Here is a 70,919-nt window from a genome sequence, read left to right as displayed (position 1 = left end):
ATGCCATACCTCATTCCTCGTGAAGTTGTTGAGTTCCTCTTGCATTGCCAACACCCAATCCGAATCTCTTAATGCATCTTCTACCCTATATGGCTCAATAGAAGACACAAAAGAGTAATGTTCACAAAAATGAGCAACACGAGATCGAGTAGTTACCCCCTTATGAATATCGCCGAGAATGGAGTTCACAGGGTGATCTCGTTGTATCGCTTGGTGGACTCTTGGGTGTGGCAGTCTTGGACCCTCATCATCTTCCTTGTCTTGATCATTGGCATCTCCCCCTTGATCATTGTCCTCCTCTTGAGGTGGCTCATCTTCTTGATCTTCATTTTCATCCTCTTGAGCTTGATCCTCACCTTGGGTTGGTGGAGATGCTTGAATTGAAGATGATGGTTGATCTTGTGCATCTGGAGGCTCCTCAGATTCTTTAGGACACACACCCCCAATGGACATGTTCCTTAGCGCGACGCACGGGGCCTCTTCATCATCTAGCTCATCAAGATCAACTTGCTCTACTTGAGAGTCATTAGTCTCATCAAACACAATGTCACAAGAAACTTCAACCAGTCCAGTGGACTTGTTAAAGACTCTATATGCCCTTGTGTTTGAGTCATAACCAAGTAAAAAACCTTCTACAGCCTTAGGAGCAAATTTGGATTTTCTACCTCTTTTAACAAGAATAAATCATTTGATACCAAAGACTCTAAAATATGAAACATTGGGCTTTTTACCGGTTATGTGTTCATATGATGTCTTCTTGAGGACTCGGTGAAGGTAGAGACGGTTGATGGCGTAGCAAGCTGTGTTGATTGCTTCGCCCAAAACCGGTCCGAAGTCTTGTACACATCAAGCATGGTCCTCGCCATGTCAAGTAGAGTTCTATTCTTCCTCTCCACTACACCATTTTGTTATGGTGTGTAGGGAGAAGAGAACTCATACTTGATGCCCTCGTCCTCAAGAAAGCCTTCTATTTGTGAGTTCTTGAACTCTGTCCCGTTGTCGCTTCTAATCTTTTTTATCCTTAAGTCGAACTTATTTTGAGCTCGTCTCAAGAATCCCTTTAAGGTCTCTTGGGTTTGAGATTTATCCTGCAAAAAGAACACCTAAGTGAAGCGAGAATAGTCATCCACAATAACAAGACAATACTACTCCCGCCGATGCTTATGTAAGCTATCGGGCCGAATAGGTCCATGTGGAGTAGCTCAAGCGGCCTGTCGGTCGTCATGATGTTCTTGTGTGGATGATGAGCACCAACTTGCTTCCCTGCTTGACATGTGCTACAAACCTTGTCTTTCTCAAAATGAACATTGGTTAGTCCCAAAATGTGTTCTCCTTTTAGAAGCTTGTGAAGACTCTTCATTCCAACGTGGGCTAGTCGGCGATGTCAGAGCCAACCCATGTTAGTCTTAGCAATTAAGCAAGTGTCGAGTTCAGCTCTATCAAAATCAACTAAGTATAGCTGACCCTCTAACACTCCCTTAAATGCTACTGAATCATCACTTCTTCTAAAGACAGTAACACCTATATCCATAAAAAGACAATTGTAGCCCATTTTGCATAATTGTGAAACTGAAAGCAAGTTGTAATCTAAAGAATCTACAAGAAAAACATTGGAAATAGAATGGTCAGGTGATATAGCAATTTTACCAAGCCCTTTGACCAAACCTTGATTTCCATCCCCTAATGTGATAGCTCTTTGGGTATCATGGTTTTTCTCATAGGACGAGAACATCCTTTTCTCCCCAGTCATGTGGTTTGTGCACCCGCTATCAATTATCCAACTTGAGCCCCCGGATGCATAAACCTACAAAACAAATTTAGGCCTTGTTCTTAGGTACCCAAACGGTCTTGGCTCCTTTGACATTAGAAACAAGCACCTTGGGTACCCAAACACAAGTCTTTGACCCGTTGTGTTTGGCCCCAACATATTTGGCAACTACTTTGCCTGATTTGTTAGTTAAAACATAAGAAGCATCAAAAGTCTTAAATGAAATAATAGGTTCATTTGATGCAATGGGAGATTTCTTCTTAGGCAATTTAACATGAGTGGATTGCCTAGAGCAAGATGCCTCACTCTTATACATAAAAGCATGACGAGAGCCAGAGTGAGACTTCCTAGAATGAATTCTCCTAATTTTGTGTTCGGGATAACTAGCAGGATATAAAATGTAACCCTCGTTATCCTGAACCAGGGGAGCCTTGCCCTTAACAAAATTAGACAATCTTTTAGGGCATTGAGCTTGACATTGCCTCCCTGTTGGAAGCCAATGTCATCCTTAATGCCAGGGCGTCTCCCACTATAAAGCATACTACGAGCAAATTTAAATTTTTCATTCTTTAATTCATGCTCGACAATTTTAGCATCTAATTTTGCTATATGATCATTTTGTTGTTTAATCATAGCAATATGATCATGGATAGCATCAACATTAACATCTCTACATCTAGTGCAAATATGACTAACATTAGATATAGAGGGTTTGCAAGCATTTAATTCATCAATCTTAGCATGTAAAATAGCATTCTCTTTCTAAGATTGGAAATAAAAATATTGCAAACATTTAAATCTTTAGCCTTAGCAATTAGTTTTTCATTCTCAATTATAAGGCTAGAGAGTGATGCATTCAATTTGTCAATCTTAGTAATCAAACTAGCATTATCATTCCTAAGACTAACAATTGAATCATCACAGACATCTAACTTCTCAACCTTAGCAATTAATTTAGCGTTCTCATTTCTAAGGTTGGAAATAGTATCATGGTAAGTGCTTAGCTCACTAGTTAGTTTTTCACATTTTTCTACTTCCTGAGCATAAGCATTTTTTAACCTTAACATGCTTCTTGTTTTCCTTAATAAGGAAGTCCTCTTGGCTATCCTAGAGTTCATCCTTCTCATGAATAGCACCTATCAATTCATTTAGTTTTTCCTCTTGTTGCATGTTTAGGTTGGCAAAAAGGGCAAGCAAATTATCTTCATCATCACTAGAGTTTCCTCATCACTAGATATTGCATATTTAGTGGAGGCTCTAGATTTTACCTTCTTTTTGCCGTCCTTTGCCATGAGGCACTTGTGGCCGACGTTGGGGAAGAGAAGACCCTTGTTGACGGCGATGTTAGCGGCATCCTCGTCGGAGGAGGAGTCGGTGGAGCTCTCATCGGAGTCCCATTCCCGACAAACATGGGCATCGCCGCCCTTCTTCTTGTAGTACTCTCTCTTCTCCTTCTTCTTTCCTCTCTTGTCATCGCCCCTGTCACTATCACTTGAAATAGGACATTTTGCAATAAAATGACCGGGCTTACCACACTTGTAGCAAACTTTCTTGGAGCGGGGCTTGTAGTCCTTCCCCCTCCTTTGCTTGAGGATTTGGCGAAAGCGTTTGATTATTAGCGCCATCTCCTCATTGTTGAGCTTGGAGGCGTCGATGGGGAGCCTACTTGATGTAGACTCTTCTTTCTTCTCCTCCGTTTCTTTGAAGGCAATGGGTTGCACCTCGAGTGTGGAGGTGGTGCCTCGCTCGATGATTTGTTTGAAGCCTTTGATCATTAACTCAAAGCTCACAAACTTTCCTATCACTTCCTCGGGAGACATTAGTTTATATCTAGGATCACCACGAATTAATTGAACTTGTGTAGGATTAAGAAATACAAGTGATCTTAGAACAACCTTGACCATTTCATGGTCATCCCATTTGGTGCTCCCGAGGTTGCGCACTGGTTCACCAAGGTCTTTAACCGGTTGTACATGGCTTGTGGCTCCTCTCCTTGGTTGAGCATAAATCGACCGAGCTCCCCCTCAATCGTTTCCCGCTTGGTGATCTTGGTCACATCATCTCCTTCGCACGCGATTTTTAGCACGTCCCAAATATCTTCGGCACTCTTCAACCCTTGCACCATATTATACTCCTCTCGACTTAGAGAGGCGAGGAGTATAGTAGTGGCTTGGGAGTTGAAGTGCCGGATTTGGGCTACCTCGTCCGAGTCATAGCCTTCATCCCCCACGGATGGTTCCTGCGCTCCAAATTCAACAATGTCCCAAATGCTAGCGTGGAGTGAGGTTAGATGGTGCCTCATTTTATCACTCCACATACAATAATCTTCACCATAAAAAATCGGTGGTTTGCTTAGTGGGACGGAAAGTAAAGGAGTGCGTTTAGAAATGCGAGGATAGCGTAAGGGGATCTTACTAAACTTCTTGCGCTCATCGCGCTAAGAAGTGCCGGACGGCGTGTTGGAGCCGGAGGTGGAAGGCGACGAAGAATCGGTCTCATAGTAGATCACTTTCTTCATTTTCTTCTTATCGCCACTCTGTTGCGACTTAACGCGGGGAGGTGATTCCTCCCTCTTCTTGTTGCCTGACTCTCCCGATGGAGCTTTCCCGTGGCTTGTGGCGGGCTTCTCACCGGTCACCATCTCCTTCTTGGCGTAAGCTCCCGATATCACTTCGAGCGGTTAGGCTCTAATGAAGTATCGGGCTCTGATACCAATTGAAAGTCGCCTAGAGGGGGTGAATAGGCAAATCTGAAATTTATAAACTTTAAGCACAACTACAAGCCGGGGTTAGCGTTAGAAATAAAGTCGAGTCCGAAAGAGAGGGTGAAAACAAATCACAAGCAAATAAAGAGTGTGACACAGTGATTTGTTTTACCGAGGTTCGGTTCTTGCAAACCTACTCCCCGTTGAGGTGGTCACAAAGACCGGGTCTCTTTCAACCCTTTCCCTCTCTCAAACGGTCACTTAGACCGAGTGAGCTTCTCTTCTTAATCATTTGGGACACTTAGTCCCCACAAGGACCACCACACAATTGGTGTCTCTTGCTTTGATTACAAATAACTTGGAAACAAGAAATGGGGAAGAAGAAAAGTGATCCAAGCGCAAGAGCTCAAAAGAACACGGCAAAACTCTCTCTTCTAGTCACTAATTTCTTTGAGTGGAATTGGGACTTGGAGAGATTTTGATTCAATCTATTTGTGTCTTGTATTGAATGTACTAGCTCTTGTATTGAATGTGTTGGCTGAAAACTTGGATACCTTGAAGTGTGGTGGTTGGGGGTATTTATAGCCCCAACCACCAAAGTGGCTGTTGGGGAAGGCTGCTGCCGAAGGGCGCACCAGACACTGTCCGGTGCGCCAGCCACATCACCCAACCGTTAGGGTTTGACCGTTGGAGCTCTGACAAGTGGGGCCACCGGACAGTCATTGTTCACTGTCCGGTGCGCCTTCTCGCGCCTGCTCTGACACTGCGCGCGCTGTCCGCGCACTATTCACGCATTGTTCACTTTTGCAGACGACCGTTGGCGGTGATAGACATTGCTCCGCATGGCACACCGGACAGTCCGGTGAATTATAACAGAGTGGCTCCCCAAATTCCCGAAGCTGGGCAGTTAAGAGTGGATTTCCCTGGTGCACCAGACACTGTCCGGTGGCACACCGAACAGTCCGGTGCGCCAGACCAGGGTAGCTTTCGGTTGATTTTGCTCCTTTTCATTTGAACCCTTTCTTGGACTTTTTATTGGTTTGTGTTGAACCTTTGGCACCTGTAGAACTTATAATCTAGAGCAAACTAGTTAGTTCAATTATTTGTGTTGGGCAATTCAACCACCAAAATCTTTTAGGAAAAGGTTTGACCCTATTTCCCTTTCATCTCCCCTAGCTCGCAATGGAGCCGACAGGCAGCCGATTGGGGGTCGCCGCTAACCCACGCCTAGAACTCATCGTAATCTTGGAACTCCTGGAAGTTTCCTTCCACAGCTTCATCTTCTTCTGATCAGTGGTTGCAGTGTTGACAACCTGGGGATGGGGGGGTTTGGTGTGTAGAGCAAGGGTGAGTACACATCAACATACTCAGCAAGTGTCCTGTTTGGCTGTAGTGGACTAGCTTTATGTGGGGATAAGTCAAGCAGTTGCTTTTAGTTGGTCAGATTATTATTACTAGTAGAGAAAGCCAAGTTTTAGAGTTAACCCACGTTATTAACATAAACGTACCCTTTCCAAACGTAAAGAGTGTCACTTACCATTACCATAGTCAATACCAAAACCATCATTCTCATTGCCACCTGTAATTCGAACATCTCTGATCAAGTGCCACTAATCAATGGAGCTCCCTTGGTCGCTCATAACCGCGAGCACGACTGATATATCAGTTTTCAAACACTCTGCAGAGATTGTGCACTTTACCCACAAGTCGTGATTCCCTTTCTGCCCGGAGATCATGACTCTCCATTGATCACTACCAAAGTGACCCAGTAGGGTATCACTATGTAGCCTTTACAAAGATTCCCCGGGGCTATAGTCGCCCATTAGGTTTCCTAAATGCACTGCACTCCTCCCCAAGGGGCGAACCAAACTTGGCGGAGCGAGCCGCATACACCGAGCCCCATTAACGGCACGACGGCTAAGCGAACTACACCCCAGTTCCTCTAATTATTCAGCTAAGGGCGTCCCACTCCACCCTCATGGTTGCACTGTTTTCCAAGGCGGTCATCCAACGAACAGGTCCTTACAGAGAGGCACTCGAGAAACCGCTCGAGCCCCCTTAAATGCCACATGTATAACATAAATAAGAAGGGAAACAGTGTATCATTGATAAATCTCATCATGTTCATTAATTAGAGTTGAGCAGTAGCATAAAGCTAAACAATAATAATCCAACCCAAATAGGTAAACAAGGACATGGATAACAAAAGCTAGTCAATCCTTAGGTATAACTGTGTAAATGCGGGAAGTGAATTATAGAATGTATATGACAAAGATAGGTCAAGGGACACTTGCCTCCACCAACCAGCTGCTGCTCAGGGGCTTCTCCTGCGAGCTCTTCGAGCTCTTCAACCAGATCGTTCTCTATACGAGTTCAAACATACATTCCACATATTTAATACAAAAGAACAGTACACCATACAATGGAATGCAATAATCAAACAGACGTTCAACGCGGGGCTCACAATTACATTTAAGTGAGAAAGAGGAAATGACGGTCGAGTCTATAGTCGAGAAGCGATCACGTTACATAAGTATAAATTAAACCACTCGTTTAACAAAAGGGTATTAATTTGGCCACTGCGTTTAGCATAAAGTAAGGTCATGTTCCACATTTAATCGTTATAAATAGATAAAGATGAATGGAAGGGAGTGGTCATACGACAAAATGCGCGACACAACATTTAAATTGAATTAAGAAATAAACGACTCGCCGCGCGACAGAGCGCGCAACGAGATTCTTACATTAATTATAGATAAACGTTAAGCGTTGCACGACAAAACACATGACGGCTTACGTCAACAGAACTGCATTTAAAACGAATCGTCGCGCGACGAAGCGCGCGACGTAGCACCTTGATAAATATAAATTTAACAAGAATCGTCGCGCGACGAAGCACGCGACACATCACATAAATAAAGACGAATTTAGAATGAACCATCGCGCGGCGAAGCGCGCGACGCAACACATTGAATAAACTAAAATTAAAATGGAATAAGACGAGGGTTGAGCGCAGCGCGACTACGTCGCACGCGCGAGAGCATGCTGCGTGTGCCCAGGGCACGCAAACCGTACCGACGCGCGGGGCGCAAGGCCGCCGGGGCACGGGCTCGGCCGGGGGCACGCGAGGGCGCGACCGGGGAGGGGCTCGCCAGGGGAGGGGCGTCGGGGAGGGGCGCGACGGGGCGGGCCGCGGCGGGGGAGGCCGCCGGGGAGGGGCTCGCGGAGGGGCAAGGCCGCGGCGGGGGCGGGGCTCGCGCGGGGGGTGCGACGGGGCTCGCCGGGGAGAGGGGCGTGCGCGGGGGAGGGTCGCCGGGGAGGGGCCGCTGCGGGGGCGGGGCTCGCCAGGGCGGGGCCGCGGTGGGGAAGGGGCGCGACGCGCGGGAGGGCGCGCGGCCAGGGCGGGCGCGCGAGCAGGGGAGGGCATGCGGCAGGGGAAGGGTGCGCGACCAGGGGAAGAAGAAAGGGAGGGGGAGGGAGAGAGAGAGGGAGAGGGAAGGGGAGGGGAAGCTCACCTCGGGGATCCAAACTCCGGCGATCACCGTCTCCAAACCCTAGGGCACCACGGGGAGAGAGAGAGAGGTGGGAGAGGGAGAGGGAGGTTACTGATAGTCGCCTAGAGGGGGGTGAATAGGGCGAAACTGAAATTTACAAATATAAACACAACTACAAGTCGGGTTAGCGTTAGAAATATAAACGAGTCCGCGAGAGAGGGTGGAAAACAAATCCCAAGCAAATGAAGAGTGTGACACGCGGATTTGTTTTACCGAGGTTCGGTTCTTGCAAACCTACTCCCCGTTGAGGAGGCCACAAAGGCCGGGTCTTTTTCAACCCTTTCCCTCTCTCAAACGGTCCCTCGGACCGAGTGAGCTTCTCTTCTCAAATCAAATCCGGGAACAAAAACTTCCCCGCAAGGGCCACCACACAATTGGTGCCTCTTGCCTTGATTACAATGGAGTTTTGATCACAAGAACAAGTGAGAAAGAAAAGAAGCAATCCAAGCGCAAGAGCTCAAAAGAACACGACAAATCTCTCTCGCTAATCACTAAAGCCTTGTGTGGAGTTGGAGAGGATTTGATCTCTTTGGTGTGTCTAGAATTGAATGCCTAGCTCTTGTAAGTGGTTGAGAAGTGGAAAACTTGGATGCAATGAATGGTGGGGTGGTTGGGGTATTTATAGCTCCAACCACCAAACTTGACCGTTGGTGAAGGCTGTCTGTCGTATGGTGCACCGGACAGTCCAGTGCACATCGGACATGTCCGGTGCGCCAGCCACGTCACCAATGCCGTTGGATTCTGACCGTTGGAGCTTTTGACTTCTGGGCCCGCCTGGATGTCCGGTGCACACCGGACATGTAATGTTCATTGTCCGGTGCGCCAGTATGGGCGTGCCTGACTTCTGCGCGCGCAGCGCGCGCATTTAATGCGTCGCAGGTAGACGTTGGCGCCGAAATAGTCGTTGCTCCGCGGTTGCACCGGACAGTCCGGTGTACACCGGACAGTCCGGTGAATTATAGCGGAGCAGCTGAAGTGAATTCCTGAGGCTGGCGAGTTCCGGAGGCCATCCTTCCTTGGAGCACCGGACATGTCCAGTGTACACCAGACAGTCCGATGAATTATAGTGGAGTCGCCTCTGGAATTTCCCGAAGGTGGCAAGTTTGAGTTGGAGTCCTCTGGTGTACCGGACATGTCCGGTGGTGCACCGGACACTGTCCGGTGTACACCGGACAGTCCGGTGCTCCAGACCAGAGGTGCCTTCGGTTGTCCCTTTGCTCCTTTGTTGAATCCAATATTTGATCTTTTTATTGGCTAAGTGTGAACCTGTTACACCTGTATAACTTATACACTAGAGCAAACTAGTTAGTCCAATTATTTGTGTTGGGCAATTCAACCACCAAAATTATTTAGGAACTAGGTGTAAGCCTAATTCTCTTTCAGTTATTGCGCGGGAGAAATCAAATGAGATAAAGAGATCAGGGGAGGGGGGTCGGACCGGGCCGGGCTAGGCCACACCGCGGATCAAAACCCACGACACGCACGACCACCAATCGGAATCCGATCGCGAACCGAAATCCGAAACGGAATGGGACGAACACACGACTAACCATGACATCAGACAAAGAAATATGCTTCAGCATGATGCAACACCCATGACACTTAGGTTTTGTTTACACATCACACGGACACCCGTCACTATATGGCTTTGAAATTGGGAAGAAGGAGCGAAACAAGAAGAGAAAAAGAGAGTAACGACTGAATTTGGTGAGTAAAAAGAAGAAAAAATTCTACCCCCAAATTCAGGGCATTACAAACCTATCCCCCTTAAAATAATCTCGCCCTCGAGATTCAAGGTTGGCCAGCAAAGAGTTCATGGTACTTAGCCATCAGATCATCTTCATGCTCCCAGGTTGCTTCTTCCTCAGAGTGGTGACTCCATATGACTTTGCACATTCTGATAGTCTTCCTCCGGGTGACTCTGTCTGCAGTCTCAAGAATCTGCATTGTCTTCTCTATGTAGGTCAAGTCCTCCTGGACCTCCAGACCTTCCACTGGCAACTGCTCTTCTGGCACACGCAGACACTTCTTCAACTGAGACACATGAAAGACGTCATGCACCGCGGACAAGCCTTCTGGCAAACTGAGCTGATAGGCCACTTCTCCACGCCTTGCGAGAATCTGATACGGACCAACATAGCGGGGCGCTAGCTTGCCTTTGACTCCGAATCTTCTGACTCCTCTGATCGGCGACACTTTCAGATAGACAAAATCTCCAACTTCGAAACTCAGCTCTCTTCTTCTTGTGTCTACATAACTTCATTGCCTTGATTGCGCTATCTTCAGATTCTCCTAGACCATCTTGATGTTCTCTTCAGCTTCAAGCAGAATGTCTGGCCCGAACACTTGCTTTTCTCCAGGCTGAGACACATTCTGCTTTGTTGGGGCGCTGGGGCCTGACTGCTGCTGGGCTGCCTTCTTCGGACATTGCATCACCCAATGGCCTTGCTCTCCACAGTGGAAACATGCCCTGCTTCCACCCTGAACTGGTGTTGCTTGACTGTTCTGCTGGTTCACTGGGGCAGGAAGACGAGGTGCCTGCTGATTCTGCCTCTGGAACTGACCTCCTCCTGACTGATTGTTTTGACGATTTTGATGCTGGTGCTGAGGATACTGCCTTTGGAACTGCTGTTGCTGAATGGCGGCCAGAGTATGACTGATGGCTTGAACTGCATGAGTCTGCATCATGAACATCTGCTCGATGGACATCGGGGGCGGGGGTGGCAGCTGCTGTTGCTGGGGTGCCTCATCCTGTGGGGCTGCCTGCTCCTGTTGAGCACGTCTTCCTCCTCTGCGCCTATTTTCTAACATCTGCAGAATGCAACCGCATCAGAACTGATCTTGTAAATCTTGCAGCATAAGAAAAGAGTATAGAATTCTCCACAACACTGAACAGATGAACATCTTCACTGATCTCCAACACAGACCAACACAACTTCTCAGATAAAGAGGAAAGTGGAATGAAAGGCTTCCCAACTAGACAACTAACTTCATTAATATATAACAGGTAAACCAAAATGCAGGGGATACCCACACTCTGGTGACAGTCATTACAAAGATCCAAATCCAACATAGTTCATCATGACAAACATAAATGCACAGGATAAGCAAACTACCCTGTCTAACTAAGACTAACTAAAAGCAAGACTAACGCTAAGACTATAGCTTCTATGTATATATTTTTCGTATTAATTACAAGATCTGACTATGACGATCTATGGTTCTAAATTTATCTTGGTCCTGCAGTCGGGGTTGCCATAGGACTGGTGTCCACGCCGAGGTGAGCGGTACGGGTGCTGAGTCCCGACAGGAGCGAGGGAGCCATCATCTAGGTGACGATGCTCCGCGCGCTCAGCCCGCAGCTGGGCGATCTCAGCAGGAGCCCTACTCAGCTCGTCTAGCGCATGGTCCAGCTCCGTGTTTAGCACGACGGCTAGGTTGACTGTGCTGCTCAACCTAGGATTGTCCTCACCAACAGGTGAGACAATCACGCCTCTTGTGCTGCCAGATGGACGACGTGTGTAATACTTCAGGTTGAGACCATCAGCTACCCCACAGAGCACTGAACAGTAGTGCGAAAGCGCACGCCGTGCGGCATCTTGCATGGCCGCCTCAGCTGTGTCTCGCTCAGAGATGGAATAGCGCTCTGAGCAGATCTCCGCACCCCGGAGACTGTTCTCCGGACGGCGCACCAAGCAGGTTGCCTCCCAGCGGTCCGGGTAGACCCCGCGACTGTGCTGGAAGACCACACAACGATACTCGATGGACCAAGTACGCCGGTCAAGTGCCCGACGTAGCAGGATGTCGAGCACATCGTGGAAGTGACACCCGCGAGCAGCGTCGCGAGTGATGGGTCGATCAACCCATCCTCCCAACTCCTGGTCGGCGGAAAGGTCGGTGCTGAAGCTCGAGCTGCTGTCGCTGCCTCCATCGTCTAGGTCTCCTCCAGCAGCTACTCCAGGGGCTGGGGCGCTCAGTGGTGGTGCAGGTGGCGCCTCCAGGGGGAGCACAGGGGAGCAGCTCCTCACAGATTCTACCACCTGCTGGAGCGAGAAAGAAGAGCCCTGCTGCTCCTGCTCCTTATGCAGGCGGTGGTGCAGCCTCTCCAAGTGGCTGGACTGACCGGTCACTGGACGACGAAGCGGACGCTCCGCGAGACGGGAGGGTAAGAAGGGGATGACAGACTTCCGTGCAGTGTGTCTAAGACGAGCCATCTACAAAAGACACCGTAAGCATAAGGGTGAGAACAGAACTAATATGACCAGCAAGTAAACCATGAATAAATAAGGAATGGGGATAAACAAAAAAATTAGCAAGGTATAGTATATAGTAGAACATAGGTTTGGTCGATATGACTAACTTTTAAAGGGATACAAAAGTCAAGGTGAGAATAGGGGTCTATAATCCTTAGAACGACCATTCTACTCTAGGTTAGTGGTCCTACCGTCAGCACGACTTTGATACTACCTATGTCACACCCGATTTTAGAAGGCAAACCGAATGCGAACCATGTACGTGCCAGGATCAGCAATTCACGTACACAGCAGTTACATAACTGGACATCATCACACAATGCTCAATTAATAACATAAAAGGGTAATAATAGTCGATTACATCATATGTCTGAGACATCCACATAGTCTTTACAATAATCAAAGTGCGGAAAAGAAACGTAGATACTCGTGGCCTTCACATGCAGCCGACTGGGGGTTGCCGCTAACCCACGCCTAGAACTCGTCGTAATATTGGAACTCATGGAAGTCTCCTTCCACGGCTTCATCTTCCCCTGAGCAGTGGTTGCAATGCTGACAACGTGGGGATGGGGGGGTTTGGTGTGTAGAGCAAGGGTGAGTACACATCAACATACTCAGCAAGTGTCCTGTTTGGCTGTAGTGGACTAGCTTTATGTGGGGATAAGTCAAGCAGTTGCTTTTAGTTGGTCAGATTATTATTACTAGTAGAGAAAGCCAAGTTTTAGAGTTAACCCACGTTAATATGACCAGCAAGTAAACCATGAATAAATAAGGAATGGGGATAAACAAAAAAATTAGCAAGGTATAGTATATAGTAGAACATAGGTTTGGTCGATATGACTAACTTTTAAAGGGATACAAAAGTCAAGGTGAGAATAGGGGTCTATAATCCTTAGAACGACCATTCTACTCTAGGTTAACGGTCCTACCGTCAGCACGACTTTGATACTACCTATGTCACACCCGATTTTAGAAGGCAAACCGAATGCGAACCATGTACGTGCCAGGATCAGCAATTCACGTACACAGCAGTTACATAACTGGACATCATCACACAATGCTCAATTAATAACATAAAAGGGTAATAATAGTCGATTACATCATATGTCTGAGACATCCACATAGTCTTTACAATAATCAAAGTGCGGAAAAGAAACGTAGATACTCGTGGCCTTCACATGCAGCCGACTGGGGGTTGCCGCTAACCCACACCTAGAACTCGTCGTAATATTGGAACTCCTGGAAGTCTCCTTCCACGGCTTCATCTTTCCCTGAGCAGTGGTTGCAATGCTGACAACCTGGGGATGGGGGGGTTTGGTGTGTAGAGCAAGGGTGAGTACACATCAACATACTCAGCAAGTGTCCTGTTTGGCTGTAGTGGACTAGCTTTATGTGGGGATAAGTCAAGCAGTTGCTTTTAGTTGGTCAGATTATTATTACTAGTAGAGAAAGCCAAGTTTTAGAGTTAACCCACGTTATTAACACAAACGTACCCTTTCCAAACGGAAAGAGTGCCACTTACCATTACCATAGTCAATACCAAAACCATCATTCTCATTGCCACCTGTAATCCGAACATCTCTGATCAAGTGCCACTAATCAATAGAGCTCCCTTGGCCGCTCATAACCGCGAGCACGACTGATATATCAGTTTTCAAACACTCTGCAGAGGTTGCGCACTTTACCCACAAGCCGTGATTCCCTTTCTGCCCGAAGATCATGACTTTCCATTGATCACTACCAAGGTGACCCAAGAGGGTATCACTACGTAGCCTTTACAAAGATTCTCCGGGGCTGTAGCCGCCCGTTAGGTTTCCTAAATGCACCACACTCCTCCCCAAAGGGCGAACCAAACTTGGCGGAGCGAGCCGCATACACCGAGCCCCATTAACGGCACGACGGCTAAGCGAACTACACCCCGGTTCCTCTAATTATTCAGCTAAGGGCGTCACACTCCACCCTCATGGTTGCACTGTTTTCTCGGGCGGTCATCCAACGAACAGGTCCTTACGGAGAGGCACTCGAGAAACCGCTCGAGCCCCCTTAAATGCCACAGGTATATCATAAATAAGAAGGGAAACAACGTATTATTGGTAAATCTCATCATGTTCATTAATTAGAGTTGAGCAATAGCATAAAGCTAAACAATAATAATCCAACCCAAATAGGTAAACAAGGACATGGATAACAAAAGCTAGTCAATCCTTAGGTATAACTGTGTAAATGCGGGAAGTGAATTATAGAATGTATAGGACAAAGATAGGTCAAGGGACACTTGCCTCCACCAACCAGCTGCTGCTCAGGGGCTTCTCCTGCGAGCTCTTCGGGCTCTTCATCCAGACCGTTCTTTATACGAGTTCAAACATGCATTCCACACATTTAATACAAAAGAACAGTACACCATACAATGGAATGCAATAATCAAAAAGACGTTCAACGCGATGCTCACAATTACGGTTAAGCGAGAAAGAGGAAATGACAATCGAGTCTACAGTCGAGAAGCAGTCACGTTACATAAGTATAAATTAAACCACTCGTTTTACAGAAGGGTATTAATGTGGCCACTGCGTTTAGCATAAAGTAAGTGAAAGGGAAATGTGCCCTTGGGCCATTTATAAGTATTTTGGTGATTTAGTGTCAACACAAGTGCTTAAATGTGAATTCATGCCCATGGATGAACAAAGTGCAAATCACGAGTAAAGGTATGTTTCTAAGCCTTAGTACATTGGTTTTGTGTACTAATATACTTATCTAAGTGTTAGAAACAGAAAGAAGGAAGAAGAGAAGAAGAGTTGGCTGTGTACAGCCAAAAGGCTGTTTCGGTCTGGGGCACCGGACAGTGTCCGGTGCGCCAGGCTGCCTCAGGCGAAGAGGCCGCTCTCGGGAATTCGCCGACGGCGTTCGGCTAAAATTCACCGGACTGTCCGGTGTGCACCGGACTGTCCGGTGAGCCAACGGTCGGCCGCGCGATCTGCGCGAGACACGTGGCCGAGCCAACGGTCGGAAGGGGGCACCGGACTGTCCGGTGTGCACCGGACATGTCCGGTGCGCCAACAGCTCCCAGATCTGCAACGGTTGGCTGCGCTGTTTAAGGAAGGAAATCGGGCACCGGACAGTGTCCGGTGTGCACCGGACTGTCCGGTGCACCCGACGACAGAAGGCAAGATTGGCCTTCCAGATTTGCTCTCAACGGCTCCTAGCTGCCTTGGGGCTATAAAAGGGACCCCTAGGCGCATGGAGGAGAATACCAAGCAACCTTAGAACATTCTTGATCATCCACACTCAGTCTTTGCGCATTCGTTTGTCATTCTCATTGATTCGAGCTCCGTTCTAGTGAGAACTTTGAGATAGGCTTTTGAGCTCTATTCTTGGCCGTGTGTGTGCGCATTTTGCTGTGGATTTGTGTGTGTTGCTTCCCTCCCTTACTCCGTGCTTCTTTGTGAAACTCAATTGTAAGGGCGAGAGACTCCAAGTTGTGGAGATTCCTCGCAAACGGGAAAAGATCAAAGAAAAGAAGAACACCGTGGTATTCAAGTTGATCATTGGATCACTTGAAAGGAGTTGAGTGCAACTCTCGTCCGTTGGGACGCCACAACGTGGAGTAGGCAAGTTGTGTACTTGGCCGAACCACGGGATAACCACCGTGTCATCTCTGTGATTGATCTCTTGTGGTTATTGTGTTTTGACTCCTCTCTAGCCACTTGGCAATAATTGTGCTAACACTTAACAAGTTTTTGTGGCTATAAGTTTAAGTTTTACAGGATCACCTATTCACCCCCCCTCTAGGTGCTCTCAATTGGTATCAGAGCCGTTCTCTTCAAGAAAAGGGACTAACCGCCCGAAGAGATGGATCCTAAGGGGAAGGGAATCGTGATCAACGATAAGGAGAAGGAGTCCTTCGTCAACGAGCCCAAAGATGACAAGCCTAACGACTCTGGCTCGGGTCATAGACGGAAGGAAGGGAAGAAGAAGAAGACAAGGCGCATCAAGGAGATCGTCTACTACGACGACAGCGACGAATCTTCCTCTTCCCAAAAGGACAACGACGACAACGACTATGACAAACAAAAGACGGTTAACTCAAACTTTTCTTTTGATTATTCGCGCATTCCGCATAGCTCAAATGCTCATTTGCTCCCCATTCCACTTGGCAAGCCTCCTCACTTTGATGGAGAGGACTACGGATTTTGGAGTCACAAAATGCGTACTCACCTATTTTCTCTCCATCCAAGCATTTGGGAGATTGTGGAAAGTGGAATGAAATTTGATAGCTCGGATAGCCCCTCGTTTATTAATGAACAGATCCATAAAAATGCACAAGCTACTACTGTGTTGCTAGCCTCTTTGTGCAGGGACGAGTATCACAAGGTGAGCGGCTTGGACAATGCCAAGCAGATTTGGGACACCCTCAAGATCTCTCATGAGGGGAATGATGTCACCTTACTCACCAAGATGGAGTTGGTGGAAGGCGAGCTCGGACGATTCGCGATGATAAGGGGAGAGGAGCCGACACAAACATACAACCGGCTCAAGATCCTTATCAACAAAATAAGGAGCTACGGAAGCACGCGATGGACGGATCACGACGTCGTCCGACTAATGCTAAGGTCATTTACAGTTCTTGATCCTCACTTGGTGAACAATATTCGTGAAAATCCTAGGTACATCAAGATGTCGCCCGAAGAAATTCTTGGAAAATTTGTAAGCGGGCGAATGATGATCAAGGAGGCGAGGTACGTGGACGACGCGTTGAATGGCCCAATCCATGAGCCTCAACCCATTGCTCTCAAGGCAACAAGGAGCAAGGAGGCGCTACCCAGCAAGGTGGCGCAAATTGAGGCGGCCGGTCTTAATGATGAAGAGATGGCCCTCATCATCAAAAGATTCAAGACGGCACTAAAGGGTCGCAAGGGACAGCCAAGCAAGACTAAGACCAAGGGAAAGCGATCATGCTTCAAATGCGGTAAGCTTGGTCATTTTATTGCTAACTGTCCCGACAATGATAGTGACCAGGAACACGGGAGCAAGAGGGAAAAGAAGAAGCATTACAAGAAGGCCAAGGGCGAGGCACATATTGGAAAGGAGTGGGATTCGGATTGCTCCTCCTCCGACTCTGACAATGAAGGACTCGCCGCCACTGCCTTCAACAAGTCATCCCTCTTCCCCAACGAGCGTCACACATGCCTTATGGCAAGGGAGAAGAAGGTATGTAATCAAAACAATATCACTTATGATTCTTCCAGTGATGATGAGTCTAGTGATGATGAAATAGATTACTCTAGTTTGTTCAAGGGATTGGATAGAACTAAAGTAGATAAAATTAATGAATTGATTGATGCCTTGAATGAAAAAGATAGACTCTTAGAAAAACAAGAGGACCTTCTGTATGAAGAGCATGACAATTTTGTAGAGGCACAAAAATCTTATGCTTTAGAAGTTAAAAGAAATGAAGTGCTTTCTAGTGAACTATCTTCTTGTCATGAAACCATTGCTACTTTAAAGAGTGTTAATGTTGACCTAAATGCTAAACTAGAAGTAGCAAGTAAATCTAATTCTTGTATAGCACATGTTGAGATTTGCACTAGGTGTAAAGATTTCGATGTTGATGCTTGTAGTGATCATTTAGTTTCAATTTCTAAATTAAATGAGGAATTGGCTAGTCTTAATGCCCAACTTAAGACTAGCAAGAATGAATTTGATAAACTAAAATTTGCAAGGGATGCCTATACGATCGGTAGACACCCCTCAATTAAGGATGGACTTGGCTTCAAGAGGGAAGCCAAGAACTTAACAAGCCATAAGGCTCCCATTCCCGCTAAGGAGAAAGGGAAGGCCCCTATGGCTACTAGTGCTAAAAAGAACCATGCCTTTTTGTATCATGATAGGAGACAAACTAGACATGCTTATAGGAGTTATAATGCGCACGATGATTTTTCTCATGCTATGTTTGCTTCTAGTTCTTCATATGTGCATAATAGAAATGTTGGTAGAAGGGATGTTGTTCACAATTTGCCTAGGAGAGATGTTGTTAATATTCCTAGGAAAGTTAATGAGCCTTCTACAATATATCATGCTTTGAATGCTTCCTTTGCAATTTATATAAAGGATAGAAGGGTAATTGCTAGGAAGTTAGGGGCAAGATGCAAGGGAGACAAAACTTGCATTTGGGTCCCTAAGAATATTTGTACTAACCTTGTAGGACCCAACATGAGTTGGGTACCTAAAACCCAAGCCTAAATTTGCCTTGCAGGTTTATGCATCCGGAGGTTCAAGCTGGATTATTGACAGCGGATGCACAAACCATATGACGGGGGAGAAGAAGATGTTCACCTCCTACGTCAAGAATAAGGATTCCCAAGATTCAATCATATTCGGTGATGGGAATCAAGGCAAGGTAAAAGGGGTAGGTAAAATTGCAATTTCTAATGAGCACTCTATCTCTAATGTGTTTTTAGTAGAGTCTCTAGGATATAATTTGCTATCGGTTAGTCAATTATGCAATATGGGATATAACTGTCTATTTACAAATGTAGATGTGTCTGTCTTTAGAAGAAGTGATGGTTCACTAGCATTTAAGGGTGTATTAGACGGCAAACTTTATTTAGTTGATTTTGCAAAAGAAGAGGCCGGTCTAGATGCATGCTTAATAGCTAAGACTAGCATGGGCTGGCTGTGGCATCGCCGCTTAGCACATGTAGGGATGAAGAATCTTCACAAGCTTCTAAAGGGAGAACACGTGATAGGATTGACTAACATGCAATTCGAAAAATATAGACCTTGTGCAGCTTGTCAGGCAGGTAAACAGGTAGGAGGAGCGCATCACAACAAGAATGTGATGACCACTTCAAGACCCCTGGAGCTGCTACATATGGATCTCTTCGGACCCGTCGCCTATCTAAGCATAGGGGGAAGTAAGTATGGTTTAGTTATTGTTGATGACTTTTCCCGCTTCACTTGGGTATTCTTTTTGCAGGATAAGTCTGAGACCCAAGGAACCCTCAAGCGCTTCCTAAGGAGAGCTCAAAACGAGTTTGAACTCAAGGTGAAAAAGATAAGGAGCGACAACGGGACCGAATTCAAGAACCTTCAAGTAGAGGAGTTCCTTGAAGAGGAAGGGATCAAGCACGAGTTCTCTGCTCCCTACACACCACAGCAAAATGGTGTGGTAGAGAGGAAGAACAGGACGCTCATCGATATGGCGAGGACGATGCTAGGAGAGTTCAAGACCCCCGAGTGCTTTTGGACGGAAGCCGTGAACACGGCTTGCCACGCCATCAACAGGGTCTACCTTCATCGCCTCCTCAAGAAGACGTCGTATGAGTTACTAACCGGTAACAAACCCAATGTATCTTACTTTCGTGTATTTGGGAGCAAGTGCTACATTCTAGTGAAGAAGGGTAGAAATTCTAAGTTTGCTCCCAAAGCTGTAGAAGGGTTTTTGTTAGGTTATGACTCAAATACAAAGGCGTATAGAGTCTTCAACAAATCATCGGGTTTGGTTGAAGTCTCTAGCGACGTTGTATTTGATGAGACTAATGGCTCTCCAAGAGAGCAAGTTGTTGATTGTGATGATGTAGATGAAGAAGATGTTCCGACGGCCGCTATACGAACCATGGCGATTGGAGAAGTGCGGCCACAGGAACATGATGAACGAGATCAACCTTCTTCCTCAACTATGGTGTATCCCCCAACTCAAGACGATGAACAGGTTCATCAACAGGAGGCGTGTGATCAAGTGGGAGCACAAGATGATAATGTGATGGAGGAAGAAGTGGAACCGGCACCTCCAACCCAAGTTCGAGCGATGATCCAAAGGGATCATCCCGTCGACCAAATTCTGGGTGACATTAGCAAGGGAGTAACTACTCGGTCTCGATTAGTTAATTTTTGTGAACATTACTCCTTTGTCTCTTCTATTGAGCCTTTCAGGGTAAAAGAGGCCTTGCTAGATCCGGACTGGGTGTTGGCCATGCAAGAGGAGCTCAACAACTTCAAGAGGAATGAAGTTTGGACGTTGGTACCTCGTCCTAAGCAAAATGTTGTGGGAACCAAGTGGGTGTTCCGCAACAAACAGGACGAGCACGGGGTGGTGACAAGAAACAAGGCTCGACTTGTGGCAAAAGGTTATGCCCAAGTCGCAGGTTTGGACTTTGAGGAGACGTTTGCTCCTGTGGCTAGGCTAGAATCCATTCGTATCTTGCTAGCATATGCCGCTCACCATTCTTTCAGGTTGTACCAAATGGATGTGAAGAGCGCTTTCCTCAACGGACCAATAAAGGAGGAGGTGTACGTGGAGCAACCCCCTGGCTTCGAGGATGAACGGTACCCCGACCACGTGTGTAAGCTCTCTAAGGCGCTCTATGGACTTAAGCAAGCCCCAGGAGCATGGTATGAATGCCTTAGAGATTTCTTAATTGCTAATGCTTTCAAGGTTGGGAAAGCCAATCCAACTCTTTTCACTAAGACATGTGATGGTGATTTGTTTGTGTGCCAAATTTATGTCGATGACATAATATTTGGCTCTACTAATAAAAAGTCTTGTGAAGAGTTTAGCAGGGTGATGACGCAGAAATTCGAGATGTCAATGATGGGCGAGTTGAACTACTTCCTTGGGTTCCAAGTGAGGCAACTCAAGGACGGCACCTTCATCTCCCAAACGAAGTACACGCAAGATCTGCTAAAGCGGTTTGGGATGAAGGACGCCAAGCCCGCAAAGACTCCGATGGGAACCGACGGACACACCGACCTCAACAAAGGAGGTAAGTCCGTTGATCAAAAGGCATACCGGTCAATGATAGGTTCATTACTTTATTTATGTGCTAGTAGACCGGACATTATGCTTAGCGTATGCATGTGTGCTAGATTTCAATCCGATCCTAAGGAGTGTCACCTAGTGGCGGTGAAGCGAATCCTTAGATATTTAGTTGCTACGCCTTGCTTCGGGCTCTGGTATCCAAAGGGGTCTACTTTTGACTTGATTGACTCCGACTATGCTGGATGTAAGGTCGATAGGAAGAGTACATCGGGGACGTGCCAATTCTTAGGGAGGTCCCTGGTGTCATGGAACTCTAAGAAACAAACTTCTGTTGCCCTATCCACCGCTGAGGCCGAGTATGTTGCCGCAGGACAGTGTTGCGCGCAACTACTTTGGATGAGGCAAACCCTCAGGGACTTTGGCTACAATCTGAGCAAAGTCCCACTCCTATGTGATAATGAGAGTGCTATCCGCATGGCGGAAAATCCTGTTGAGCACAGCCGCACAAAGCACATTGACATCCGGCATCACTTTTTGAGAGACCACCAGCAAAAGGGGGATATCGAAGTGTTTCATGTTAGCACCGAGAACCAGCTAGCCGATATCTTTACCAAGCCTCTAGATGAGAAGACCTTTTGCAGGCTGCGTAGTGAGCTAAATGTCTTAGATTCGCGGAACTTGGATTGAATTGTAGCATACATGTGTTTATGCCTTTGATCATGTTCATTCTGCATCTTGTTGTTTATTGTGGTGCTCAAGTTGTACAAACATTCCCTGGACCTAACAAGTCCTTGTGTAAGTGATGCACATATTGAGGGGGAGATGTGTTACAACTTGACCCTTTGAGACTAACCATATGCTTGAGTTTGCTTGATTTAGTCTCGAAGGAGAATTGAAAGGGAAAAGGTGGACTTGGACCATGAAAGACTTCCACTGCACTCCGATGAGAGGGTAACTTATTCCAAGTCCATCTCATGAACTCTTATTGCCATTTGCTCTTAATTGAAGATTTTGGTGAGGCAATGGGGTTAAAGGGCCAAGATTGATCCCGTTTTGGTGCTTGATGCCAAAGGGGGAGAAAATAAAGGCCAAAGCAATAAATGGATCAGCTACCACTTGAGAAATTTTGAAAATAGTGAAATAGAGCTTTTTGTGTTGTCAAAACTCTCTTATTGTCTCTTTTGTCAAAAGTTGGCTTCTTGTGGGGAGAAGTAGTGATTATGGGAAAAAGGGGGAGTTTTTTGAAATCTTTGATCAATCTCTTTTGGAATGACTCTCTTTATGCTTCAACATGTGTGTTTGACTTAGAGATAGAGATTTGAGTTTGATTTGCAAAAACAAACCAAGTGGTGGCAAAGGATGATCCATATATGCCAAAATTGAATAAAACTCAAATTTATTTTATTTGAAGTGATTTTGCAATTGTTCTAGTTGCTTTATGTTCTGTTGGCATAAATCACCAAAAAGGGGGAGATTGAAAGGGAAATGTGCCCTTGGGCCATTTATAAGTATTTTGGCGATTTAGTGTCAACACAAGTGCTTAAATGTGAATTCATGCCCATGGATGAACAAAGTGCAAATCACGAGTAAAGGTATGTTTCTAAGCCTTAGTACATTGGTTTTGTGTACTAATATACTTATCTAAGTGTTAGAAACAGAAAGAAGGAAGAAGAGAAGAAGAGTTGGCTGTGTACAGCCAAAAGGCTGTTTCGGTCTGGGGCACCGGACTGTCAGGTGGTGCACCGGACAGTGTCCGGTGCGCCAGGCTGCCTCAGGCGAAGAGGCCGCTCTCGGGAATTCGCCGACGGCGTTCGGCTAAAATTCACCGGACTGTCCGGTGTGCACCGGACTGTCCGGTGAGCCAACGGTCGGCCGCGCGATCTGCGCGAGACACGTGGCCGAGCCAACGGTCGGAAGGGGGCACCGGACTGTCCGGTGTGCACCGGACATGTCCGGTGCGCCAACAGCTCCCAGATCTGCAACGGTTGGCTGCGCTGTTTAAGGAAGGAAATCGGGCACCGGACAGTGTCCGGTGTGCACCGGACTGTCCGGTGTGCACCGGACTGTCCGGTGCACCCGACGACAGAAGGCAAGATTGGCCTTCCAGATTTGCTCTCAACGGCTCCTAGCTGCCTTGGGGCTATAAAAGGGACCCCTAGGCGCATGGAGGAGAATACCAAGCAACCTTAGAACATTCTTGATCATCCACACTCAGTCTTTGCGCATTCGTTTGTCATTCTCAGTGATTCGAGCTCCGTTCTAGTGAGAACTTTGAGATAGGCTTTTGAGCTCTATTCTTGGTCGTGTGTGTGCGCATTTTGCTGTGGATTTGTGTGTGTTGCTTCCCTCCCTTACTCCGTGCTTCTTTGTGAAACTCAATTGTAAGGGCGAGAGACTCCAAGTTGTGGAGATTCCTCGCAAACGGGAAAAGATCAAAGAAAAGAAGAACATCGTGGTATTCAAGTTGATCATTGGATCACTTGAAAGGAGTTGAGTGCAACTCTCGTCCGTTGGGACGCCACAACGTGGAGTAGGCAAGTTGTGTACTTGGCCGAACCACGGGATAACCACCGTGTCATCTCTGTGATTGATCTCTTGTGGTTATTGTGTTTTGACTCCTCTCTAGCCACTTGGCAATAATTGTGCTAACACTTAACAAGTTTTTGTGGCTATAAGTTTAAGTTTTACAGGATCACCTATTCACCCCCCCTCTAGGTGCTCTCAGTAAGGTCATGTTCCACATTTAATCGTTATAAATAGATAAAGATGAATGAAAGGGAGTGGTCACACGACGAGACGCGCGACACAACATTTAAATTGAATTAAGAAATAAACGACTCGCCGCGCGACAGAGCGCGCAACGAGATTCTTACATTAATTATAGATAAACGTTAAGCGTGGCGCGACGAAACGCACGACAATTTACGTCAACAGAACTGCATTTAAAATGAATCGTCGCGCGACGAAGCACGCGACGAAGCACATTAATAAAGACAAATTTAGAATGAACCGTCGCGCGGCGAAGCGCGCAACGCAGCACATCGACTAAACTAAAATTAAAATGGAATAAGACGAGGGTTGAGCAAAGCGTGACTACGTCGCACGCGCGAGAGCACGCTGCGCGTGCCAAGGGCACGCGAACCGTGCCGGCGCGCGGGGCGCAAGGCTGCCAGGGCACGGGCTCGGACGGGGGCGCGCGAGGGCGCGCCAGGGGGTGGGGTGGGGTCGGGGCGCAGGGCGCGGCCGCGGGGGCGCGCGGCTAGGGCGCAGCCGCCGGGGCGCGGCTAAGGAGGGGGCTCGCCAGTGGAGGGGCGCCGGGGAGGGGCGCGACGGGGCGGGCCGCGGCAGGGGAGGGGCTCACCGGGGAGAGGGGCTCGCAGGGGGGGCGACAGGGCTTGCCAGGGAGAGGGGCCGGGGAGAGGGGCACGCGCGGGGGAGGGCCGCCGGGGAGGGGCCGCTGCGGGGCGGGGCTCGCCGGGGCTGGGCCGCGGCGGGGAAGGGGCGCGCGAGCAGGGGAGGGCGCGCGGCAGGGGAAGGGCGCGCGACCAGGGGAAGGAGAAAGGGAGAGGGAGGGAGAGAGAGAGGGAGAGAGAAGGGGAGGGGAGGGGAAGTTCACCTCGGGGATCCAAACTCCGGCGATCACCGTCTCCAAACCCTAGGGCACCAGGGGGGGAGAGGTGGGAGAGGGAGAGGGAGGTTACTGCGCGGGAGAAATCAAATGAGAGAAAGAGATCAGGGGGAGGGGGGCGCGCGCATGGGGAGGACAGGGGGCGCCAGGGGTGCGCGGGCCGGACCGGGCCGGGCTGGGCCACACCGCGGATCAAAACCCACGACACGCACGACCACCAATCGGAATCCGATCGCGAACCGAAATCCGAAACGGAACGGGACGAACACGCGACTAACCACGACATCAGACAAAGAAATATGCTTCAGCATGATGCAACACCCATGACACTTAGGTTTTGTTTACACATCACACGGACACCCGTCACTATATGACTTTGAAATTGGGAAGAAGGAGCGAAACGAGAAGAGAAAAAGAGAGTAGCGCTTGAATTTGGTGAGTAAAAAGAAGAAAAAATTCTACCCCAAATTCAGGGCGTTACAGTGACCCTCGAGACGGGCCTCGATTGAAGTGAAGTTTATGATCCTTTGACCTCGGGGAATGGGCTCGATGGTGGTCTTGGGAGTAAGCGTGTTTTAGAGGCGTAATCTAGGTATCCCTAGTTACGATATCTGACAGTAGTAGCCACCGATAACTGGAGTAGAGACATTTAGACCGAACCAATATATACCTTGCATCCACTAATCATACCATCCAAGTTTTAAACGCACACACAAATATTTACTTACCAGTGCTTATTTAAAACACCAACACTTGCAAATACAGCAATTCTTTCGTAGTCGCATCATTAGCGACCCAACTGGTGGATAGTGAAAATAGACTCGCGGCCATTTGAAAAAACAGATGACATTAGGGATCTAAGGAGCAAAGCGCCCCATATTCAAACGATTAAAATAAGCCAGATTGTCCGTTTTGGAAGACTGGACTACGCAGTGGAACCCACAACAAAACCTCTCCCAGGCCTGGTCACCTGCACACCGCCTTGATTCGCGCGGGCCCGTGCTTGCCACGCAGCCTGAAATGACGCATCCACCCCTCGCCCATTCAAATTCCGTGCGTTCTGCATGGATAATTTTTGCACTTACCACCCGGCACACTCCGAGATTCCCCTCAAGGCACCCCAAACCGATGCTTTCTGGCCACTGAAAAGCGCACGGGAGAAGAAGCGCCAAGGCAAAGCAAAAATTTCGCGATGAGTCCACCACGACTCCAAGCAGCTGCGGCCGCGCCGCTCTAACCGGAGCTCCGTTAAGACTCCGCCGCCCCAAATCTCAGCGCCTGAGTCCGCCGCTCTCCTCCCGTGCTCGCCGCCACTGGTTTCCGCGCCGGGACTTGGGTTCGGTGGGGCGACGTGGAGCTTAGGGTTTCGGCAGGATGAGCTACCGGAAGGGGTTGAAGGTTTGGGTGGAGGAGAAGGGGGAAGGGTGGGTGGAGGCGGAGGTGGTGGAAGCGAAGGAGCGCGCCGTCGTCGTGTTCTCGAGCCAGCGGAAAAAGGTGCACCATCCTCCAATCCTCGCTCCCTGTTTTTGTCTGTCGCTTTCGTCCCATTCCGTGCGGTTTAAGTTCCCGCCGTGCCGTTCGGAAGTCTTGGTGGATGCGGATGTCACCTGTGCTTGTTTGGTGTTGTGGTTGATTTGGATTTGGAGGCGATACTCGCCTTTGGTGCTGGTTTGATCGTGGTTTAATGCGAGTGAACCGAGGTGGATCAAAACTGAACTTGTTTTTTTAATGAAGTTCGTAGTTGTTTTGTTACGACTGAGAACAAGTGACGGGGCTGCACTAGTTAGTGTGCTGCGGGGTGTGCTTTGGGTTGGAGGTGGGTGGCTGCAGATATAGTATCCATCACGTTTTAGTGTTTGTACTATTAATTCAAACAGATTCTTAACTCAGCTTCTTAGAATCTTAATAATGGTTTGTAGCTTTGACGAGTTACCTTTTTTGCACTTCTATTTGATAGTTTTTGAACCCACTCTGCATAATTTAATGTATACTGAACTTATGTTAATGTGTTTGTCCTGTACAACTCCGTCAAGTTTAGCAGTCATTGGCTTTTAGTTCAGGTGTTCACTATACAAGTTACCTGTGTATCATGCACATTTTATTTTATGTTATGTACTTATGTTCCATCTTAGGTTTCATTGAGTTATTCAATTTCATGGAACACCAGCTTGAAAGATTTTTGAGCTGATTGCAGAAGTAGCAAGCTCGGTGTCCTGATGAATATCTGCTACCTTTCCCCCCTCCCTGTCACACCCATTAACATCCTTGCAACTTATGGTTGCTATTAATATTGGATCAATTTTCAGTGAATGTTGAAGCACATTGGTAATTTGTCAATTTTTCATTTCGAGCTGAGTTATGAAAAAGTTAATTAAGATATGGTTTAAGTGTTTAACTTGTCGCATTGGAAACTTGATTCATTTGCTGAAGCTTTTGCTTTGTTTATTCCAGATTACAGTTTCACCAGAAAAATTGTTGCCCAGGGATACAGATGAAGATCTGGGTGGGGGTCATGTGGATGACATGACCAAATTGACATATCTAAATGAACCAGGTGTTCTTTACAATCTGAAGAAAAGATATGCATTGAATGAGATATATGTAAGTGGTTTACCGGCACTGTTTTTATTTGCTGTGGTGATTTGCATTTCAACTTAATTGAAATGTAAATTAATTGGTTACTCGAAAATTTGTTTTCCTTGCAAATTTACGAACTTGAAGAGCTCAATTCACACATTTATTTTCCATGCCGCATTGCTTTCATGGAGCACCTTTTCTTTAGCACATTCTCTCCAGGAGTTCCTGACTACCGTGTTCAGTGATTTTCAGATGTCTTGGTCATATTTCTGCTTTGGTAGAACTTTTGCAAAAATTGCTTGAATCAAATAAATATGTCCGTAATTGAAAATGTGATCGATCAAGGCAAAACCATTTGTTGATGTGAACTCAATAATGAAGTGCTCATCTCAATGGATTCAGCTTCTGTTAATTCATGACAAAACCACTCTCATTTTGCAGCTAATGGAGCAGGATGATGAATGGTTCAATTTTTTTAAATGTGACATGATCTGTATTCTTAATAACTAAATATGAAAACAATAAATGCCATATGTAATATCACAACTGTTCTTTTTTCTCTTACAAATATAGTTATTTCTCCATTTTGAGCTGTCAACATATGGAACGATGTCCTTTTTTGTGTAAGAATTATAGTCTCCTCTCTTGTATCAATTATGTTCAATAATCAATAATGTTCTGCTTGCGCAATTGATTGTCATCGCTGAATTCTTACATGAATTTAGTCCTGGCACATTAGCTATGGACTACTTTCTATAACGGCCTTTCACCTGTCTGTATTGAAACAGACGTACACCGGAAGCATCTTGATTGCCGTTAATCCTTTTACAAGGCTGCCTCACCTGTACAATGAATACATGATGGAACAATACAAGGGCATCCGATTAGGGGAGCTGAGTCCGCATGTTTTTGCGGTGGCGGATGCATCATACAGGTACATGTTATATTGTGGTTGAATTGCAATGCACTATTTCCATATAATTTGTTTATTCTGTTGACATTTGTTGAATTGAGTAGGGCTATGGTGAATGATTCTCGAAGCCAATCCATCCTGGTTAGTGGTGAAAGTGGTGCTGGCAAAACCGAAACAACGAAGCTTATTATGCAGTATCTCACCTTTGTTGGCGGTAGAGCCGCTCTTGATGACCGGACGGTTGAACAACAGGTTCTAGAAGTAAGTTTGAACTTTGAACTCTGTTTTCTCAACTATAATTTATGGAAACTAAGGGGGTGTTTGGTTTGAGGAATGAGATAGTCCATCATCTTCTCACTCCTCACTTTTTTTGTTTGGTTTGTGGAATGGAATGAGTTGATTCATCACCATTACATTTCTCATAAGCTAATAACTAGTAATAATATGAGGAATGAGTTTATTCCACCAAATTTGTGGAATGGACTCATGATTCATCACCTTATCTAGAATGGATTAATTCTTCAAACCAAACACCCCATAAGAGTTCCTCATCTATATTTTTGTTGAAGTATGCATTTTCTGTTGATATTGCTAATGATAGTGTTATCTTAATATTTCTTTATTTGTTCCTGTCACCAGTCTAACCCTCTTTTGGAGGCATTTGGCAATGCAAAAACAGTACGCAATGACAATTCAAGGTGAGAATTCACTCATTGTTGGCCAATGTTTTCAATGGTTCGTGTGTGTTCCCCATCCAGATATTTAACAACATTTTTTAATTTGTACTCCATTCCAAATCATAAGGCGTTTGGCATTTTTATATGCATAAATTTTGCTATGCATCTAGATGTACACTTATGTCTAGATACATAGTACAATCAATGCATTTAAAAAAGCCAAAATGTCTTATAATTTGAAATGGAGAAAGTAGAACCTAACATTTCCAACCTCCTTTTTTTCTGCATATTTTAAGTTTGTAACCTTACCACTTTTTGGTTCCAGTCGATTTGGAAAATTCGTAGAGATACAGTTTGATTCAAGTGGTAGAATATCTGGAGCTGCTATTAGGACCTATCTTTTGGAAAGGTCCCGTGTTGTGCAAATTACTGATCCTGAAAGGAATTTTCATTGCTTCTACCAATTGTGTGCCTCTGGAAAGGTACTTATACCAACTATCATTATTTCATTGGATCATTTGTTATGCTTGTTCACTCTGAGTTCGGCTACTCTATGCATGATTAGCATTTTCTTATGATTTTGATAGTGTCTGATTTAACTTTCTAAGGACACTGTTGAACTTAATTAGTAACCATGCTCTTTTATCATTATGCAACCTTGAGCTCAACAAATTACTCATAACAAGTTATTGGTTTGACTTGTATGCATTCATTACCATTTTCCTGCTATTATGATGGTGGCTTGCATTTTCTTTGGTATTTGTCTTGAGGTTCTAGTGTTAGCTGAAATGTGTATAAATCATTTTATCTACTATATTCGCAATGGGAATCAGTTTATTGTTGTTTTTTGTGTGCCATGTTGGTGCGATGTGTCATTGATTCGTTGAAACACTATTTGCTTGTGAGGATCGAAGCATGTTTTTCCTTATAAATACAACAATGACAAAGCCTTTTAGTCCCAAGCAAGTTGGGCTAGGTTAGAGTTAAAAACCCAATAGAATCCACAGGTCATGGTTCGCCCAATCGATGTTGTACAAGCTTTTCTTCAATTGGTGCTACCCCTAGCCTATCACATATATCATCATTTGGACTTCGATTCCTTCTTGTATGGCCACAAATTCAACACAACATGCGCATTTCTGCAACACTTATCTATTGAACATGTCGTCTTTTTGTGGTCCAACATTCTGCACCATACAAGCAGGGTTAATCACCATCCTATAAAACTTGTCTTTTAGCTTTTGTGGTACTCTCTTGTCATATAGAAATGCTCAAGCTTATTTATAAATTCTAAGCATGAGGACTGTTGTTAACTAAAGAGCAACATTACCATTAGGAACGTATTTTGAAGCTTGATTTGTTTATATGCACACAAGAATAGACAACACATGCTTGACACATCTAAGTAAAAATGTATTGACATTATTCTATGATCTAGTGGCCCATGTTGTTCAATTGAAGTAGGCGCGACATGAAATGAAGAAAGGAATAAGCATCAAACTACCTATTTGTTTCTTGAGATTAGGTGCATAGGCAAGCCTACAACAAATGGAGGCACATATTTACCATTCTTGGTAGCGTATTACCTAAATCTATGCAAACTTGTAGAAAATATGAGAGTATTTATTTCTGCTAAACAACTAGTGTGATTTTATGTTACCATTATTATTTTTTAAATTACATTTCAAACTTTCCTGCTTTTTTGGTGCTGTGATTTATTATCTTTGTATTTATTCTTCTCCGATGATGTAGTTGTAAAATATATCTAATGATATGATGAACAGATGAAGTAATAAAGTTAATTAATTTTGATATTGCATTGTTTGTCTGTAAAGGACGCAGAGCTGTACAAACTTGGGCATATAAGCAGTTTTCATTACTTGAATCAAAGCAATACACATGATTTGGAAGGGACAAACAATGAAGATGAGTACTGGAAGACAAAAAGGGCAATGGATATTGTTGGGATTAGCAGAGAAGATCAGGTTCCTAAGATGATGCTAACACACTTAAATGTTACTTGAAAAATGTCTTTGTCAGAGAATCGTTGCATTGTCCTTTTATTATGTAGTTATGTATCCATATTTCAGAAAATGATTCTGTATTTATACTTGCTCAGGACGCTATATTTCGGACATTGGCAGCCATTCTTCATCTTGGCAATATTGAGTTTGTCCCAGGAAAAGATGCTGATTCTTCAAAAATTAAGGATTCAACCTCAAATTTTCATCTCCAAACAGCAGCTAAATTATTTATGTATGTTTTTTGTTTGCATCAGCTGCCATGATATTTTTTGAGAAAATATTCCTTTGTCATTTTTGTTATTTCTCTGGAATTATGTTTTCTGTATTGGGGTTTTATAGAAAATGTTTGGTTCGAAATGTTCTGGAGGTGTTCAAGTAAATGATTAAAATAAGCATCCACCCCAAAACAGTTAATTTCGAGGTCTCATCTTGAACACATGTTGTAGATAATCAACACTAAGGTTTCTAAGGCCATCTTGCGTGCTATCTGCCTATATTCTTTGAAGATCTGCGCTACTCAATCTGGTGAACACGTTTTTAGTATAAATAGCTCTGAAGTGGTATGCACGACTCTTTTCACTATAAGTATCATGAACTATTAGGACTCCTGTCTTCTTGTAGTAGACACTATTTTATGTATTGGACGTGACATATGATACTATTATGTACTTTGATTGAATTTGCTGCTTATACCTTATAGTTTTATTTTGGTTCTTGAAACAGGTGTGATTCAGATCTATTGGTCTCAACGCTATGTAGCCGATCTATACATACTCGTGAAGGAATAATTGTTAAAGCATTGGATTGTGCTGCTGCCGCAGCTAATCGTGATGCTTTAGCGAAGACTGTATATGCAAGATTATTTGACTGGTATTTTCTTCTGCAATGTTTTTAAGATATATATTTTTGTATGTGATACCATATTTTAAAACTATTTCAGGCTTGTTGAGAATATTAATAAGTCTATTGGTCAAGATGTGGATTCCAAGCTACAAATTGGTGTGCTGGATATCTACGGCTTTGAAAGCTTCAAAAACAACAGGTCGCTAGATCACCCACTGTTTATTCATTTTCAGTTTTCACTTATAGAAATGCACTAATATCTCATAGCATTTTTTTAAATATATGGATGAACTGTACCATTAAAAGGTAAATGTTCTAGCTAGCTGTTTATTTACAGCATTCTGAGCAAGGTCAAGTACTCTATTTTATTAGCAATATAATTGAATTGTCTTGGAACATACATTGTAACTTGTGTGCGTGCTTGCATTTAGCATGTTTTTACTACAGTTTGGTGTAATGTTTCATGTTTGTAAATTATGCAATTATTAATCATCACATTGAAATACTGGTTTTGAAATGCTAGCTAGGTTTTGACGTGCTCCTTGATTTACCTGTGCAGCTTTGAGCAGTTCTGCATTAACTTTGCAAATGAAAAACTTCAGCAACACTTTAATGAGGTCCGCACTGTATTTTTCTACAGGATTCAGATTTTTTTTTAATTTACTTCTCTTGACACTTGGTGCTATAAATGCCTTCTCTCAGCATGTATTCAAGATGGAACAGGAGGAGTACAAAAGTGAGGAAATTAATTGGAGCTACATTGAGTTCATTGACAATCAGGATGTGCTGGATTTGATTGAAAAGGTTGTTTCTTTACCTTTATTCATTGGCCTATGCTGAGTGAACTTTGCTGTGTGACCTTGATTTGTTGTATTGAGATCTATGTTTACATATATAATAATTATTTTGCAATTTGCATCACTTCACATATATTGGCTTGTGCTAGCATTAAATTATCTGCTTGCAAGTTTTTATCAAATTTTGAGCCTCTGTTGCGCGCTTGTCTTGCACCTGCAGTGCTGGGATAGATTGGTGCTCTTCTGCCTTGAGCAAATAACCTTATGTTGATATTGTGCACATGTGTTAGCTGCCAATGCCGATGTGCCATTTGTGGTGTTCTCCATGTGGAGTTCTTGTTAATCCACTAATGTTGCCTCATTTTTTCTTGTGCATAGCTGGCAAGTTTTCATATGGCTTGTGCTGTATCCTTGTGCTGTATCCATTTTTGGTACTTTTTTCTCCTGGTTATTTAGTTGTATAGGTTTGAACTGTGTAGGATGTAATAATCATGTAATTGCATGTATGGACTATATAAATTTTTTGACTTGCGGGGGGTGGGGTAAGACAGCCCTCCGGGTATTGTTTTAAGAAGACTTCATGTAAGTCAAGAAATCCCTTGAACCCCTGTTCCCTCCCATAGTCGAACTCAGGACCTCAAGAGTGCTACTTAGACCATCTAACCAACTTAGAGGTCCTTATGTAAGGATTATGATAGATAAAGTCAGTATCTACCTTTATTTTAAGATCATACAACTGACAACTGTAGGCTTTAGAATAGTCGTTAGTACTCTGGTGTCTGTAACGGGCGCAACATGTTGCTGTTTCCTAAATGCAAGTTTCCGGCATCCTGTTGCCCCAAAACATATAGAAATATATGTTTACTGTGTCAGGTATTTGAGCGCTAATTTTTTATTTCCGCATGCTGTTAATATTTGCGACATCAGTAGTGTAAGCTGTACTTAGCATGACTACTAAGTCTATTACTTTATTCATTAGGGCATGCTTTCTTTAAGTTTTTTTTTGTTTCATTTGAACACCCTTAGCCATGGCTGGAACTCTGGAGTCTGGGGATAGACCCATGACCTTTTTTACTTTGTCTCACTTGGATGCTCTGGAAAACATTTTGGCAACTGAAATTGATTGTCTCCGATGTTCTTGAAACAGAAACCAATTGGAATTATTGCACTGCTGGATGAAGCCTGGTAAGCTGCCTGTTTGTTTCTCCTGGAATATAATATTTATATAAAATAAATTCCTATCCTTAGCTATGGTTTGCTCATTTACAGTATGTTTCCCAAATCTACGCATGAGACCTTTGCGACAAAGATGTTCAGAAACTTCTCTTCCCATCTTAGGCTCGAGAGGACAAAATTCTCAGAAACAGATTTTACCATCTCACACTATGCTGGGAAGGTAAGCCAGGAGCCCAGGACTGCCAGTTATTGTCACTAATTATTATTTTAGTTTATTAGTTTATAATGATAACATATAACTGTTTGTAGGTCACGTATCAAACAGATTCTTTTCTGGAAAAGAATCGAGATTATATTGTTGCAGAACACTGCAATCTTCTATCATCTTCAAGGTGCCCATTTGTTTCTGGACTTTTCACTTCATTGCCTGAAGAATCTATAAGATCTTCATACAAGTTCTCATCAGTTGCTTCCAGATTCAAGGTATCAGTAAAAAGTTTATTGCCTATCAATAAAAAGTGTATTGCCTTGTTTCCTTTATGCTTATGAGACATGTGCTTCTTCCATTTGTCCTGTCTTTGAATTTTATGATTTTGTTCACAAATGAGTTACTTTACTTGTGGCTATGTTTGCATAAACATTTTTAATATGACTGATTTAATAATGTGGCTGAAATAGGAAAAGGAGAAAATATGGTATTTTGTTCATTATCCTAGTCTACTGTTTGAGGACTATTTTTTTGTGCTACATTTATGTTTGAGCACACTGGTGTGAATGGGCTATCCTTGCAACATCAATCATTTTTCTCTTGGGCATGCATGTTCTTTGCAATCTGAGTGATCTGGGTGTGTGGCTTTGTCAAGGGTTTTACCCCTTTTAACTTTTTAATATAATGATACACAAACCCTTCTGCATGTTCGAGAAAAATATCACCAGTCTTTATTGCATTTAATCTTTTGAAAGTCGATGTTTCTTGATCGAACATTTAACTGAAGCACTGATTTATTGTCTTTGTTTAATTCTTTTTTGAAGCTACAATTGCAAGCCCTGATGGAAACCCTAAACTCGACTGAACCTCACTATGTACGCTGTGTGAAGCCCAACTCTGCTAATCGACCTCAGCTTTTTGAAAATCAAAGTGTATTGCATCAACTTCGTTGTGGGGTAAGAACTATCATAGAAGCATAGACTAGTAAAGCGGTATCATATTTTTTCTTATTGTTTTACTAGTCAACTCTTCTGCCCGTATTAATTCTTTGCTGATTGTCATTTTTGTTGCTTTTACTAAGCATTGAATGTTGAATCTTTTCTTTTTTTTGCTTCAATACGTACTTTCATTCATGCAACAGAACAATAAGCTAAGGGGTCCAATGTTAGGAATCAGACCGTTGTGTAGCAAAATCGAACCAGGCACATAGTGGCAGTCGACTGCTGGATGTGAGACTGAAAGTTGACCTTCATAAATGGTTTGCCTGGAACAAACTATCTGTCACGAGCCCCCAGCGGATCGACGGTTTCTTTACCTGTGTTGGTAGAGCAGAGAAGGTCGGAGTCGATCCTATCCTTCCATGTCTTTTTAGCAGCTTCTTCTATGGCTTTGATGGCTTATCAGCTTGACATGCACACGTAGGCGGAGCTCCAGCTTGATTTGTGGGTAAGGGCAGGAGGAGATGGGGTGCGGTGAGGAGCTCTGGCTTAGATTTGTGGGAGGGGACACAGATCTGATACCCACCATGAGCTTGTTTGTGGCCATTGACCATTTTTTGTAAAACTGTAGCTGATCTGGGGTGAGAGAGGAGGGGGATTGAATGAACGTCGGTGAACAGGAGGGAGATTTTCAGATGGGGACAAGTGGAAGAAGCCTTGCGTAGGTAGGAAAGAAAATCGCATGTGGGCCCTGCACACACTGCAACCACTTATCCATCCAAAGGTATATTGAACATTGCTCCTATGGTTCAATGCGAATTGGAGCTGCCATTACATAAAATGATTTGTGGTTCTTAACTGACGGCCAAATGGTATCGCTGTGATGTTCAGCGTTTGACTGGTCTTAAATCATACCAGAGTGGGCATATTGTATTAACAGTTTTGGCAAGTAACTGGACCACATTTATGTTTTTCCTTTAGATATGTTTATCTTATTTTTGCCTTATTATATACTCCCTCCGTTCTTTTTTATTTGTCGCAGTTTAGTTCAAAAATGAACTAGCGAATGATAAATATTCGAGAACGGAGGTAGTATTTCTTCTCTAAGACTATAAAATTTTCAAGCTATACATCATATACTCCAGCACCTGCGTTTGGTATGACGTAGTCATGAAGACATTGTTTGGTCACAAGCTTCTGTTGTTCAGATCTTTAAAATCAAATATAAGTTATACTCTGATGTTCATAGAGAAGTATTGCTGGAAAAAACAACCGCATGCTTTCGAAGATTATACTTATTTATTTTACTGGAGGGAATTAGTACTCAGTAAACATTTCATTGTTTTTGTTCCATTTTGATTATTGATATTTTCACGAAAATTGTCTCTTGGTGGCATGACAGGGTGTCTTAGAGGCTGTCCGTATTAGTCTTGCTGGCTATCCTACCAGAAGGACTTATGCTGAATTTGTTGACCGGTTTGCTGTTCTTGTGCCAGAATTGATGATTGGAAGGTACCATTTATATCCTTTATGAAACTAGCTAAGGAAAGAGATGGAAGTTTAGAAGAGTTAATGTTTCTTTATGGCCTGAAACACCCTGCATAATTGTTTGATCTTATTGATACATAACAACAAACTCGACTCGAATGATGTGGTTCCTCTTTACCAAGGAGCTTTGGTGATGCTTGGTTCGCCGAAATGTAACGTAAATAGATTACATGGGGTAATGGATACCGATACTTTTGTTTGGTTGTGCTCTTTCTAGTAATACTATGTACTACTATTCAATTCAATTATAACTAGTAACCATTACCGCCAGTAAGAGATCTCATTACCATTCCCTTAACAATGTCTGAACCAAACATCACCTTTGTGCCTGCAATAATTGAGCATGGGCTTTTTGGTCTGGTTAAAACTAATCTTGATTCTTGTCATTACTAGTCTATTACACTGTGTGTGTGGACAACCGTGCACATCACCTGATGATTAGTACATGTTTGGTTGAGCAGCATTATCTGCTTTTATAAGAAAAGATTGGTTGATTGTTTTGTTGATTTGCTTCACCATGTTTGATACTATGTTTGCTTTACATGTGCAGTTACGATGAAAAAATGATGACAAAGGGTATTCTCGAAAAGATGAAGCTTGAAAATTTTCAAGTAATGTGCTCACCTGAGATTGTATCGTTGCAATGTACTAATGTTCCGTGATGATTATTGATTAGAGAATTTAAATGACCTACATCTATTTACATGATTCACTCTTCTTTCTATCTCATATAGGTTTCTATTTTTTATATAAACCCCCTCCCCCACCATTGCTCTTGTGCATAAACATCCAGTTTTTTTAAAATGCGCCATCAGCATATTGGAAATTGTTAGTGCTGCGAGGTAGTGTTGAATCCCTTGGACCTAGTGATATTGATTTCTTTTGTTCATGTTATTACTTGCACTGTTGCACGTGTTGTAGTTGTGAGAATAGCAACCAGGATTGGTTAAGCGTTTTCTACCTGCAGAGCAGGCCACATTGATCTATTTATATAGGCAGAGGACTGCCGAGGATAACATCCTAAGGGGATAACTCTACCTAACAGAATCTGCTATATTTTAGGCTAATCTGTTGCAGAGTTATCCCCTGAATATCTACGTAGTTATCTTATCAGATAAGATATGTTTACACAGCAGAGAACTACGACCATATTACAAGCTATTCAATTTAACTGTAGAAATGTAAAGCAGATATATTGATAGGAGATGGGGTACATATATAGAGACTCAACCCTAACCCTAATGGGCCGGCAGCCCAACAGTGGTGCCGGCCCACACACACTCACACACACACAGTCTAACATCCCCCCGCTGTCGCAACGGGGACACCACACACGATGAGACTGGAGTAGAGGCCGAAGGTAGGAGCCGACGAGTTATCCCCCCGCAGTCGCAGTGTCGCGATGGTGCGAATGGTGCTGCTGGAGCAGAGACTGGTGTGTGCTCCAAGAAGACGATAGCCCCTAGATGTCGAGGTAGCCGAAGTCGAGGTGGTCGCGGTCGGGAGACACGCAGCAGAAGCCTGATCTTCGGGAGGGTCGACGTTCGAGCGTCAACGATCGGCAGGGCGACACAACAAAAGAGCAGCGACAGGCCGACCTTCCTGCTTCTTCGATCGTCCAGACGTCAAGGAGCCCCGCCAGGGAGGCCGACGGCAGCGCACGCGTCTGCGCCTGTCATGGTGTCCGCGCCCGCGACAGAATAGAAGGGGAAATGACAGATCCGGCCGGGAAGGCCACGACAGCGACGGATCCGGCCGGGAAGACGCGATCCAGCCAAAGGGACGGCGGATCGAGCCGAAAAGGTCGCAGCAACGTGGATCCGGCCGGGAAGGCCGCGACAGCGACGGATCCAATGAAGGCGATGAAGGGGTGGGCGGCGAGGCGGGTCCAGTCGGGCAGGGGCCTGCGCCGGACCTGGCAAGGGGTGTTGACGGCACTGGGGACGGGAGAAGCTCGAAGTGGGAGGCGCTGCTGGGGCGTCAGCGCGAGCAATTAGGAGTTGGCGGCTAGCGCGATGACAAGGGGCTGCAAAGCGCAGGAGCGGCCTGCTGGCCAGTCGGCGGCGGAGGGAGAGGGTGTCGCGGCGAGATCGCCCGCGCCCACTGCAGCGGCAGCAAGGCCGAGGAGCGATCTCGACGACGTATCTGGGCCCGTGAGCAATGTCGTGGTCAGATCTGGGCAGACGCCGGGGTGTAGGGGGAGAGGCGGCCGCGCCTCCGAGGTGTTGGGGAGAGGCGGTCGGGCAGTGGGAGAGGAGGAAGGGAGAGGGGGTCGGTTGCTGCGACGGCGAGCCCCGTCACGGCGGTGGTCATCGCCATGACTGGCTTCAGGGAACCCAGCAACCGGACGGAAAAGAACCCATCGTAAGAGCTCTATGGGGCGGAGTCTCGCAGAGCACCTCGGTCCGTCTCCGACGGTGGTGATGCGACTGAGCGAGGAGAGACTGAGGCAGCAGCCTACGTCGGGCGCTCGTGACCAGATCTCACGAGGGCAGCAACACGAGGCCGAGGGTGCGACGTGGAGAAGGGGGCGCCGACGAGGAGAGGAGGCGCGGGCTCCGAGAGGGGAGGCGGGGACGGGGGCAGTGGAGGCCGCGGAGGCTGGGGTGGCTACGACGACGACGACGACTGGGGCCTCAGCGCGGAGCAGCTGGACCAGATGGAGCGAGACGCCATCCGCCAGCTCGCTGAGCGGAAGGCCTCCGCCTCAGGCGTAGGGGAGGAAGAGGCACACCAAACGTGGCTGCGTAGGAGAGCTCCGTCGCTGCCGCCGCGCAGGCAGTTGCGCGCACCGCTGCCGCGAGGGCGAGCTCCAGCCTCGCCCGCACCTCGCCAACGAGCGGGTGAGGTCTGGCCACGGCACCGAGCGGTGCTCTGGCGCACGTCGAGCTACCTTTGCCGAGTGCCGCCCCGGGAGGGAGGAGGAGCCTCCCGGGGGCGGCGGCGGCTCAGGTGGTGGCGGCTGCTGTGGGGTGGAAGGCGACTGCGAGCCGGCTGGCCGGGGCGCGCTTGAGCCCGCGCTCGCCGGCTGGGGGAGGAGGAAGACGCCGGTCGGGGAAGGGGATGGAGGCGGCCGGAGGGAGCCCGAGCTCGCCGGCTCGAGGGTGGCGGCGGCCAGAGGTCGGCTGGGGAAGGAGTGGGGGTGCGGCTGCCTGCCCAGGGAGACAACAGCGACGGTTGGGAGGAGGGAGGCCGCCCCCGGAGGGAAGGTTGAGCCTCCCGGGGGCAGCGATGGCAGGCGACGACTGTAGGGTGGGAGCAGCCGGCGGCTGCCCTGCTGTGGGAGAGGAAACCCTAACCTAGCTTGATACCATGTAGAAATGTAAAGCAGATATATTGATAGGAGATGAGGTACATATATAGAGACTCAACCCTAACCCTAATGGGCCGGCAACCCAACAGTGGTGCCGGCCCACACACACTCACACACACAGTCTAACATTAACATTCCCCCTCAATCATAACTTGCATAAGTTGAGATTGTCTCTAAAGGATGCCAATTTCTTCAGTCACGGCCTTAGTAAAACCATCTGCAATCTGATCTTCAGTGGAGATGAGTCTCACTTCTAAGAGCTTTCTAGCTACTCTTTCTCTGACAAAGTGAAAATCAATTTCAATATGCTTTACCCGGCCATGGAACATTGGAGTTGCTGTGAGATTAGTAGCCCCTATATTATCACACTAGATTCTAGCAGCAGGTGGACAGAGGGGACCTTTAGCTCATACAGAAGAGATTGTATCCACATTAATTCTGCAGTAGCATTGACACCGTTGGCTGCTTTCTAGCACTACAGGACACAAGATTACTGCCAAGATTAACTGCAAAACCCCCTGAAGATCGCCTGTCATCTGGGTCACTAGCCCAATCTGCGTCGGCAAAAGCACTAAGGGCTAGTTTGGGAGCCACAAAACCGGAGGGGATTGGAGGGACTACAGTCCCCTTCTTATTCAAAATTGAATAAGAAGGAGATTCTAGCCCCTCCAATCCTCTCCGGTTTTGAGACTCCCAAACTAGCCCTAACAAGTAAAGATGATGACCTTGCAATCTTTAAGCCATGACCAAGAGTGTATTTCACATATCTCAATATTCTTTTCACTGCTGTCCAATGCTGCGAGGTTGGAGCATGAAGGAACTGGCACACTTTATTGACTGCAAAGCTCAAATCTGGTCGAGTTAGGGTTAGGTACTGTAAATTGCCAACAATGCTTCTAAATCATGTTGCATCCTCTGGCCCAAGTAACTCACCTTCATCAATTCTCAATTTTTCAGAAGTAGAGAGAGGTGTAGTCACCGGTTTACAGGCTGTCATACAGTTCTTTTCAAAATATTTGAAGCATACTTGGTTTGAGCAAGATGAATACCATCTTTTACCTTCTGAACTTCAATACCAAGAAAATAATGTAGCTGGCCAAGATCTTTCAAGGCAAAATCGGATCTCAGTTTTTTTTCTCGAACGCGCAAGAGACATGCACATCTTTTCATTAAGAAGGAAGAGAAAAGGATCCAAAATGGATCAGTACAAGAAGACCCCCATTACGGTGGTTACAAACATGATCTCAGATTAGCATGCAATTCGGTGAAAGCGAAGACTGCTTCATCGAAAACCACATCACGAGAGATGTATATGCGTCCTGTGGACACTTCAAGACACCTATAGCTTTTGTGCATTGTGCTGTACCCTAGAAAAGCGCAACGAACAGATCGAAACACAAGTTTACGAGGATTGTATGGGCGCAAATGGGGCCAACAAGCACAACACTTTAAGGAAGGAGTAATCTGGAATTTGATTATAAAGGTGTTCTAAGGGAGTAGAAAAATCAGGGAGTCCTGTAGGAGTTCAGCTAATAAGATAGGAAGCTGTGGCAAACGCTTCATACCAGAATTTGAGAGGTATGGCTGCGTGAGCAAGGAGTGATAGGCCGACTTCAACAATATGTCGGTGTTTCCTTTCTGCAGCGCCATTTTGCTGGTGCGCATGTGTAATGCCTATTTTGGTAAAAAACGAGTTCATTCCCTGATACTTGCCTCCCTAGTCAGTTTGCATGGCAAAGATTTTAGTGTCAAAGCGACGTTCAACCATGATTTGGAATTCAGTAAACTTTTGGAAGACATCAGATTTATGTTTTAACATATAAACCCATGCAAATTGACTGAAATCATCAATAAAGGATACATAGTATTTCTGACGACCAACAGATTCAGAAGCAGGTCCCCAAACGTCAGATAATACAAGCTCAAGAGGTTTTAATGAGATACTAATGGACACAGAATACGGAAGCTGGTGACTCTTGTCCTGTTGACAGGCATCACAAACTGACTTATTTGAACATGAAATTCTATTTTGACTAACTAATTTTTGAATGATCTGAAAAGATGGATGGCCAAGACGGTTGTACCATCGGTGAGAAGTCATCTTGATGGCACCAGGAGCCCCTCACCAAGTGCTATTGGAGGGAAGAGGGTGGAGTCCATCTTCACATCTACCACGAAGAAGGTTTCTCCTAGTTTCTAGATCCTTGATAAAAAAATGAGTTGGAAAATATTCAAGTGAGACTTGATTGTCAGATGTAAAACGGTGAACGGAAATTAGATTTTTCTTGGTTTGGGAACATGGAGGATATTATTGAGATGCAAGGATTTAGAGGGTTATCAATAACAGCATTACCGATATTGCTAATGTTCATAGCTGCCCCACTGGCTGTGAGGATATGATCTGGTCCTTTGTATGAGTTTTGGACTGTCAGCTTATCCAGTTCTGAGGTGATGTGATCTGTTGCAGCAGTATCAGTGTACCAGTTTGTATCAATGCCATAACCATTGGTTGTAGCAGCAGCAGCACCATGGTTGTGGGTAGCAGCTGCAGCAGTCTTGCTGTTGGACGAGTAGTTCTCATCAAATCTCCGCCAGCAATCAAGAGCAGTATGTGCAGTCTTCTCACAAACCTGACATATGATGTCAGACTTTCTGGCATCTGATGGCACCATTCTCTGGGCACTATGACCAGGACCATTACGGCCACGACCACGAGGTCCATATCTAGGTCCAGATCTACCACGACCACGACGAGCAGCATTGACCGAGGCTTGTATCCCTCCGTGAAGCAGTTCCATCCTGTTCTCGAAGCTGAGAAGCTGAGAATGGACATCCCCGACTGAGACAGGTTCCACACGAGCAACAATGGCTGAGATATCTGGATTGAATTCTTCATCTAATCCCGCCAGAATATACGAGACTAGTTCTTCATCATCAATAGCCTGCTTGGCAGATCCCATCTCATCTGCAAGAGATTTCATCTTGGTGATATACTCAGAAATAGTCATGTTACCTTTCCGAGTAGTAGCTAGAGCAATTCACGTGTTGATAGTTCGTGCGCGAGACTGACACGTTGGTTTGCTTTAGGAGAGAACACACATCTTTGGGTGTGGTACAGGAGGCAACCTGACACATGCTTCTAGTCATGGCCGTCATGAGGAAGCCTAGGACCTGCTGCTCAAGCGCGGTCCACCGGATAATTTTCGGATCGACCTCTTCCATGGTCTTGCCATCAGACTTATTGGGAATCGTCTCCTCAGGCGTGGCAAGGGAACCATCAAGGTATCCCTGCAGTTGAGCGCCTCAATGATGGGCAGAACCTGCACTCTACATAGCGCATAGTTCGTCTTGCTAAGTTTTACGGCAACGATTTGCCCTAGAAGGGGTGTTGGCACAACGGTTTGGGAGCTGGACACCATTGCTGGAATTGTTGATAGATGGTGGCTAGGGTTAGGGTAGAGGAGAGGCTCCGATTACCATGTGAAAATAGCAACCAGGATTGGTTAAGTGTTTTCTACCTGCAGAGCAGGCCGCATTGATCTATTTATATAGGCATAGGACTGCCGAGGATAACATCCTAAGGGGATAACTCTGCATAACAGAATCTGCTATATTTTAGGCTAAGCTGTAGCAGAGTTGTCCCCTGAATATCTACGTAGTTATCTTACCAGATAAGCTACGTTTACACAGCAGAGGCCTACGGCCAGATTATAAGCTATTCAATCTAACAGTAGTAGTCTGTGTTGTTTGGGCATTTTACTTTTATACTCTTGTTCTGAATGAATTAATGGAATGATGCTCAGCTCCCACACATACTTAAGAAAAAAAAAATCAAAATTGAAGTAATTGCTTTAATGATATGCTTAAGGTTAATGTTACTGTGGGAAAGATGTAAAAATAATATATTGACATTTTCTTGTACATGATAGCTTGGTAAAACAAAGGTGTTCCTTAGGGCTGGTCAAATTGCGATTTTAGATATGCGCCGTGCTGAGATTTTGGACAACGCTGCACGGCACATTCAAGGCCGTTTCAGAACATTTATCACACGCAAAGAATTTGTGAAAACAAGGGAGGCTTCAATTTCTATACAAGCATACTGCAGAGGTAAACATGTGGGTTTATCATTTGGCTTTATAGTTTTGTTCATGAGAGCGACATAGATCAGTAAAATGTTGACAGAAAACAGTAAAGTGAGTAATTGCTTTATCGACTAAATGAACTTGAACGAACTACATTATTTTCATGTTCCAGTTTAGCTGCATACTTCAAACAGCAGCATTTTTTGCTCCAAGAAGTAATTGTGTAATGGGACTGAATAGTTGTCTGTTGATGAAAGAGAACTATACACAGTTACTCTGTCTCCAAATGATTTGGATTGAAATACATTGTTTTCAGATTTGATGGTTGTTAGGTAAGTACTAATCTTTTGCAAACAGAGGTAGTAATTGCTTAATTGGGTTGGATGGTCGTTCGATCGTTTAGATGGCCGGATCTTTCTTGAGAAATGTGATTGCATAGGGCGCTAATTAGAGGCATAAATCTTGAAACCTAGATAATAATTTATCTCTCTATTGACAATTGTATTTTATTTTGTACTTTAGTTCAACAGATAAATGTTGCGATATGTATGTTGCGTTGGGTTTCTGACCATACAAGATGGGATTGAGTGTAGATTGATGATATATGTGATAGGCTAGGAGTAGCACCTATTGAAGAAAAGTTTGTCCAATAACGGGAAGAGAGAGGCACCCCAGTGCGTAGTGGTATCCTAAGACGCGATAATAATGGGAAGAGAGACATGGAAAGACCAAAGTTGTTGACATGGTAAGAGGTAGTAAAATGTGACTTGAATGATGTAATATACCTAAAGATCTAGCCTTAAATAGGAGAGAATAAAAAACAACTACCCACGTGCTTGAACCTGGATTTGTGGCTTTCGATAGGTTTCAACTCTACCCAACCACAACTTGCTTGAACCTGGAATTGAACTTTAGTACTCACATGCTTGCTATTCTCATGACTTGCGAGTTTAAATTTGTTCTTTGATTCTTGCATACATCCGTCATGAATCACACTTTCTTGCCTTTTCTAATATTAAATTACTAATACATTCTTTTTGCTCATTAGGCTGTTTGGCAAGGAAGATGTTCGCAAACAGACGAGAAACAGCAGCAGCTGTAATTGTTCAGAAGTATGTCCGAAGATGGCTGCTACGTAGAGCTCACCTGCAAGCATGTTTGGCAGCTCTCCTTATTCAGTCTTACATTCGAGGGTTCATCGCTCGCCGCTATTTCTCTGTCATTAGGGAACATAAAGCTGCTACAGTGATACAGGTGACCCCATCCTGAAATTGTGCATGGACTAAAACCTTCTTAAAACAAAAATATTAGTGAAAATTGTTATGTTAGTAAGCAATGGCTAGCTATATTTTTTCTGACTGCATGGAATGTTATAATAAGCTAAACATTCGAGATGCCATGGTTTGGTTTATTTACCTCATTGGCACACTGCAGTCCACATGGAGAAGACGGAAGTTTGTCATACTTTTCCAGAATTACCGGCAAGCCACTGTGGCAATTCAGTGTTCTTGGAGACAGAAGCTTGCAAGAAAGGAGCTAAGGAAACTCAAAATGGTAATTTCTTCGGCTTGCATCCTATATAAATGAATGAAACCTGCGTTAGTTATTTGCAATTTTGTTCTTATTTTCTTTATATATTTTTGCATTTTCTTTTTTCCCTATGTGCGCTGCTAAGGTTTTCATGTTCCTTGCAACTTTTGGAATTTTCTCTCTCCTGTGATTATTGTGTATTGGGAAAACTCTTATATGATCGTTTTGTGATAGGCTGCAAATGAAGCTGGTGCACTGCGTGAGGCAAAGAATAAGCTTGAGAAAAAGATGGATGATCTTGCTTTAAGACTTACCCTTGAAAGGAGACTGCGGGTAAGTAATATGTGCCACTTTATTGCATTAGTGCATTATTTTGTGAATGTTACTTGTTATATTCTTCTTCGCGGTTATTTGATAGTGTTGTGCTTGTTTATTTTTATATTAGCTCAATTATTTGTTATAAGCATCTGTAGCTTACCAGCGGTCAGAGGTATTAGTAAAAGTATTAACTGACGGGAATGACTTCCGCTTCACCTTATGGAAAGCTGGAAAGGACATAATAACTGAAAGAAACTCGGGAATCAATATTTTTTGACCAAGAAATACTGTAGGGGAAGCCCCTACAATCATATTTTATTAAATAAAATTACTTAATACACACAATCGATATTTTGAAACATTGGCATTAACAATTATATTAGGAAATTGAATACAAAGAAGAATTAAAAGTGCTGGAACGCTCATTTTTTATAGTTGAAGGATGAAATTGAGCCCAAGATAAAAGTTTGAGGGCTGAAATGTTCATTTTTGATAGTTGAGGGACGAAAAATGAGCCTCCTGTGGAAGTTGGATGGCAAACAGCTATTCTGCCTAATTTTGTATATTTTATTGCTCACAACTGTTGGTTTCGTATTCACCTGGTGATTCAACTTTCAAATGCAGGCTTCCAGTGAAGAGTCAAAATCAGTAGAAATATTGAAGCGTGACAAAATAATTGAATCATTAAGTGCAGAATGTGCTGCCGCTAAGTCAGCTGCTCAAAATGAACATGCCAAAAAATTGCTGCTCCAAAAGCAGTTGGATGATTCTTTGAGAGAGATTACTATGTTGCAGAGTAAAAAGATTATGTCAGCAGAAGCAGCAGAAGAAAACTCCAACCTAAAGGTTTCATAACTTCTGTCTTCATCATATTCTTAAGCTAGGGAGTAGATAATATTTGTGAAGTAACGTAGTCCCTAAGGTTTCCTTGTGAACTCCTTAGGAAGTCTAGTGGGACATACCTTGAATTATAATTTTGCTGAACCATATCTTTTACCTTCCACAGAACTTAGTTGAATCATTATCTACGAAGAACTCAATACTGGAGAATGAACTTATTGTGACTCGCAAAAGTAGTGATGATACAATGGAAAAATTGAAGGAAGTCGAGGGGAAATGCAACCATCTACAGCAAAACTTGGACAAGTATGTGTTTATGCTCCCATATGTACCTAGAACAGCAGGATGCATGATTAATATGTGGCATCTACGTTTCTGGTGGCCCTATTGTGAACATATGATGGTTTATGTTTTCATGAATCCAGATTGCAGGAGAAACTTACAAACTTGGAAAATGAAAATCATGTCTTAAGACAGAAGGCATTTAATATGCCGACAATGAACAATCTGTCTGTAGCTCCAAAGACATTATCTGAGGTACATTTTTTGTTACCCTTTCTCTCTTTTTTTTTCTCGAACGCGCAGGAGAACTGCGCCCCATTATATATTAAGCAGAAGAAAATAGAAACAAAGGTTTACAGACCTCCTTACGGAGGCCAGAAACATTTGTTACCCTTTCTCAGTACATACAATGTTTTTTGCTGACTCCACTGCTGACTACTACAATACTATTGTGATACTCTCTTTTTGATGTCAATTCTTTGTTGTTTAAACTTTATTCCAATGACTTGATTTCTGAATGCAGAAATTTTCTGCATCAATTGGGCTTCCCAACAGTGAGCCAAAGCATATATATGTAAGCTTTTTCTTTTCCTTTCAACTTGGGTAACTGCACTTGTCTGGATCTTGTAAAAAAGCTTTAATTTGACAGAGAATGAAAATTGTAGGAAAGCCCAACACCTACAAAATATCTGGCTTCTCTTCCACAGACTTTGAGTACATCAAGGAGATCGAGGTTGCCTGTTGAAAGGCATGAGGTAAATTTGTCTGTGCTCTAGACTTTAGTTATACTCTCTCTGTCCCATTTATAATTATGAAATTCTTTGAATAAGACGAGCCGGTCAAAATTGGGGCAAAAAAGTCAAACGAATTATAAATTGGAATGGAGGGAGTAGATGTGTTTCATTTTCGAATTCATTTGATGTCATCTCACACGAGATTGCTAATTTTTTGTTACTGACCATAGCGGTCTATAAAGAATTTTAGGTATCTCATATTTGCTATTGTTTCATGCAGCAAAATCATGAAATTTTATTGAGATGCATCAAAGAAAATTTAGGATATAAGGATGGCAAACCAGTTGCAGCATGTATCATTTACAAATGTCTTTTGCACTGGCGTGCTTTTGAATCAGAGCGAACTGCTATTTTTGATCACGTGATTGAGGCCATAAATGATGTCCTAAAGGTGAAATAATTTGAGCCCATTTATTTTTCTGTTTACACCAGGTGTGTTATCAATGTAAAATCAATTTGGAACTTTCTGTTTTGGTGTCACTACAGGGGAACGAAGCTGATGGTAGATTACCTTATTGGTTGTCCAATACCTCTGCATTGCTATGCCTTCTCCAAAGAAATCTGCGGTCAAATGGATTATTCACTACCCCGTCTCGTCGTTCTGGTGGAGCTCTAGGGAAGATAGCACAAGTAAGGATTTTGGGTATGATGAATATTATTTTTGTTCAGGTTGAATCCATCGTATTCATAAAAAAGTACCACCTCTTTATGAAATTGTAAGTCGTTTTGACTTTCTAGTTACATAGCTTTTGTGATGCATCTAGATATACACCATGTCTAGATACAAAGTAAAAATTGTGAATCTAGAATAGCCAAAACGGCATACATTTTGGAATGGATTATTGTTTTGTGCAGAGATATGTTCCCAAAATACAACTCTGATATGAAATATCCACTATAATATATTTATAAAATGTATCAAAATCATAGTATTAGAAGACTACATTTTTAAACACATATCAGTTTCAAATGTTGAAACACCGCGTACCTATGGGTGACAATGGGCTCTAAATTTTACACTAAGATTTAAGGATCGGATTGGGATTGAGCCCTATTTCTATTCATTTTGAACTAAAATTTATTTAGAGCCCTACCATTTGTGAAGAAGCATTTGGATTGTGATCCATTACCACCCCTACGCGTACCAAATGTCTCTCGAACACGCAGGAGATCTGCGTATCATTTCATTAATAGAAGAAGAATTACAAGAAAGAGCCACGCACACACCCCACACACCTCCACCTCACTCAACCACGCCACGTACTGGAAACAAAATGACCACAAGCCACCCAACACACAAGAACACTACAACTCTTCAGCCCCCTGCATATAAGCAGAAAGCAGTCGCAGCCCCTTGGCGCCAGCCATGTTCCAACTCCAAAGCTCATCCCCAGCCATGATCAAAGCCAAGGAGAGGCTAGGGCTCTTTTGGTTGAACACAATGGTTTCTATGTTTCCAAATAACCCAAGCTCCAAGAATTACTAAAGAATTGAAACCTTTTTTGGAGAGGCTTTTCCACCACCTCAAGGGCACGTCTCCACCAGTCAAGGAAGGAAGCCTCGCTAGGCTGCTTAGCAAGCCGCACCAGCCCAAACCGCTGAAGAAGGAAGAACCAAAATTGTCGAGCAAACACACAGTGGACAAGCAGATGATTGATGGTTTCTTCCTCCTGATCACATAGGAGACAAGCAAATTCCTCCTAGCCAACCGGTCCGCGGTCCAACATCGATTATGGGAGACCAGCCACATGAACCATCATTAGCAGCCTTCGCCACCAAAAGATTAAGAGTATCCATAACAATGATGAACAATAATTGAGACAATGGGTCACCTTGTCTCAAACCTCTACGATGGGTAATGAAGCAGTTGGAGAATGAGAAAACTCCTTAACCCTAACTAGGATAGGGACTGGTATATATTGATAGATGTTGGGCCTGGCCCATTACACAAGGATGTGACAGTGATTACAAGGGGCTAACCCCAAAACCCTAGGCGGGTACTCTAACAGAAGCCACCAGGAACCCCGTTAAGAAGCACTCGGGTAGTGGAAGTAGTGAGCAGCCCACCAAGGATCTAGAGTTGTATCTGGTGGTTGAGGACTGCAAAATAGGTGGACGGGATCCGTTGATCTGTAGGCTCCTGTTTATGAAGCCTCATTGTGCTGGTTGCATTAGTCATTTTTTGATGCATAGTAAGAATGTTGTCAAGAGACATGACAACATTCTTACTTGTTAAAAATATTATCTGTGTGCAGAATTTTGTAAGGTTTGCAGAAACATAGTTCTTTATTTAATTTGGGTACTAGGTAATATTTGTAGCATGATGTTTTTTTCTTCTAAAGGAACCATTGAGGATTGATTTTGCTTTCTAACTGGAATAACAATACTTATGTTTCTTCCAGACATTGAGGTCTCCTTCAAAGTTTATAGGCCGCAGTGATACTCTACCACATGTTGATGCACGGTATCCAGCCATACTATTCAAACAGCAGCTTACTGCATGTGTCGAAAAGATATTTGGGCAGCTCAGAGATAATCTAAAAAAGGAAATATCACCTCTTCTTAATGTTTGCATTCAGGTACGTAGTTGTTTCCTCAATTCAACTGCATCGGAATAACTGGATATTTTGGTAACTTTCTGAGATTCATATGCAGGCTCCAAAGTCAACACGTGGGCAATCTGGAAAAGCATCCAAGTCATCTGGAGTTGGTGCCCACCCAGCATCGAACTCCAACTGGGACAATATCGTCAATTTCCTTGACTTACTTATGGATACATTGCGCGAAAATTATGTAAGCCTTATTATTGTCCTGTCCTGAGAAAGGATTGATCCTATGTAAAGTTCGTCAGTTGGGCACTGATAGCCTTCAATGCTGGTCCTAGACTTGAGTCTAATATAATATCCGTGCTTGCCGCAGGTGCCATCCTTCTTTATACGTAAACTTATCACACAATTATTCTCCTTCATCAATATACAGTTGTTTAACAGGTAGTTTCCTCATCTCAATAACTTGGTACTTGGTATGAAACGTGAAAATGCCACGCTAGCCATTAAATGTATAGGAATGAATTATTAGGAATATCTGTATATTATTTATCAACTGAAAATTTTTAATGGGCAACTATCTTTTCTAAGTTTGCGATTCATTTAGTTACTAGAAAAGTGCCTTCTTGAGTGTTAAATAATATACTTATTGAAGGTTATGGGTGGTGGGATGGCGACACTTCAAGATACATGCTTATTGTAATATGGTTGAAATAAATAAAAGCAAGAGACTATTTCACCTTCATTAATTTATTCATTTCTCAGTCTTCTTCTCCGACGTGAATGTTGTACATTCTCCAATGGGGAATACGTGAAAGCTGGGCTATCGTTGTTGGAGAAATGGATTACTGATGTCACAGATGAGGTAGGTGTCATTGTACATTCGTATCCTGCTTGTAAGAAGCCCTGTTGAAACTGGATTTTCTTGGCGTATCCAATGTGTTACTCTTTCAAGATACACTTTCTCTAAGGCCCCGTTTGTTTCGTTGGAATTGAATTCCATTTTAATAATTATAATTTAGACAAAACTAATTAAGTTCATATATTTATATATTTAATATATTTGTACATTATCCTAAATTATATGAGAGAGATAGTTATATACTGCATTTATATTATATCGAAGCAAGTAGAAGGGTGTGCTATAAGTTGTACATCGGAAAAATAGTATGTAAATCTATAGAATCAATTTCTATTTCTATTCCCATGAATTTGAGATAGACTTATATGATAACTTTGGAAAGTGGTGGAATGTCACATTCTAAAAAATTAGTCTATTCCATTAGTAAGATTCCAATTCCTCAAAATGAAAGGAAACAAACGGGGCCTAAGAGTATTGGGTAGCATCATTTTTGTTGGGTTTGTGGGCCTTGTCAGCTGTCTTCACAAGTTTATGTTCTTTTCAGTTTGCGGGTACATCTTGGCACGAGCTCAATTATATCAGACAAGCTGTTGGATTTTTGGTAATTGATTCTGCAAGCTGCCCGTCTTTCTGTTTCTGTTCATTGTTTGTCTTTTAGGCTATTTTCACAAAATTCGTTATACACAGGTTATACACCAAAAAAGAAAAAAGACGCTTGAGGAGATCAAGCAAGATCTTTGCCCGGTATGAAAACACATATCATGTACGCTTTTGCAGTTGGCCATCATTTATGGCAGACTATTTAACTCACAATTTCTCTTGTGTTTCATGTAGTCCTTGAGTGTTCGCCAAATCTATAGAATATGCTCGATGTATTGGGATGACAAATACGGTACCCAAGGCATTTCAACCGAGGTAGGAAATTTTAGCTCGAACCTGGAGCTCTCATTTTTCTGGAATTAATTTTGCTTTACAGTTCTGATATTATTTTTGAGATTTTTCAGGTGGTTGCTGCAATGCGGGAGATGGTCAACAAAGATACCCAGAATCTTGTGTCAAATTCCTTCTTGTTGGATGATGACTTAAGGTAAGGAAAGTATTTCCAAAAAAAAATTATACTTTGCCTTCAACGATCTGTACTTATGCTTGATGTTTGCTAATGTGGAATGTGTTCTACTGTAATTATATTTTGCATTAATATTGATCTTTTCTGGCTACAGTATACCATTCTCTACCGAGGATCTATCAATGGCAATCCCGTCAATAGATTATGCTGACGTCGATCTTCCAGAATCTCTTCAGCACTATACATCAGTACAGTTTCTACTAAGGCAGCAGGATCCACAGCCTGCCCAATAGAATGAATGTGGTCAGCCTGCCCTGAAGATCTGTCTGTCCCCTGGTTGTTTCTACCAAGGCAGCAGGATCCACAGCCTGCGGCCTGCCCAATAGAATGGATGTGGTCAGCCTGCCCTGAAGATCTGTCTGTCCCCTGGTTTTATTGGGGTAACATCCATCTGCGATGTTGTATTGATGTTTAGAGAGTACCTAGTTTGGTGGAGTGGACACAATTTAAAAGCAACCATTGTTGCTAGATGCCAATTCATTGGTGTTCACTCCCCAAGTATTTTTCATTGTACAGGAAATGTTGTAAGTCTGTTGACTAGCGCAAAATTAGTTATATCAGTGGTAAATTGGGCAATGCGCATCAGTGCATCACCGATGGTATCTTCTACACATGAATCGTTAGCCAGTTAACCGCTAGGTCGGGCGATCATAAGCTCCAGGCTGTCTGATATGGGTTCGTGTGGGTCTGTCGCGGGACGTGGACACGTGGTCCTTATTGGCAGTGGCACAGGCTTGCTGGTGACCGGAACCGGACTCCCACCTCCGTGTTCGCTAGGTGCGCGTGGCGGGTGCCGCACCCCACCAAGGTCATGTCCCTTTTGACCATTTTCACCTTCGTTAGATTTTCTCCCCTTAGGGCTGGTTTGGGAACACTAATTTCCCATGAGATTTTCATTTTCCCAAGGGAAATTAGTTCATTTTTCCTTGGGAAAATGAAAATCCTATGGGAAATTAGTGTTCCCAAACTAGCCCTTATTTTTTTTTATCCTTTTAGGGCTAGTTTGGGAAAAACATGAGGGGATTGGAGTGGCTAAAATAAATCCCCTCCTTATTAGCCCTTAGCCCCTCCAATCCCCTCCGTTTTGTGGCTCCCAAACTAGCCCTTAGTATCTAAAACCGTTTGTTTTCTGCCTCAGATTGTTTTGATGATAGTTTTCTTATGTGATGCCATGTCAGCAAAAGGAGGTTTATCAGATTATGTTGATGTTCATATGTATAATAGTTAGTTAACTATTAATATATTGTCCATTTGTGTCTCATAAAGTTTCTTGATTCTTGTATCTAAGTTGCCTAAGTTTAGGTGTGTTTCTCCTCTCTCCATCTCATCATTGTGTCCTCTTATCATACTTGCTCTTGTTTCCCACACAACACATATGAAAGCGCCAAGCCAGCACTTGTAGGCCATTATAGCAATTAAGAAATCTTTGTGGGAATATTTTGGTTAATATCCTCTCACCATTTTTTCATCAATGGACTTGCAATTTGTGTGGTAGAACGTCAATATTAGGGACGACAATGGGTTGAATGAAGCAAAAACCTGCTCACGATCACACTCGTGGGTGTAATTTTAAACCCGCACCTGAACGGTTCAAGTCATTGCGGATTTTTACATACTGTACAATTTTAAACAATAATTATGTTATATCCATAAATTTTAAGCTTTCTCACACTGAGCGCCAACAAAACATTTAATGAATCGTTAGCCATGTTACTTATTTAAAATAATTACTATTGTACCTTAATCATTTTTTGACAAAATAAAGAAGAAATCAAATTTGAATCGAGTGCAAGTCACCTATGGGTTAGAGTAGAAACCTGCACACATTAGGTACCCATCGAATTCTAGTTTGCGGGTTAAATTGTCATTGCCTAATCAACATAACGTGGGTCCCATCTTTAGCCCGGTGATGATGACCAAATGCTCGTTCAATGGAGTTAAGCAATTGAAAGTACTTCCTTTTTGTTTTTTTGATAAATCAGATATTTTAATTTGATCAATTTAAAATAAAAAGGTGTACATAACTAAAATTATTAGATAGATTATTAAATACATTTTTACTAAATCTTATTTTAAAATATAAATAACAGTATTATTTTCTTTAAATCTAATTAAACTTACAAAAACTGCGATAATATTTATTTTGTGACCACGGGAGTAAACAACACCAAGTTTCGTCAATTGGTACCTAAAATCTGGCGGAAGACCATGAACTGGGTTTTGTCGATACTTAAAACCAACCACACGTGATTCTTCAGGGGCGGACCGACGTTGCTGTGAGTGGGGCCACTCAATTTTCATAGTTTAGTGTAGTTATAAAGGTCCATTTGTTAGGTCTTTATTTAGTTTTTGGGTTGGATCGGCCTCTGCTTCTCCGCCTAGAAGGCAAAAAAAATCCTCAAAATCTGAAGTGACGTCATAAATCTCTTAAAAAATGACCTTCATTTTTTTGGTGAAAAAAAAAATCTAATCTACTTTCTCAAGCACCTGGGAAGCTGGCTACCCCCAGACGTAAGTGTCACGGAGCGGAACATGTATGTCGCTTTCCTTTCACGCCTTCCTCCCCCGTTCGCTTTCCTTTCAGGTCTTCATTGACACTAGTTGGGTGCCCGTGCGTTGCAACGGAGATCATATAAATTCATGTGTTTTGCTACGCGACACGAGGGATCGGTATTATTAGAAGTCATTTTTCTATTGGATCTAGTGAGGTACTCGTACGTTGATACGGAGATCATATAAATCCATGTGTTTTGCTATGCGACACGAGGGATCGGTAATATTAGAAGTCATTTTTCTATTGGACCTAGTGAGGTACCTGTATGTGCCCGTACGTTGCCACGAGAGTTAAAACTTAGTATAAAACATAGATACAGAATGACAAACATCATTATGATATACAAATTCGTGTAACAAAATATCACTGTAGCATTAATATTCAATAAAATGTAGCAGCTCCCTAATCACTAATGATGTGTCCAAGGTAAGTGGGTAACTCACGGTAGACGTCTCTTTTTGACTTAGTACAGTACTCGTGCGTTGAGACGGTGCACAATTATTCGGTAAAATGTTTGAGCACAAGTGCACAACGATTACATAAAATTGAACAATACTTATATTAACAAAGTCTAATTGTCTCATTCTTTTTGCCAACAACCAATTCACTGTATTGCGATGGTACACAGTAATATTTCATGAATGACTCACACAATCCATCTAAGTGGGTAACCCAAAAGCACACCAATGTGATGCCTACACGTGAACGTCTAACCTCTATTACCATAATAGTCTTGTTGGAAATTTACAGCTCATCTAGAATTTTAAAATACTCAAAATTGTTTAGACTATCTCTAAACCGGAGCAATAGAACTAAAAATATATCGCAAGCATACTGTAATAAAAGAAGAGAAGTCAATTTAATATGACAGTCCATTCTTATTACAGAAATGATGGGTTCACATCATGTACGATAAAAAACAAAACTAAATGAATTTCAATTTTTTATCTGAAAAACAACTGGATTCCTAACAGAGCTACCTGCCACACAGGATTCCTCTATGACATTCTACCACGAGGAATAATCTAAAATGAGAAGCTTCCCCTACACATCAGGCACCACCAAAACTAACTTCTCAATTTCCTATTTTTTCAATTTGACATCAATAAACGATCATGGCTTTGCTCGGTTGCTCGAGGGCTTAATTCAATGTTAAAGATTCAATGTTAAAGCAACCCTTGATAGTACCCCTTATTCAACCAGGAGGCCAGTATCGAAAAATTGATCACCCTAATATTTTCTTTGATGAAAGAGGGCCCCTATAAAGATTATGCAATAGTGCAAGCCAATTAAATTCAAACTCTAAAATGACATAAGTGGCAACAGGAAAAAAACATAAATTTTGATATAACTGATGCATTACCACACATGTGAATCGTAGAAGCCCAAGTTTGAATCTGTCTACAGGAGCAGCTGGGAGTAATGGAATAGGCCTTCAATAACCTCTCTCTCTCTCTCTATCTACAGATATATACGTTTCTTCTCTAATCCAGTATGGCCGACCTATTTACACGCATGACCTCCAGATCCTGCCCTCCAAGGATATTACAATGACAGATACGTCGTCGTGGTACCGTCGTCGGTCGCCATGTGGGATCTCGATCAGTTCGTGGAAGTCCATCCCAGCAACCACAAGCCATGTGTGAGAAAACAAGATCACCGACTGAACCCGAGCCAACTCACCCTGACCTTCCAGAACCTAAAAAAGTTCCTACTACTGCACAACACAGCTGCAAGTAATTTCAGAGATAGCATACAAATAGAAGAGTAAGGACAAAAAAAAATTTCAGATCACATTTACTCTATAGGCTATAAAATGTAATGTAGTGCTTGAAAAGATGGACTGACTTCGTCATTTTTTGCCTGGAGACTGAAAATATTATTCCTTTCCTCCTCTAGAACCTTCGCATTTCCTTGTGGCTGCTTCTGTAGATCATTTAAGTTTTCAAGATTTGAGAGACAGATCAGCATGAGCCAGAAGCGCAGGTTTTAGTACTGTTTTGTAACTAGTACCTAGCATCTCAGCAGGAGAAGATCCTTTTGTTACAAATAACGTCACAAACCGATTTTGTAGAAGAATTTTCCTCTCATTTTATTTTATTTTTTGCCTAGTAATGGCACGAGGAATAAGGAGTAGTCCCTATTTTTATTCTTAGGTAGAGAATCCCAAACAACTATATCTAATTTTAACAGTTTGATAGCCCGTACCTAGCATCTCAACTATATCTATATCCCAAACAACTGTTGTTACTCTTACAAATATGATACTGAATTAACAAACATTATCTGGACTAAGATGGTACTTGATAGCTGTCTACAACTTTGAAAAATCTAAATGTTCATTATTGACATACTTGGACTGGGATGAGTAGTGAGTGATTAGTGAGTATTACTCATTCTACTGTATAGACCATTATCACAGAATAGGAATCACCTGTTTTAATTTCAATCTATTGTATTGTATCAGAAATTAATTCCACCAAGGAACAAGGAGATTGAGAGATAGAATATTAGAACTCTCATGAATGACAAGCATCTGACAATTTACCAAGCAAATTTTATCGATGTTCTATAGCTAGGAGAGAAAAGCTATCAGTTATTTAGAAACCAACCAATGACTTCAGGAAACAAAGGGGCCAAATATACCTTGTAAATGTCAAACCAAAATGTTCGCTTGACTGGATATATTAATCTTAGTCCAGATAAAATAGTTGCAAAACCACGGCTCGCAAGTCTGGCAATTGTGAAGCAAGATCAATGGTTGGACCACTTCCAACAGACTGGCAGTATAAGATTATATCCTCATCTGCAACACCACATTTTCCTTGAGGCAGTTATATGCTGCTTCAATGTCTGGATATGTATTACACTCAGTGGGTTGTTCAATGGAAGAATAAAATGTGTACTAATATATGGTTAGGGATAGCATAAACAATCTAAATTCAATGAAGGGCATAACTTGCTCCGCAAATACCAAAGCAAATATGATACTGAAATGACAAACATTAGTTTCTTAAGATGGCACTTGATAGTTGTCTACAACTTTGAGAAATCTGAATGTTCATTATTGACAAACTTGGATTGGGGTGAGTAGTGATTAGTGAGTATTACTCATTCTACTGTATAGACCCTTATTACAGGGTAGGAATAACCCGTTTTCATGTTTAATCTATTGTATTGTATCAGAAACTAATTCCACTAAAGAACAAGGGGATTGGGAGATAGGATATTATAACTCACATGAATGACAAGCACCGAACAATTTACCAAGCCAACTTTATTGATGTTCTACAGCAAGGAGAGAAAAGATCTCCCACAACATACATGAAGGGAATGGAGACAAATGTGCCCATAGTTTTACAAGAATCAACTAAACATGGTCCCCTAGGTATTCCACAGAATAGAACATGTCCGTTGCACTCAAGAATATATTGAATTCTAAGGTAAATGAAGGAATTCAGAAATGATGATGGTGTTCTCGGTGGTGATGCAGTATTAGAAGAATATATGAGAAAAAAACTTACCAAAACTATTTGTAGGACAACCTGGGATGAAAGGGAACATCTCTCAGCATCTGCCCTTGCCATAAACAAGAAATGCAGCAGCATCAGAAAAAAAATGTATTTGTGCTCTTTGAAGTATCTTAAGCAACGGTTGTTATACAATAACAGATAATGAAGTGACTCTGTAGACTCTAGGTCGTGAAGAGAATAAGATCGAATTTGGATGATTGCATACAATCCGACAACCATTTGCCTGCCTGAGAGACATCTGCCATCCGATCAGAAATAGTGATGTTTTTTTGCTAGGATATGGTCAAAAAACAGCATGAATTTCAGGGTTAGCCACATCATTGTTGCCATATAGGGATGAGGTACATATGAAGTTCTTTTGTGTGGGCATGTGTTTAATAAAATATCATCTTTCTGGTGGTGTTTTCTTTTGGAGCTCATTAAGAAATGTCTTCTGCTCTTTGTGAGCCCAGGAAAAAAAACTTCTGAATATAGAGTAAAATTCAATGGAAATGCCTGACCAGTGTGAGAAATGTCAGCTCCTACTTTCTCTCTGGTAGTCTCAAGGCATTTGTGTTAGAGGCTTCAGTTAGCAGTGGCTTCAGTTAGTAGGTAGTAGTGGCTAAGCAGTAGCAGTTTGAGTTAGTAGTGGAGCTATCATATAATCAAGCAAAGATGGACAGGACAACTATTTTAGTGTTCTTGGATCCGTTCACATAATTCAGAGAATGGAAAGAACCTGCAAAAAAGAGGGAATGATCTAAGCAACCTTTGTCAAATTCAAATAATGGAAAGGAAAGGAGGGGTTATCTGTAATTGCATAATTCAATAACTGAGTGTGATGCATTCTAATTCAAAAAAGGAGAGATTATGCACCAGATTGAAATGAGCTTGCTCAAATGAAGACCTGGCACTGTGAACTCCTGATTGAGCTAAAAGATAAAAAGGGTTATGAAGTCGTCACCTTCAGATTCAAAGATCTGGGCAGTTTTCTTCCCTTCTAATTCAAGGATTTGGGCTTGTTTCTTCCCTTCTGATTCAAGGACTTGAGCGCATTTTCTCCTTTCTACTTCAGCCTGCATCTCCATAGCCTGCCTAATCCCAGTTGGAGGAGTTATGTCCCCTGCATCGCCAAAATAAAAAATTAAAAACATTATAAGCAAACCATGTATTATAACTCAAATTATTAAACATGAAAAAACAACACATTGATCTCATAGTGGTTACACTTCATGCACCAATCTGTGGCTGCCATTGATGGCACTCCTTTTTTTTATCTCTGCAGATGTGTGTTCGCAACCTAAACGAAAACATCTTCTGTAGTGACACAAACATGCAAAGCATAGAGTTTGAGAAATTGAACCACCAAGCAATTTAGTGCGTCCTATTGACAACGCATGGTGCTTTTATAATGTATCCATTCCCCTATTCTTTATGCTATTTGAGAGTTGCTATTTGTTAATACATACAAAACCAATTACGATACTACCTACATGTGTGCGCCAAGTTTCCTAAATCATGCAAAACCAAGACAAATCAGCTACAACTACTATTGGTGCAACCTTTCAACTGTGTTGTTACAGCTTTCTTGAAGCCATCTAATGTGGTAACCTTGATATACATAGACTCTGACAGTATGGCCAAATAAACATAAACTAAAGAGCTCAGATGCTAGGAAACTACAGAACACCGTCTAAACGACGCCATTATGTGCAAGCACGCTGTGTGTTAAATAGATGGAGTAATTTTCTTTAGCTTCTACTAAACTCTGTCATGCTCTTGGATCACTTTTAATTTTAGAGAAGAGAGTACAAACCTGCCATATTTGGATGTCAGATAAGTCTTTGAGCCTCTTTCTTCTGCATTTGGATGTCAGATAAGTTGAAACCCCAGTCAGATACTTGCAGTACAGCTTCCTCTACAAATGGCCTTGCATCTCCTTAGCGCACAGACTCTGCAACATCTTAATGGTATACGAAGAATTAATCAGAAGATAGAAAAGAAATGAAAAATATGATACACAAGAAGTAATTGAGAACCAAGCAGTAAGCATATGCAGCTAGCAACCATCTCATAACTAACTCACAGCAAGCTACTAAAGCAAAAATAGTGTCCTTATACTGTGATCGTCTAGAAACCATCTTATAACTAAAGCACGATGACCAGCAGTTCTAAATAGCATTTGATTAACCATTTCTTTTCTGGATGGCCATTTTATTCACGAGTCATATTGCCCAAACATCACCTGTACAGACCGACATTAAGAACACAGATTGCATTCGTATTTTCTTTTACTACTTGCAATCACTTGTAGCCTAAAGTGACTGTACAGCATCATTTCAGGATTTGAAAAACTATCTTGCCTGGTACCCCTTCCTAAGATGCTCATTGACAACCAGATGAGCACACAGCGGCAGCGGCACAGGATCAGATTTTTGCAACAATCGCCAGCAGTACGGTCGGTGGTTATTGTTGAAATATAATATAAGTGAATTGTGCATCTCTTCTTATCCTATCAGCTTAAACCACGACACTCCCGAGCCGAATTGCGATAACATCACTGGAATGCAGGGAGCAAAATGATTTTGCGCTCCACCCCAAGGAACACCATGGTGCTGGAGAGCAGTGACAAACAGCTAGGTAGTGCCGTAGTGTTCTTGTGGGTTCCGAATCGCAAGGGGCGAACAGTACGCTCGCGTGAGTGACGCACCACGTAGCAAGCTGCGTACCTCGGTCGCCGGCGTCCTCTGTGAGGGCGAGCGCGATGACGGCCCTGAGGTCGTAGGTGGGGTGCGCCGGCGGCGCCACTGGAGACGCGGGTGCCCGCGCCACGGTCGACATGGGAGCGGCCCGGGGGCGAGCGGGCAGGCGCAGGAGGCGGGGTGGGAGCCGCTGGTGGTTAGAGCAAGGCGACGGGTAGGAGACGTGGAGGCTGTGGCGGCGGGCGAGGAGGAAGCGCACGGGGCAGGGGGCGGGGGCCGTTGGGATCGCGGGCATCGCTCGCAGCCGGCGCGTGGTGTACTGGTGTTGGGAGCTGGGACGCGAGCAAGAGGTGGGGGAGGAAGAAAGGCCGAAAGGGGTGCGGCGATAAGGATGGATGCCGAAAGGCGGACGCGATAAGGATGGAGGCGGGGGCACCGTGGTAGTCTACACTGCGGTCTTAATAGATAGTAGAGATTTACCCATGTCCCGCCTCCCCCTCTCCTCCGCCCTCCCAGTCCATCTCTCCAGTGATCCAGTCCTAACACTCCCCTCCGCGCCGACGCCTCTGGTGTCTGGTCAGGCGGTCACCACTTCACCAACAGGCGCCACCACACCACCGACCCATTTGCCGCGTTGGTGTTGCCGGATCTTCAAGCAGGCAGCACACCCCACCCGGACCCGAGAACCCGCGCGCGCGCGTATTAATAACGGCAACCTCGCTCGCGGCTCGCCGAGGGAATCGCACGCACCCAGCGATCAGCGCAGATTCCTTCCACGCCCCCCCTCCTTTCCAGGTCCCCTCGCCCGCGCTCTCAGATCTCGCGCGCCTCCCACAAGGTACGGACATTTTTTTTTGGCTTATGGCGTCCTACCTTCTCCGTCCATGGATCGTTGGTTGGTTGGTTGATCCCTCGAGTCTTGTGGGGTGCGATCCGCGATGCTGGCGCGGGGGCAAGGGGGGTCTCGGTTTGAATTAGTTGATTTCGCAGTTCAGGGTGCGCATCTGGTGAGTAGGGATCCAGAGAACGGGCGTTTTGAGCCGGATCTAGGGGTAGTGGCCACTGGGCTAGCTTAGCCTTCCGCTAATGACAGTATAGTGACGCCCCGTGCTTTTCTGGTTCTAGAAGGGTGCGCCAGGTGCTCTTGCTGTGTGATCTTTGTCGCCTTGTGACGCTGGGGACCGGGTTATTGGCGGGAGTTTGTCAGAATAATACATAAAGAACTGGTGCCACGAGATCGGGGGACTTCAGATCAGGTTATGGCTTATGATTGTTGATCTTCTGATTGTTAATGACTTGAATCACCGCATCTGTTGGTATAGGTAGAACATTGTCGGATCCTACCTAGGATGCCTTCTTCATTGAGACGCCTGCTGAATAAGCACTGAGATAAAGCCAGCACCCTCAATAGAATGCATGGGATGGGTTATGCTTCAATTGTTTGGTGGCTAAACAATCTTTTAGCCGATTAGCATCTAATGCTGCAAACATGAGACAACCAGTAGAAGCCAATCTGTCCTTAACAACCTAGTTGATATAATTTGTCCGGTGTCCCAACTATGTAACATTGTATTTCTTGGTAGACAAAAGTGGTTGCTTACTTGCTTTGACTTTTATGAAATGGTTCCTTTTTCGCATTTGATATGTGCAAGTTTGGAGTTTTAGTTGTACAAAGATGCAATACCAATTGTAATCAAACTGCAGGGAAACCTTGAGCCATGGGCACAGTTGTGGATGCCGCTCCAGCAGTTGTGGCTGAGGTACTTTGCATTACTCATTTACTTGAAGTTTCTGATCCTCTGCATATTCAATAATTGGCTCTGCTGCAAGCCTGCAAATCACTAGGTTCGTTGAGAATGTTCAGCATTTTACCTTTTCATTAACAAAATATAATTGAGATTGCTGAACCCTTCAGTTTATAGGTCAGACGTTTCGAAGTTTCTAAATTTCTATTACATTTACATCAACAGTTGGTGCCTTTGAACCTTGCATTTCGTAACTTAATTTCAGCTGATTTTTGTTAGTATTTATGCCTTGCCTTATTTTCCTGTCTGATTCATGCTTTTTGAGATCAAATCAATCTCCATATCCTTAAGGAATTTGCACTTCCTGCATGTTTTCATTAAAGAGAGGTCGTCCTCATCTCATAAGACTTGTGCTATTCACAAACTATGGTTCGTCTTAGAAATGTGCTCTATGTGCAGGTCACTGAGAACATGTTGGGTGGCAAGAAAGTTACAGTTGTATTTGTCCTAGGTATCTGTTCTATCTTTAGTAATGTTCAGTTATTTGTGTCCTACCTCATAAAAGAGAACGAACTTATAACAGCTTCGAACTTAAATGAGCTCATATGCTATATGGGGCTACTATGTGCACCTTGAATAGATGATTTTGTTTTCTATCTGATAAAAAAACACGCGTAGGTGGTCCTGGAAGTGGAAAAGGCACACAGTGTGCCAACATCGTGGAGCACTTTGGATTCACCCATCTTAGTGCTGGAGATCTTCTGCGTGCAGAGATTAAATCTGGCTCTGAGAACGGGTATGTTTTCCCCTCTGAGAAAGCTTAACTTATCATCTTTTCCCTTCTGGATAGACTTCTTTCTTAGAGAAAACACGGGATCAGTCTTGTTGAGCTGCAGATTTGACGTTTTGCGTTCTCTGTCTATGGTGCTCCTTGATGTTTCACAGAACCATGATTGAGAACATGATAAAGGAGGGAAAGATTGTTCCATCGGAGGTGACTATAAAGCTTTTGCAGGAGGCAATGATAAAAAGTGAAAATGACAAATTCCTGATCGATGGATTTCCAAGGAATGAGGAGAATCGTGCAGCCTTTGAGAATGTTGTAAGGCCCTCTTTATTTATACACAAAATTTGTCTGGTTCTCATGCCAGTTTAAGAGATTATCGTTCTGCTCTTTTAGTTACTTATAAATTAATTTGCAGACCGTTAATTTCTTTCTTGTTGCTTCAGACCAAAATTTCTCCTGCATTTGTGCTATTCTTTGACTGTTCTGAAGAAGATATGGAGAAACGACTCCTGGGGCGCAATCAGGTTTCCTTCATCTTTTTGTGTTTTTTAGTCACAAAATTCTTGTTTCCAATATTTCTTACTGTCTATGCAGGGAAGGGTTGATGATAACATTGAAACTATCAAAAAAAGGTTCAAAACCTTTGTTGACTCAACTCTGCCTGTCATTGAGCATTACAACTCAAAGGACAAGGTTAAAAAGGTATTGATGAACTTTTAACTTGCCAGGGGTACTCCTATTGCACTCTGATGACACAAATACGTGATGTATTATACAGTAGAGATAAAGCCAGAAATAAGATGCGCATTAGATTAAATACGTGAGGTTAGAAGGATATTTTAGATCTATCCTGTGTGTATTCCTTCGCTAATGATCATTATAGTCCACGTTTCAATTAATTGCTGGCCTTTTCTTTTTGCAATGTTTTCACTTTAGCCTCTGTAGTAACTTTTCATTTATCAGATTGATGCTGCAAAACCAATCCCCGAGGTGTTTGAAGACGTCAAAGCCATTTTTGCCCCATATTCTCTAAAGGTAATTAGGTTTCACTTGTTGTTTGTGTATTCTTTTCTCCAGATGGATCTTTAATCTCATGTTTGCCTTAGCATCGCATTGAATATGTTCCATCTTTGAATATATGTCTACAAACATTATGTGCCTTTGAATATGTTCCGGCACCTTTAAAAACTTCATTTCCCCATTATATTGGGATGACTAAAATACTAGTACAAATCTACTCATCACATTTCCTTCTCTCTATCAGGCTGAATAGAGCAATCTAAGGGACATGATAAAGGTGATACATGGTGTCTAGGTATACCCTCTATATTGTGCCTGGCCTAAAAGATTTAATATTGTTCTTGCCACCATAAGTGGGACTCTTTTTTTTAACATAAATAATTGGGATTCTCATGTAACATTAATGTACTTTTTTTTTGCAGGCACCACATAAACATATCTGTGATTATGATGGACCCTTTAATATAGAACAAAAGTTTTGGCTCATTTGAGCTACCAGCGTACCAGTAGGCAATTCGATTTGTTACCAGCAACAAGTGATCTGATTCCCAGTGGTCCTGCTAGAGTAACATTTTTTACCACTGTCTGTTGTCTATGTATCCTTTGATATTGTGTTGTACCAATGTGCAATTTACTCTATGGACTGATGGAACATTGTGCCATCCCATCCACCAGATTTATTGTGGCGTTATGGAAAGCATAGAACCGCTGCCATATTCTTTAATTTGTACGCTGAAATATACTCGTTGGCACCGAACTTTTGGTTGATGACTTCGTGATATAATAACCCTACCGGCAGTAAATATCTACGCTCAACAATGTTCTCAAAAGCCTCCTCTAAATACAAAAGATACTTCTTCATTCTTCCTATGCATAGAGGCACCGTCTCATCTTCTCCATAAATTTTTATAGAGTAAAATATATTTTTGGTGCTTAAACTTGTCGTTTTTTTATCATCTCGGTCCATAAATTTTTAAAGTGTGTCTTCTAAAGGTTTAATCGATGTTTGGATCTTAATTACATCCGAACGGACAGAAATAGACATGTTATAATCGACACGTGGGATCGTATACCACGAATGGTACTGGTAGGTCAGCACACGAGCGCTGAGATGGCTCAGCCATCTTTACCATCGGAGCTGTGGCACCAGATGGTGTCCTTGGGAACCAGCACATTCGGCAGGTAACTTGTTTAAGCAGAGCATGTAGGTGGGCGGAGCATGCTTGTTCTTTAGAAGTAACGCGATGGTGATCTTGCACGACTACCCCTCGTGCAGCTCAGCATCACGCTGGCTATATGACGCCCACGGCAATCTACCTGTCGTCCTCGACTACACCGAGGGCTGTTGAGAAGTGGAGTTATCGGACTTCGATATCCGCCGTGACTGTTAGGATTTATGGGCTTGGCCTAGTTAAGAAATTCTAATAAATCACAGGAAAATCTCAAAAGCCCATACAAGTGGATGGCTAGGGAATTGGTGGAACCAATAGCACCATATTGCTAGTTCTAGTGGAGTAGAGCTAGCTTAAATATGGAAGCCACACTCACTCATCAAGTCATGGATGAGAGGAGAGAGTGTGGAGAGCCACACGCGCGCGCTCGCTCGCCTGGCCTCGCCTGGGCGGGGCGAAGGGCGCGGGCGAACGACATGCGCGTGAATGATCCGCCGAAATCCGGCCCCCCCCTTGCGGGGGCGCGACTACTTTTTGCCGTTTGATTTTTTGGTTACTTGGCTGTTACGCTTATCCTAACCGATCGCTATAAAATCTCAACTGATCGCGAGATTTTTGTGGGTGGATAAGATCGGGGGTCGCGGACTCGGCCCGATATAAGGAGCCCGGCAGCCAGCCTCCAAATCATTCCAGTTTCGCTTTCGCCTCTCTTCATAGCTGAGCCGCCTTTTAGTTCTCTTCGTCCCGACCGCAGAGGTGCATCTGCGATCAGGAGAGCAGGTCTCCGGAACCCTTCGTCTTCTAGATCCTGACCGGGAGAGGGCGAATAAGGTTTTTGGGAAGCGTCTTCACGCGACTGCTCGTGATCTTCTGACCTCGTCGACCCTGCTGATTTCGCTACTTCGACATCGTCGACCCTGCTGATTCCGGCGCGCGTCATCTATCAGTAAGTCTAATCAGTACACATCATCTGATTTGGCTTTTATTTCAGTTCTTCTGATTTGGTCATGATTTATATTCGGAATTTAATTTAGAATTTGTCTAATTATTCAACAATCCAAAAACCTTATTGTAGACAATTTCCTAGTTTTTCTATGGCTGTTTTTGCCGATGCGCTGAAGCCAGAAAAGTTCAATGGTATGCACTTTAAGAGATGGCAAGTCAAGGCCACGCTCTGGCTTACTGCTATGAATGTCTTCCATGTTAGTAAAGGCAGACCTGAGGGTCCACTGACTCCTGAACAGGAGAAAGAGTACGACCATGCCAATACTATCTTTACGGGAGCCGTTCTTAGCGCCCTTGTTAACCGTCTGGTTGATGCGAATATTCAGTACACAGACGGGAAAGAGTTGTGGGATGCACTTACTACTAAGTATGGTGCATCAGATGCTGGCAGTGACCTGTATATCATGGAGAGCTTTCATGATTATAAGATGGTTGATAATCGCTCTATTGTAGAGCAAGCTCATGAAATACAGTGTATAGCCAAGGAGCTCGACCACCTTAAGATAGTCCTTCCTGACCGATTTGTGGCTGGGTGCATTATTGCAAAGTTGCCTTCTACATGGAGGAACTTCGTCACATCTCTGAAACATAAGAGACAGGAGATATCAGTTGAAAATCTGATAGCGTCTCTGGATGTTGAGGAGAAAGCTCGGGCTAAGGACACGGGATCTAAAGGAGGCGAGGGCCACTCCAGCGCTAACATGGTTCAGATGAACCACAACAAGGGCAAAGGAAAGCTAAAATCTAACAAGCCCAACAAAACTACCAACTCCAAGAAGAAGAAGAACAAGGCTGAATTGACACGTTTCGCATGTGGCGAGGCGGGTCATTTTGCCAAGGATTGTCCTGATCGAGCGGATCGCCGTGGCAAAAAGGGCAATGTCAACACAGTGGTCGCTAGCAATGAGGAAGACAAAGGGTATGGTAATTTACCTTTTATCTTCTCAGTATTTAAATCACCTAGCTGGTGGCTTGATACTGGTGCTAATGTTCATGTGTGTTCTGACATTAACTTGTTCTCTTCTTGTCGGCGTTTCGAGACAGGGGGGTCCCTAAGCCGACGAGTGAGTGTGCTGCGTGCCCCAGCCCAGATGGGTCGAGCGCGTGGGCGAGCGCGAAGGGGGGAGAGGCGAGGTGGCCGGAGTCGAGCGTGAGAGAGGTGGAAGTCCCGCGGCCTTCGTGTTCGTCCCGCGCCCAGGTCAGGTGCGCTTGCAGTAGGGGGGTTACAAGCGTCCACGCGGGTGAGGGAAGCGAGCGGCCCCAAGAGAGCGCCTGTCCCGTCCTCGGTCCCGCGCGGCCAACCTTCTCTAAGAAGGCCCTGGTCCTCCCTTTTATAGTCGTAAGGAGAGGATCCAGGTGTACAATGGGGGGTGTAGCAGAGTGCTACGTGTCTAGCGGAGAGAGAGCTAGCGCCCTAGGTACATGCCAATGTGGCAGCCGGAGAGATCTTGGCACCTTGCTGGCGTGGTGTCGTGGCTGTCGGAGGTGCGTCGGAGCTTGGCGGAGGGACAGCTGTTGGAGCGGTCGAGTCCCTGCTGACGTCGTCCTGCTTCCGTAAGAGAGCTGGGGGCCGCCATCGTCATAGAGTTTGTGGAGCGCCATTATTGCCCATCCGGCGGAGCTGGCCGGATGGGACGCCGATCTTGTTCTCCGTGACCCGAGTCGATTCGGGGTAGGATGATGATGGCGCTTCCTGTTGACGTGGCGGGTCTGTGCCCTAGGCAGGGTGACGTGGGGGCTCCTCCGAAGCCGAGGTTGAGTCTGTCCTCTGTTGCCGAGGCCGAGCCCGAGCCATGGGGTCGGGCGAGGCGGAAGTCGTTCGGCCGAGGCCAGGGCGGAGTCCGAGCCCTGGGGTCGGGCGAAGCGGAGTTTCGTCGTCTTCCGGGTCTTAGCCCGAGTCCGAGCCCTGGGGTCGGGCGAGGCGGAGTTTCGTCGTCTTCCGGGTCTTAGCCCGAGTCCGAGCCCTGGGGTCGGGCGGAGCGGAGTTCGCCGTCTTCCGGGTCTTAGCCCGAGTCCGAGCCCTGGGGTCGGGCGGAGCGGAGTTCGCCGTCTTCCGGGCCTTAGCCCGAGTCCGAGCCCTGGGGTCGGGCGGGGCGGAGTTCGCCGTGGCACCTTTGGCAAGGCCTGACTGCCTGTCAGACTCACTCTGTCGAGTGGCACTGCAGTCGGAGTGGCGCAGGCGGCGCTGTCCTTCTGTTAGACTGGTCAGAGGAGCGGTGGAGTGACGGCAGTCACTTCGGCTCTGCCGGGGGGGGGCGCGTCAGGATAAAGGTGTCAGGCCACCTTTGCGTTAAATGCTCCTGCAATTTGGTCAGTCGGTGTGGCGATTTAGCCAAGGTTGCTTCTGAGCGAAGCCAAGGCCTCGGGCGAGCCGGTGATGTGTCCGCCGTAAAAAGGGGGGCCTCGGGCGAGACGGAAGTCTCTCGAGGTCGGCTGCCCTTGGCCGAGGCTAGGCTCGGGTGAAGCGTGATCGAGTCACTCGTGTGGACTGATCCCTGACTTAATCGTACCCATCAGGCCTTTGCAGCTTTATGCTGATGGGGGTTACCAGCTGAGAATTAGGCGTCTTGAGGGTACCCCTAATTATGGTCCCCGACAGTAGCCCCCGAGCCTCGAAGGGAGTGTTAGCACTCGCTTGGAGGCTTTCGTCGCACTTTTTTGCAAGGGGACCAGCCTTTCTCGGTTGCATTTTGTTCCGGTGGGTGCGCGTGAGCGCACCCGCCGGGTGTAGCCCCCGAGGCCTCGGAGGAGTGGTTACACTCCTTCGAGGTCTTAATACCTCGCGTAACGCTTCGGCTGGTCTGGTCGTTCCCTCATGCGAACTGGCCGTAGCCCGGGTGCACGGTCGGGGCCCAAGCTCTCGGGCTGGTATGTTGACGCTGTCAACGGTTTGGCCGGAGCCGGTTTTTTGCGAGAGCAGCCCCCGAGCCTCTGCACAGGGCGAGAGGACGATCAGGGACAGACTCAACTTTTTACATACGCCCCTACGTCGCCTTTCCGCAAGGAGGAGGGGGGGAGTGCGCCATGTTACCCTCGATGGGCACCGAACATGGTGTCTCCGGTGAGCTGCAAGCGGGTAATCCGAGTGGACGTCCGTGCCCCGTTCGTTGGGGGTCGGCTAGGGGCCCAGAGGCACGCCCAAAAGTACCTGCGGGTGATTTGCCGGACCCGGTCCCCTGGCGACGGGGTCCGAGGGCTCGATGCCTCCCTCCGATGGGATTCCGTTACAAGATCGTTCCCGCTGGTCTCGGAAATGTCCTAGGGTACCTCAGGAGCGCAGCCCGAGCCTCGGTTATGTATCGAACGTACCCCTGGTCATCCCTCGCTCGGTGTCTGAGGCGACTGTGAACCCTTCGGGGGCCAGCCTTCGAACCCCTAATCAGTAATGGGCGCGGAGCCCGAGTAGTGGGTGTCGGGCCCACGCGATCTGAGGCGACTGTTGAACCCTTCGGAGGGCCAGTCTTCGAACCCCTGATCAGTAGGGGGGGCTCGGAGCCCGGTTCCTTCGCAGAGAAGGATCCCTTTCGGGGTATCCCCCTTTCCCGGTCCCTGTTGCAAGAGATAGAGAAAGAGGAAAAAGGAAAAGGATACGAAATCGAACGACGTGGCGTACCTCTTTTTGACGTGGTTATTACGGCGAAGGCGAAGCGTCGCGCGCTTCTCCCGCCAGAGGCGCCGCCTGTCCCGCCGCGGAGTAAATGCGACGGGGCGTGTGGTTGGCGGGGTGGCCGTTGCGCGTGCGCGATCTGTTCGAGGAACGGGTCACGGGTGCACCGTCTTCACGCCGTGAGAGGAGGCTCTCTTGCTGTCCCGGGACGGGACGTGAGCCTGGCTGACGACGTGACTGCTGCGTCCGCCCGCCTGCCACCGCCATTACTGCCGGCTCACTTTCGGTCGCTTTGACCGACGCGCCAGGCTGGCGCTGTTGGGTCGCCTCAAGTCGCGGCATAGGCTCCGCAACCGAAGAGGCGTCACGGTGGCACAAGTGGCGGTGCGGTTGCTTGCATGCAGCAACTGGCGCGCCGGTTGCTTGACGCGTGGGCCTGGGCTTCCAAGCTGGCGTGTCAGAAGTCGGAGAAGCGCGTCCACCTGGCGCGGTTGCATGCCGCCTGCATGGCTGCCCGCCCCTTCCGCCCGTTGGTCTGGGCCAAAGTGGGGGGTCGCTTGTAACCGCTGGACGGTCGTGCACACCACGTGCGGCGGTTTGGCTTCTTCTGCTCTGAGCTGGTTTGCATGACATGCGGGACCCAGCCCCCGAGTCGCAGGGGAGGGCCTTGGAGCGTGTTGGAGAAGACTTGGCCCGCGGCGTCTGGGGGCGCACGTAGGGAGAGTTGCCTTTAAAAGGAGGGAGACTCCTTTCGGAAGG

General features: G+C 44.6%; 2 protein-coding genes, 1 long non-coding RNA gene and 1 other non-coding gene across 7 annotated transcripts; 2 read left to right on the top strand and 2 right to left on the bottom strand.

The window, feature by feature from the left end:
* The first annotated feature begins 25,838 nt into the window (after nt 1-25,838).
* On the top strand, nt 25,839-52,632 carry LOC103654209 (protein OPAQUE1). Its single transcript, NM_001364980.1, has 38 exons — nt 25,839-26,156; nt 27,114-27,263; nt 28,028-28,173; nt 28,257-28,413; nt 28,792-28,850; nt 29,155-29,311; nt 30,665-30,814; nt 30,949-31,085; nt 31,577-31,723; nt 31,794-31,895; nt 32,256-32,313; nt 32,399-32,500; nt 33,641-33,678; nt 33,763-33,889; nt 33,979-34,152; nt 34,702-34,833; nt 36,218-36,327; nt 36,914-36,974; nt 43,606-43,783; nt 44,807-45,012; nt 45,193-45,312; nt 45,523-45,621; nt 46,231-46,452; nt 46,613-46,752; nt 46,872-46,983; nt 47,252-47,302; nt 47,394-47,483; nt 47,743-47,913; nt 48,009-48,152; nt 49,925-50,101; nt 50,178-50,315; nt 50,442-50,512; nt 50,834-50,933; nt 51,475-51,531; nt 51,618-51,674; nt 51,765-51,845; nt 51,935-52,017; nt 52,151-52,632. The coding sequence occupies exons 1-38, from the start codon at nt 26,037-26,039 to the stop codon at nt 52,287-52,289; spliced, it is 4,563 nt and encodes a 1,520-aa protein (NP_001351909.1). The 5' UTR covers nt 25,839-26,036; the 3' UTR covers nt 52,290-52,632.
* Nucleotides 42,480-42,618, bottom strand: LOC111591415 (small nucleolar RNA Z247). Its single transcript, XR_004858049.1, has one exon. It is a non-coding gene; the product is annotated as a small nucleolar RNA Z247 (small nucleolar RNA).
* A 3,307-nt stretch (nt 52,633-55,939) lies between the features above and the next one.
* On the bottom strand, nt 55,940-60,081 carry LOC103654208 (uncharacterized). Of its 2 annotated transcripts, XR_002268833.3 has the most exons (5): nt 59,939-60,081; nt 58,135-59,245; nt 57,257-57,416; nt 56,459-56,536; nt 55,940-56,340 (listed from the first exon to the last, which is right to left on the bottom strand). It is a non-coding gene; the product is annotated as an uncharacterized lncRNA (long non-coding RNA). The 2 variants fall into 2 exon arrangements; XR_002268832.3 differs by having other exon boundaries at nt 55,941-56,536.
* Nucleotides 60,082-61,298: 1,217 nt separating this feature from the next.
* LOC100193828 (uncharacterized) lies at nt 61,299-65,144 on the top strand. Of its 3 annotated transcripts, none has more exons than XM_023302159.2 (11): nt 61,304-61,662; nt 61,950-62,080; nt 62,529-62,584; nt 63,029-63,080; nt 63,248-63,365; nt 63,515-63,671; nt 63,800-63,880; nt 63,951-64,058; nt 64,320-64,391; nt 64,621-64,671; nt 64,799-65,144. In XM_023302159.2, the coding sequence occupies exons 3-10, from the start codon at nt 62,543-62,545 to the stop codon at nt 64,627-64,629; spliced, it is 639 nt and encodes a 212-aa protein (XP_023157927.1). In that variant the 5' UTR covers nt 61,304-61,662; nt 61,950-62,080; nt 62,529-62,542; the 3' UTR covers nt 64,630-64,671; nt 64,799-65,144. The 3 variants fall into 3 exon arrangements, with proteins under 3 accessions (NP_001132382.1, XP_023157927.1, XP_023157928.1); XM_023302160.2 differs by lacking the exon at nt 61,304-61,662 and adding an exon at nt 61,713-61,831; NM_001138910.2 differs by lacking the exon at nt 61,950-62,080 and having other exon boundaries at nt 61,299-61,662; nt 64,799-65,096.
* The last annotated feature ends 5,775 nt before the right edge of the window (nt 65,145-70,919 follow it).

Source organism: Zea mays, chromosome 4 (assembly GCF_902167145.1).
Source record: "Zea mays cultivar B73 chromosome 4, Zm-B73-REFERENCE-NAM-5.0, whole genome shotgun sequence".
Lineage (NCBI taxonomy): Eukaryota > Viridiplantae > Streptophyta > Magnoliopsida > Poales > Poaceae > Zea > Zea mays.
Note: the sequence above shows the minus strand (reverse complement) of the source record. Positions and strands in the feature narration are given on the sequence as shown.

Bases quoted from the DNA above. Each gene is read 5' to 3' on its own strand.
- LOC103654209 (NM_001364980.1), top strand. From the start codon at position 26,037: ATGAGCTACCGGAAGGGGTTGAAGGTTTGGGTGGAGGAGAAGGGGGAA. The intron at 30,815-30,948 runs GTTCCTAAGATG...ATACTTGCTCAG, and splicing joins GGATTAGCAGAGAAGATCAG to GACGCTATATTTCGGACATT. The intron at 50,102-50,177 runs GTACGTAGTTGT...ATTCATATGCAG, and splicing joins TTCTTAATGTTTGCATTCAG to GCTCCAAAGTCAACACGTGG.
- LOC100193828 (XM_023302159.2), top strand. From the start codon at position 62,543: ATGGGCACAGTTGTGGATGCCGCTCCAGCAGTTGTGGCTGAG. The intron at 62,585-63,028 runs GTACTTTGCATT...CTCTATGTGCAG, and splicing joins CTCCAGCAGTTGTGGCTGAG to GTCACTGAGAACATGTTGGG. The intron at 63,366-63,514 runs GTATGTTTTCCC...GATGTTTCACAG, and splicing joins AAATCTGGCTCTGAGAACGG to AACCATGATTGAGAACATGA.